Below are 71,795 nucleotides of genomic sequence, written 5' to 3'. Positions count from 1 at the left end.
ATTTGTTAAGGTAGGGGGATCCCAAATATTGCCCATTTGGGTGACAAAGGAACAGAGTTAAGTAAATGATCAGTGGCATATTGAGTTACTGATACCCAAAACGTTTTAATATGAGGACATGCCCATAAAACGTGAAATAAATCTGCTTCCCGAAAAAGCAGAATTTCTACTTATTTATTAAAGATCCAAATATAAAGAGCCCGAAGAAGAACACACATTTTTTTGTGCGTTTAATAGTAAAAAAAATGTTGGGGTTTTTAGGATTTTTCAAACGTCAAAACATATTTCAGCAGCAATGTTTTGAAGTGTGGACCGGACCTCAGCAGACAGAGTCACAGTCAGCACTCGATGCTACAAAAAGCAGTGAGGTGTCTGTGTAGCACTACTTTGTGTGGTCTTTTTTTTTTTTATTAGAATTTTTCAAAGTAACTTAATATTTTAAAATCTGCTATGGACAGCTCCCATCGACTTCTACATGACCTCGGCAGCTTTTATATTTTGGATTTTTACACATTTCCCATGTTGGAAAAGCATACTGGCCCACTGTTGCTATAATTAGTCACGGGACACCGAAACCAAAGTTCATCTCCTGCCGTAGAGCAATACCTACTTACTGAACCACCCCTAATTGTGAATTATAAATATTTCAGATCATAGATGGCAGTTTGCATTATTCCATCCTAATTAATATGGCCGTGCTGGTGGACCTTCCCACAGATCAGAGTGTCTCCTTTCATTCTGTCCTATGCAAACTAGTCTACACATGGACATTTAAGCTTCTCCCTTGTTCTGTAACTAAACAGCAGGGGTTCCAAAATAGCCAACACTCCTGTCACCTTGTATAATTGGCCAATATTTCCTTATCACCCTTACCACGTCTTTACTATGTTTTCATACTTTAAGGGGAAGTAAAGTCTAATAAAGAATAAGGCTAGAAAGTATTTCTTGTGTATACTAAATATAAACTTACTGCACCACAAGCCTAATCAAACAAATGATTTATGCTTTCAAAGTTCACCACAGGCTATCTTGTAACTTTGTTAAACATCTTTGCAAGACCAAGACTGTGCACATGCTCAGTGTGGTCTTGGCTGCTTAGGGAATGTCATAAAGTATTAAAACAGCACAAGCAATATCTGCCAGAAGCCGATACAGCAAGACTGATTAATAGTCAGAATATACAGACTGCACTGGGTCCTGTGTTGTCATGTAATCCAATGTGGATTTTATAGTTTTTGTATTGTTTAATACAAACTTTCTCCAACTCTGCAGAACCAGTGGCTGCAGCAAAATAATCCTCCAAATAGAATCCCAGTTTATCTGTTTAAATCTGGCTCCATGATCTTTGTCCCTACAGCTGGAATTGGAAACAGTAAAGGGGATGTAAAGGCAAAAATAAAATCCAATACAAATCTCTACTCAGTCGCCGACTGCTCTACAGGGAAACAAACAAAGCTGCTTGAGTTCTGCATGGCTGGGAAGTAAGGCGGGGGCTCTCCCTGCTGTTCATAAGTATGATTGTTTCCCTGCTCAGCAGTTAGTGACCATCTGACAATTCCTATCCACAGCAGTAAATGAAGGGGGAATTTCACTGCATACAGTCAGAGAATAGTACAGACGAAGTGTTGAACAAGCACATGCGCTCACCTGAAAGTTTCCCACCATGACCAGTCCTGCAGCATTGGTGCAGCCTGCTATCAAAGCTGTAGTGTTCAACCAGGATCTCTGACTGACTTCAATGACTTGTCCATATCTCAGCAAACAGATGACCACCACTAAGGGAGAAACAGAAGAGTAACAAAAGGAAGGGGCAAAACATGCAGGAGAGACAGAGAAAGAGAGACACACACACACACACACAGACAGAGAGCGAGACAGAGAGGCAGGGTGGGGCAGTGGCAGGTACGGCTAAAGGAACAGTAACACCAAAAAAATTAAAGTGTTTTAAAGTAGTGTTGCCCTGCACTGGTAAAAAGGATGTGTTTGCCTCAGAAACACTACTATAGTTCATATAAACAAGCTGCTGTGTAGCAATGGTGGAAATAAAAAAAAAGTCTATATGGAACAGGTTAAATAGTGGATAACAGATAACACCATTATGTTCTACAGAGCTTATCTGCTGTGTAACCGGAGCCTTTTCTCCTTTGAATGGCTGCCCCCATTGCTACACAGCAGCTTATTTATATAAACAATGGTACTGTTTCTGAAGCAAACACACCAGTTTTACCAGTGCAGGGCAACACTGCATTATATTTTTATTACTTTAAAACCCTTTAATTTTTTGATGTTACTGTTCCTTTAAGAAAAATGGTCAGCAATAAAAATAAGACGTACAGGATTATCAGATGGCTTTATCAGAAGGTTGAACACACAAGAACAGCCTGAATATAAGGGTCAATAAAGAGCAGAAGAAAAGGAAGGATGAAAAAGTTGGCAAATGGCACTCACCCATGAATGCTCCCACGTTCCCAATCAGACTGAAAAGGCAGCTCTCTGGAGGGTATGTACCACACTTACTAAGAAAACAGAACAGCGGGAGACATATCACTAATGTGCATCCAAACATAGTAGGGGTTATTACAATGCTCCATATCTTTCAAGAAAAAAAACAAACACTATATAATGGGTTAACACTAATGTTTTTGCCCCCCCCCTGAACTGCAGTACAAGAAGCAGAAGCCCCTTGCCCGAGGATGTGTGGAACAGTCCCTACAAAACCTGCGAGGGCTATGAGACTACTGAGGAAGAAGTAGATGCAACTGGGCCAGTTGCTAGTGGAGATGTATGGGACCTAGTCTGTGATCAATCTAATAACTGTATGTGACTTACCTAATAAGTGGAACATTCTCCAGGGTGCAGCAAGATTTTGGGGTCCCAGCTTTGGTGTTGTCATCGGTACACGTTAGATTGTAGGTCCTATAAGAACAAAACAAGAGCAAAAGCTTACATCAACTGTAGGTCAAGACTCTGTATACTGGGACTAAATCTGAACTGAGCAAAACATTTTCTCTTAATTAGCAGCAGTGCCTCCCATTGCATCTGGGCAAGCCTGTGCCCAAACGAAGCACATTGAATATTAACTTAAAGGGGAACTATCGCAAAAATGAAAATTTAATATAAGCTTCATCATACTGAAATAAGAAACTTTGTAAATACAATCAATTAAATATTGAGCGTTGTTTATAATCAAGTCTATGTTCACTATCCCTCTCTCAGCATCTGTTCTCCTAATTCACTTTTCATGCAGCAGTTGGGTGTCAGATATTCATTGATATCTTATAGGGGGGCTTGCTTTCCTAGCAGATGTTTTACAGCTTATTCAAATAACTGATTCCAGGACAAACAAAAAATAACAAAATAACTGGCTTTGGCACAAATCCTGGATGTAGTTTGACATGATGTCTGGTGATTTTAACAAATCCTGCATGTAGAGAGACATGATGTCTGGTGATTTTAATAGAGTGAGCTCTAATACATCTTCTAGGCAAAAGGAGCCTCCCTATAAGATATATTGGCTCTAACTGTCAATGACTATCTGACACCCAACTCCTGTATGAAGAGAGAATAAAGAGAAACAGATGCAGAGAGGAATAGTGAAGATGAACTTGATTATTTCAGAAATTATGCAGAATATTGAATTGATTGTTTCTTATTTCAGTATGATGAAGCTTATATTAAATTTTTGCGATAGTTCCATTTAAAAAAAAAAAAAAAAAAAAAACACTTTTCTGACTGTTTTACAAAAATGCAGCCACGGACTACCTTTTGGAAGAGCTTGTCCCAGGCAGGAAGACTTACCAGTTTTCCACTGGACACACGTGATGGTTCATTACAGCCATGGCGTAGCTAAGGGAAACAAGAACAGAGGGCAGAGCACAACATCATGAATATGACTATGAAGATTTTCATTCATCCAGGTCATGGTATATCTAATATAAGTAATTTAAAAAAAAAAAAAAAACAACTGGACTTGCTGAGTAATTATTGAAGACGTTTCACTACTCATCGGAGCAGCTTCTTCAGTTCAACTGACTGGTGTGGGGAGTTCTCGGCATATAAACTCTTCCACTAATCCAATCACAACATCATGAACTTCTCTAATGCCTGCCTATCACACATGGATTCTAATGAACACAGACTTACTGTATAAGGCCAACCAAACACTATTCTGAGAAACTTTCCATTATACATTTGTTACACATTTTTTAAGGCTGTATATGTAAAAGTGACAGCTATTTGCCTGGCTGTTTTACATGTCTAGAAAATAAGATTCAGACCCAGAGAAGAGAAAGGGACAGAACGATGCTGATTTCAGTTGCATTTATAAATACATTGAAAACCATTAAAAAAAACCACCAAAAAAAAATATATAATCAATGTATATTGCAACGCTTTCAGTCACCAAATGAATGATCACAGGGAGCCACAGGGTTTTGCTTGTCCAAAAATTGATTATATTTGTATTTGCACATGATCTGATAAGCAGCTGAAGGCATTATTCCGACCAATTGGAAAGCTGGCTCTGTTAGATCTGACACATAGGCAAGTGTCAGATGCCACTTATATATCTATAAAGTTCTGGCACACTCATAAGTGCATCACCCCAGTGCATTTCCCCACTGAACTTAGAAACACAGGAAAGTGAAAATTAATTCTTACACAATCCATATTCCTGGGATGGAAAACGCAGTCAAGCTGATGGGAAGAACAATCCAGCCAGTCATTAGTGAGGAGGGTCCAGGGGTTGAGGGGAGGGGATGAGCAGTTAGTGCAAGGGGCTCCACGGCAAACCATCAGCAGACACTGAGCATCTGGACAAGGGATAAGTGGCAGAACACCTAAGAGAGTGAAAGCAATATCTTACACATATAGCATCATAAAACATAGTGTTGTTACTCTTGTGTCATAAAATGAATGATGGTGAGACTAACACAAGGCCAGAGTTGGACAATATGGGAGCAATGGAAATGTAGGTCCCCCACATCGGAGAGGGGAATTGTTTAAAGGAGAAGGAAAGGTCTTAACTTGGGGGTGCCAAAAGTTAGGCACCCCAAGTGATTGTATTTACTTACCTGAAACCCCGGGCCAGTGATCCTATCAGCAGAAAACTGCACCGGCCCAGGATTCTTCCAGCGAGCACCACGGAGCAATCGTCTTCTTTCTTCAAATTTCCCGGGGCAGACTCATGCGCAATAGAATAAAATAGCCGACTTCTTCGTTAAAGTTCAGCTTTTCGTTCTACTCCACATGCACCACCCGCACAAAGAAAGAAGAGGGAAGAAGAACGCTCCGTGGTGCTTGCTGGAGGAATCCCAGGCTGGTGCAGTTTTCTGCTGATAGGAGCACTGGCCCGGGTAGTGGTGTAACAAGATATTACTGGGCCCCACAGCAAATTATTTTTCAGGCCCCCAAAATGACTTGTTTTACCAATATTTATTCATATTGTATATGAATTAGGGCCCGATGGGGCCCCTATACCTCCTGGGCCCCTCTGCAGCCACAGGGTCTGCTTCCTCTGTAGTTACGCCCCTGGGCCCGGGGTTTCAGGTAAGTACATGTGATCAAACTTTTGGCACCCCCAAGTTAAAAGACCTTTCCTTGTCCTATAAATCAAGAGAGTCTAATGGCCCTCCAGCTACTGCAGTAAGTGGAAGGCAGGCTGAACATTCCTTGTGTATATGCTAAATCATCTAAAAATGTAATATATTCCATTAGCAGCCCCCTTAGCAGACTAATGCAGTCAGTGGGATGGTGAAAGAGGTAGATTAACATCTACTGGACAGCAACAGGCTTTTCATTCCTAGCCTAAATATGCATTCATTTACTCCATTCACAGCCTAGGCCTCCTTGATATAACAACGTCCAGCATCTGTCCAACCACCTACTCTACTATACATGGACCTTTTATCATTATATAAATATCAGCATCAATCCCTTCAATAAAGCATCTTTAATAGATGGCTGGCAAAATGCTCTTGATTCCTAAGTAGATATTCCTGTGTTCTATCCTCTTTGTGGAAACACAGGGTAAGAGCCAAGGTGCTAGAAGGGTAAAATAATTTGCATTCTAGCCACCGAAACCCCTACTGTGCAAAAGGCACTTGGGTTTAAAACTGAGCCATTCTTTATTAAGTATTTATAAAGCACCAACATAATCCGTTAGGCTGCACAATATTCTATAGGCATGGGACCTGTTATCCAGAATACTCAGGACCTGGGGTTTTCCGGATAATGAATATTTCCTTAATTTGAATCTCTATACCTTAAATCTACTAGAAAATCATGTGAATATTAAATAAACCAAATGGGCTGTATGTGCTTCCAATAAGGATTAATTATATCTTAGTTTGGATCAAGTACAAGCTACTGTTTTATTATTACAGAGAAAAAGGAAAACATTCCCAAAAATTTGGATAAAACGTAGTCTATGGGAGGCGGCCTTTCCATAATTCGGAGCTTTCTGGATAATAGGTTTCCAGATAACGGGTCCCATACCTGTACTCTGTTACCTGCAATGCCAATTGGGCTGACCAATTATTGTCCATGGGCTGCTCTCCATTGGACAATAGGTAGGACCAATACCCAGAATAACCACTGATATTCATAAAAGACCATAATATGTAAATATGATGGAAAGGACATGTATCTATTCAGTTTTGCAACTGACAATGAAAAGAAATGTTTACCAAAATAAACATTTAACTGATACAGTTTGCGTAGGTTGCCTGACTTTTATAGACGCAGATCCGGTAAGGCTCCAAATGTATTGTTATTGCTACTTTCTATTACTCATCTTTCTATTCATGCCTCTACTATTCATATTCCAGCCACTTATTCAAATCAATGCATGGTTGCTAGGTTAATCTGAACCCTAGCAACCAGAGTGCTGAAATTGCAAACTGAAGATCTTCTGAATAAAAAAAGCTAAATAACTTTAAAGTGGACCTGTCACCCAGACACAAAAATGTGTATAATAAAAGTCCTTTTCAAATTAAACATGAAATCCAATTTCTATTTTTTATTAAAGCATTCATAGCTGCTGTAAGTTCATTTAAAATTCTCAGCTGTCAATCAAATATTGTCTGCCCCTCCTCTATGCCCGTGGCATAGAGGCGGGGCAGACAATTACTTTCACTTTCCATTCAGCACTTCCTTGATGTCACTGCTCCCCACACATTCCCCTGTTCTCTTTACCATTTAATTGTGTAGCCAGGGCATGGGGATGGAAATCGGGTCCCCCATTCTGGTGCACAAACAAGATTCTGAGATGATGCAAGGCTTGTCTTAATAACAGTGTCCACAAAATGGCTCCTGTCTGCTTGCTATAATAATGAATTCCCAGACTAAAGGAAACATTATTCAAATAATTTATATAGTGTAATTAAAGTTCATTTTGCTTGACTAATGTGATAAAATAGGATTTTGAATCTTTTTTTGGGTGACGGGTCCCCTTTAAAAACCACAAATAATAATAAATGAAAACCAATTTCAAATTGTCTCAGAATATCACTCGCTACATCATACTAAAAGTGAATTCAAAGGTGAACAGCCCCTTTAGGGTCAGGGCACACGCTCAGATTTGGGGAGATTAGTCGTCCGGCGACAAACCTCCTCTTCTTCGGGGCGACTAATCTTCAATGTTCCCAAACTGCCTCCCAACAGCTAGAATGTAAATCGTCGGCGGGATGGCAATCTGAGCAATTCGTTTACGTAATAACTCTAAATTTCCTCGTGAGGAGACTTCAGAAAATAAAGAGCTGCGAGTGGCCATCCCGCCAGTGATTTACATTCTAGCTGTCGGGAGGCAGTTCGGGGAGATTAGTCGCCCCAAAGAAGATGAGATTTGTCGCCGGGCGACTAATCTCCCCGAATCAGAGTGTGTGCCCTGACCCTTAATATTTAATAAGAGTAGTTTTGTATTGTCAGTATCACTTTAACGGAGCTATAGAAAATGGAGCTAGCAACAGAATTACCTCAAAAAGCCAGCATATCTTGAGATCCATCACCTGCCCTCCCCTACTTACACCTATAACCTTTTCAAAACCTGTCTGACTAAAAACTAACTGGTACCTCCTCATTTAGCTTCAGGCGAATGGCACACAGGGCTGGGGATCCACTTTTGTCCACCTGCAGACACACAAAGAAGCGGATAAGAGCAGTCTGGCTTTTCCCCACCTCAGTACAACGCACAGGCGGAGAGAACCAGATCCCAAGTGCCGTTGACCTTAGGAAAGGCTAAAGTGTTATTTACACTGTTCTAGGATAGTATCTCCCCCCTCTATGGATAAACAAATGGCAAGGCCAAATATTCAGTGTTGAGCAATTCCTGCTGCCTGCACCATGTAACTCTGGAACTACACTGAGCTCTGTATCTGCAGAAATTCACATTCTGATTTAGTCTTATTATGGCAGATGAGGCTTCAGTGCTTGAAGCAGACTGTCCATGAGATATATATATATAATACACAAAAGCCATGAATATCCTGTAAATTATATCCTTATAAACGGTGAGTAGTGATGTCATCAGTTATAAACGGTGAGTAGTGATGTCATTTCTGTCACATGACTCACTAAAATTTGTGTATTATAATAAATAAAGTACCCCCAGTTGTAAAATATAAGGATATTAGAAGTTACCTCGGAGTTCCATGACCTGTATAAAAACACTCGGCCTTCGGCCTCGTGTTATTATATGGTCATGAAACTCCTCGGTAACTAATAATATCCTTATATTTTACAAGAGGGGGTACTTTATTCACTATATATATTACTGCTGCTCTGTCAGGCAACCTATAGGGGAGTATTACATGCTGTTGGGGGGAAGCAATGTTTACTACAAGGTTAAATGCAGAAGGGGTAACAAGAGGATAGATTAGAAGATAATGGCTTCTCAATGACAACAGTGCCATTAATATGAGGAGGAAGGAGCTGAATTAAACAAATGACTAGGGCCACAAACACCCACATTCCCCATACACCAGCCCAAAGCCCCCCACATTCCCCATAGACCAGCCCAGAACCCCCCACATTCCCCATAGACCAGCCCACCCCCAGCACTGTAAAGCTTTATTAGAAGATTAGCCGAGAGCCATTGCTAAGCAGCTTACCAGCACTCACAGCGCTGACATCGGAGGCCAAAACTCACCCAGCTGTAGATCACAGACTGCCTTCTGCTGTGCTCTCCTCTAGGAATGGCTGACTCCGCTCCATCTTGAGCAACCCTGCTGTTCCCTGTTGTGCCCCTGTCGCTGCGCCTCCCTCCAGCACTTCCTTCTGCAAAGCTGGAGCTACAGGAGCTGGAGCGGTGGATCAGCTCCTAAATCGATTCCTGATGGCTGCCCTTGATGATGTCATCAGGACTGCCCGCTGATTGGCCACTCTTTCTTCGTTTATGAAACCGGAAGTGCTAAAGAGCCCGCCTCTTCTAGCTGGTAGAGGAGAGTAGAGAGCAGTGTACCACTGGGTCTGAGGATCCACACAGGGAATGCAGGCTTCTACCCTTTTATTAGCCTTTCCTAATAACATTTCTTTGTATAAGTCAGCTAGCAAGGATTTAATTTCTGACATGTTACAGTTATTTGTGCATCCAGCTGCCACTGAACACCTGTCACATTCTATTCTCACATAATGTGGCAGAAGAGAACTGGAACCTTAAAGGGGTAGTAGCTTTTAGTATGTTATATAATGCCCAATTCTAAGCAACTTTTCAATTGGTCTTCATTGTTTATTTTTTATAGGTTTATAATTATTTGCCTTTTTCTTCTGACTCTTTGCAGCTTTCAAATGAGCGTCGCTGACCCCTCCTAAAAAAAAATAATTTATTGTTGTTGCTAATTTGTATTACTCGTCTTTCTATTCAGGCCTTCTCCTATTCATATTCCAGTGCCTTATTCAGATTGTTGCATGGTTGCTAGGGTAATGAGGACCCTAGCAACCAGATTGCTTAACATGCAAATTGAAGAGCTGCTGAATAAAAAGCGAAATAACTCAAAAAACAAAAATAATTTAAAAAAAAATGAAAACCAATTTCAAATTGTCTTCAAATATCACTCGCATCATACTAAAAGTTATCTCAAAGGTGAACTACCCCATTTAACTAGAGATAGCTGGCTCCTGCAACATTGTTTCAAAAACCAGAACCGGCCATGCAGAAAAGGCCAAACAAATGTTTCTTTCATTTGGTTGTTTTAAAATGGTCAGATTTAGTCAAGCAATTTAGCCAGTTTCGGTGTTCCTGCCAAGTCTTCCAGTCTGCTATAAGCCTTAGAATAAGCACTGGGACATTAATGTGGACTAATATAAAGGCCAACAATGTCCTTAATATCAAAAAGTGATCTTAAAGGCGTTATTCACCTTTGAGATAACTTTTAGTATGATGTAAAGTGTGGTATTCTGAGACAATTTGCAATTTGTTTTCATTTTTTATTATTTGTGTTTTTTTAGTTATTTAGCTTTTTAAGTTAGGTTAGGTTTATTTAATGATTTTCTAGTAAACATATAAGGTCCTGAGTATTCTGGATAACAAGTCCCATACCTGTATATATATACATATATATATATATATATTTGCTACTAATAATAATTGATTAGGTCAACAATACACAAAGGGTATACATGGTCCTTCCTAAGGAGGGTTTCACTAACTTCGAGTGAAGGATTCGAAGGTAAAAAACTTCGAATTGCGAAGTTTTTTTTGGGCTACTTCTACCATCGAATGGGCTACCTTCGACTACGACTTCGAAAGGATTAGAAGTAAAAATCGTTCAACTATTCGACCATTCGATATTCGAAGTACTGTCTCTTTAAAAAAAACTTTGACCCCCCTAGTTCGCCATCTAAAAGCTACCGAAGTCAATGTTAGCCTGTGGGGAAGTCGCCATAGGCTTGGCTAACTTTTTTTGATCGAAGGATATTCCTTCGATCGTTGGATTTAAATCCTTCGAATCGTTTGATCGAAGGAATTCGATCGAACTATCTGCGCTAAATCCTTCGACTTCGATATTCGAAGTCGAAGGATTTTAATTCCTAGTCGAATATCAAGGGTTAATTAACCCTCGATATTCGACCCTTAGTGAATCGGCCCTCTAAGACAAACCATCCCTTTAATTATTTTTGTAAATCTGTTTTGTGGAAGTTAAAACTGCTTTCATTTTGGCTGAAATACAATTGGCTAAGATGAAAGATATGTTTTTCTTTTAGAGATATTCTTGTGTGACAATTTCTGTGCAGGAACCTTCTACAAGAAAGCAAAAGGGAAGTCACTGTAATGAAGTGTAGCACAAAGAAGCTTTAACTCTCTTTAAGACCTGGAAGATGGCTGCTGTGAACTGCGATCCCTGAATCTGCACCAAAGAGTAAGTAAAAAGTTAGGGGCATTTCCCCAGTGGGGAGCAGCTAGGATGGGGGGAGGAGGTAGGGGGGTCTACGTAGGGTAGGGTTTTTTTTAGTTAAGGGTTGAATTTCCTTTAAACAGAAACAATGCCACACTTTCCTGTTAAACATTAATATTTTGTTTTGTTGTGCCACACATTTGCAACATGCAACTCATACATGATTCTCAACTTATTCATTTGATATCAGTGTAGGGGATCAGACAAATCCTTCTCCTGTTTTTCTGTCTGTGATATCATCCAGCCCAGTTACAGGTTGGAGAGCCATCCAATTGGCTGGGTGCCCCAGTGAGTGCATCCTTGAGAGCGGGGGAGTGCCTGACTATGGAGTCAAATGTACAGGGTTTCCCACAGAGCTTATAAAGGAAATCCCTGCTGCAGCAGCCAGAGAGAGTTTCCAGAAAGAAGGAAATGAAAGACTGCATTTTGCACTGCTGGAAAAAGTATTTGAGCATTGGGGAAAGCTAGTGTCTGTCTCCTGCCTGTGGATACTTTGGCCACTGTGTGTTCTCAGGGTGAGGACAGGTCTTGCTCGAGTACCTGCCACATGGAAGTGGATACTAATTTCAAAAGGAAAGATACCTTGGGGGAGGTAGCGCTACCTGGGACATAAGAGCTCCTGGGGAAGGGACATTAAACTGATCGGAGTGATTCTGAATCCACTGGGTGTGGGACAATGGCAGGGGTTGATAGTCCACACAGGTTCCCCAGAGTAAAAGCTATATTGTGGGATTTGCATTTACAGTTACTAAATACAGTTTTACATAAAGTTTATATTTGTTTCATTGCAAACTGTGTGTGTTTTATATTTCCTTGTGGAAATCCCCTGAGGTATGCTCCTCTGTGTTCCTTAGGTGGAGGCACTGCGCTGTAAATCCCAGTTCCCAGCACTTTTCATATGCAAAAGGGACTCGGGGCCCTGGATTGCCAAAAGTTTATTGCTATTTAAAGAGACAGTAACCAAATTAGGGTTATATCTTTATTTAAGTAAAAGTATAAAAAACAAAAAAGAAAGGGGACAAGAGGACGATTTAGACAAGCTGTTTGTTGGCAGTGTCTTGAGATCTACTGATCACCAGCTAAAAGTCTACTGGGTGCACATGTCTGGTTAAAAATGGCCATATATATTTACTTACATAAATCCCATTGGAAAAGTCAATTAGTTATGTAAAAACAAGTTGCTTTTGGGCCTTATAGATCCCCAGCTCTCCTATCTGTGCAGGCACCCCTAAACTCCTGCCCCACCCATGTCTACTGGCCAATAGCAATCCAGGACTGGGGCCCACTGGGTTTTTCCAAGTCTGAATCCTGTGTCTGTGCCATTTGCTTCTTGTAGGCTGAATCATGCTTTTGGTTTTTTTTACTCTTGTTTCAGCTATAGTTTAGCAAAATAGCTCCCTCTACTGTTCTATGAAAATCTCTTTAAAAATAGTAGTTTTCTTATTCACAGACGTGAATAGAGGTTTAATGTTGTTGTTTTTTTAAGCACTAAAGCAGTTTTACAATAATGCAATAATTCTTAGAATGTGCAATTGTGACCTATGAATTCCATTGCACTACTAGATAATGCTTGAACCACCAATCACCTCCTGCTACTTTCCCCTAAACCTTGTACCTCTACATAAAGAAAATCCAGAGTTCCAGTTCTATTCTTTTATTGATTAAACAACAATTTAAGAAAGTCACATTGGAGGAGGGATTTCATTGGAGGGTGCATTATTTTACTCTGCTGGTTTATTCTGTACAAAATACTTTCCAAAATAATAAAATCACTTCTGAATAGATATTATAGCTGGTTTATCATATGCCTGTTAAGACTGATTTAGTCATGTTACTTAATCCCCAAGCTTTCAGGCTGCGCCATAGTTTGCCCCCCCTTCATGTCCCTTATTTACTTGTACAGATATGGGATTTATTATCCGGAAAAACGCTATCCAGAAAGCTCTGAATTACGGAAAGTCCATCTCCCATAGATACCATTTTATCCATTTAATTATTTAAAAATGATTTCCCTTTTTCACTGTAATAATAAAACAGTAGCTTGTACTTGATCCCAACTAAGATATAATTAATCATTATTGGAGGCAAAAGCAGCCTATTGGGTTTATTTAATGTTTACATGATTTTCTGGTAGACATAAGGTATGACAATCCAAATTACGGAAAGATCAGTTACATGGAAAACCCCAGGTCACATACCTGTACATCAGACAATATGAAAAGCACATTGTCTCCTCCCTTTTGTAATCAACAACATTCCTCTCTGTATTTTAAAGGCAGTTGGGCCATAACCATCTATTCCACAGTAGCATTTGCTGTCCCAACCCCAGAAATCTGTAGGGTGGAATGTGGTTTATTGCTGATTTACTTTACTAAGAACACACGTTGTCGGAACCCATGCCAATCCCAGCAATGTTCACTTTCAGATCTCATACTGAGAACTGCAGATAATAAAAGGTTCCAGGATAAAATGAGAGTAGAACATTTAGTGTCCAAGTCCTCACTCCATACTTTGTCTTCCACTAGAAACGCACACTTCCTCTACACGCAGCTTTCTTCCGTGGGATGAAACCAGAAAGCTTTCAGCGCTCCGCACAACACGGATATATACGCAGCAGTCTGGCCTGGACATAAACACTCTTCATCTCTTAGAGATTTCCTCTTGGATCCGTTGTTTCATTGCCTCTCTCATGCCAACCTCTAGCTGGTTCCGACTAGAGATCATGGTGGCCAGCTGCTCTGCATCATCATCCTAACCAACAAAACGAAGCATAGCTAACATGGTTAGTCTTTTGGCACACTAGCGATTTTATAAAAGTGCAGGAAATTTTATGAGCCATTTCTGAAACAATGTAGAAGAAGTTAATTGGATTCCTGGCTGTGTGAGAGTTGGCAAAGAGAGCTAAACGCTGCTTTTAATTTTTAAGATGGGCAAAAGTAATGTAAGTAGTTCCGTCAATTTAAGATATGGATGCACCAAATCCAGGATTCGGGGTTTTTAATATGTACATAAGAATTTGGATTTTGTTCGGCCAGACACAAGGATTTGGTTAATCCCAATTTACATATGCAAATTAGGGGTGGTAATGGAAATTACATGACTTTATCACAAAACAAGGAAGTAAATAATGTTTTTCACATTTTTCCCCCCTTACGGACCCTCATTTACATATGCAAATTAGGATTCGCTTCGGTATTCAGACAAATCTTTCACAAAGGATTCGGCTGAATCGCACATAGTGGATTTGGTGCATCCCTAGTTTAAACCTTACTGCCCAAGCACCAGGACATGAAGACTGGAGGGTTGTGATGGCTTATGCAGTTATTTCACTGAGGGGATTAGTTATATCTTTGCTAATTAGAATCACTGTCTCTATAGGGAAGTGACTAGCAAAGAGTAGCGAGTGATTTGACCCCCCCTACCGTGACTTACCCTTACATTTATTAGACCATTTAAAAAAAACATGACCTGGAAAAGAAAATCAATTAGAGATACTAATGAGATGCTATTACTAAGAAGAAAGAAAGATAAACAGCCATAAAATGTATTTGGTTGGTGTCAACAGTAATAAGGATGAGGATAACAATAAATAATAGCGCAAGGAGAGCCAGACAAATCACCAGATGGGGAAGATAAAGAAAGATCATACAACCCCTGCCTGACCAGGGGAACCTGCTTGCTCTTCTCATAGCTTGTGCCTTGGAGAGGCAAGTGCTGGGGGCAGCTTAGGGGTACTTTCAGTGGCGGAACTACCGGGGGAGCAGGGGCTGCGAGCGGGCCAGGGCCCGCACCCCCTCAGGCCCCCCCCGGCAGTCCGTGCGCCACTGAGAAATGCGGGCTAATGCGGCGGTACGGAGGGGGGCGGGGCCCGGCTGCGCGTCACGCACCAGGGCCCACCCCCCTCAACAAACGCTACTGGGTACTTTTGATCTGTGCGAGTTTAATGTTAACACTTCTGAATAGAACAATACAAATTGAAAGTATAAAGGGTTAATATAATATCCTGGGTCATGATAGGGGTCAACATTAACATTAAAGGGGAACTAAAGTCAAAAATAGAATAGAATGCTAGAAATGCTGTATTTTGTATACTAAATCGAAGTGCCGTGAGTGCAATTGCGCTGGCGATTTTTCAATAGCCGGCGAGAGGGTAGGAGAAGGCAGTTCAGGGAGATTGTTGCCCTGAAGAAGAGGCAATGAGTCGCCAGGCGACTAAATCTCCCCGAATATGCCTGTGTGCCACTACCCTTAGGGATCGTCATAAATTATCAAAATATCTGCCAGAAGCCGATACAGCAAGACTGATTAATAAACAGTATATACAGACTGCACAGTGTCCTGTGTTGTCATGTAATCTAATGTGGATTTTATAGTTTTTGTATTGTTTATAACAAACTTTCTCCAACTCTGCAGTGGCTGCAGCAAAAAAATCCTTCAACGAGAATCCCAGTTGATCGGTTTAAATCTGACTCCATGTCCTTTGTGCAGCTGGAGTTGGAAAAATTAAAGGGGATGTAAAGGCAAAAATAAAATCCAATACGAATCTCTACACAGTCGCCGACTGCTCTACAGGGAAACAGAAACAAACAAAGCTGCTTGAGTTCTGCATGGCTGGGAAGGTGGGGAAGGGCTCCCCCTGCTGTTTGAAAGTATGATCGTTTCCCTACAGAGCAGTTAGGGACCGTCTGAAGTTTCCTATCCACAGCAGTCACAGCAAGTAAAACAAAGGGGAAATTTCACTGCATACAGTCAGGTTTCTTTTAAAAATGGTAGACATTTTTTATTAAAAGTATATTGGAGATAGGTTTCTTTTTTCATTAAAGAAAGTAAAAATGGGATTTTACTTTTTTGCCTTTAAATCCACTTTAAAGAGTAAAACATTTCCTCAGCACAGACCAATCATACATATCCTATTACACCGGAATCCCAGAAATACGTCAGCGCCATTGGCCATTTTGACGGACTTGCTTTTGTTCTATAATAACAAGACAGCACTTAACATGGATTTGTCCCTCATGCCAAAAACATACAGGCAGGTTAATTGGCTCATGATAAAACTGATCCTAGTTTGTGTGAATAGGACAGGAATGTGATAAGTACCCCACGGCATCCCACATGTTTGGGCTAACAGATTCTGTAGCTGTAACCCATTATAGGATACTGTAATGCGCCTTACAAGTTGTATAACCAAAAGGAGGGCCCAGGGTTTCTAAATGACCCATGGAAAGTGTATGGTCATTCTCACTGCCTTAACCCACCATTTGCCTCTATCCCAGTGTTGGTTTATGGTGCTTTATCCCAGATTAATTGGTTAAGTGGAACACAGATGGTTATCTATGTGCTTATCAGAGCTGTATCACATGCCTTGATTAGATTCTAACATTTGTTAATCTTTTTCTCTCTTGTTGTTGTATCCCATTAGTGCCTGTAAACAATTGTCTCGTGGCTTTTATTGGCACCTTGTTTCATGTAGTGCCCATCCAATATCCATCTGTAAGTGATGTGGGATAATTCCATCCCTACTACTTTCATTCCATCCATCCTCGTCAATTAACTTCAAAGCAACTGGCACATCACAACTGCTAATTACTTTGGATTTCCCCTGGAAACACAGGACGAAACAAGTTAAAAGGCTACACAGATGCAGCTCCAGCTTGACTTGAAGAAAATCTTAGCTATTATACTAACATTAACATGTAAGAATCCTATTTGTGGTTCTACGTATATTTCACCAATTAATATTAAAGTACAGTTATGAGATCCGTTATCTGAAAACCAGTTATCCAGAAAGCTCCAAATTACGGAAAGGCCTTTTTCCATAGGCTCTATTTTATCCAAATTCTTTTAAATTTTTAAATTCCTTTTTCTCTGTAATAATAAAACAGTATTTGTACTTGAGCCAAACTATGGAAGCAAAACCAGCCTATTCGGTTTATTTAATGTTTACATGATTTTAATAGACTTGAGGTATGAAGATCCAAATTATGGAAAGATCCGTTATCCGGAAAACCCCAGGTCCCAAGCATTTTGGATAACAGGTCCCATACGTGTAGTAGTTTTGGTAAATCTTATCTTTAACCTTTCAATGTGTGACAATGCATGTTTGAAACTACCAAACCTGTAAAGACTAGAGCACAGTACCAACTAAAGTCAGTATCATTCTAAAAATAACATCTTCATGGCAACAATTTTGTTTATGATGGTCTACCTAAACCTGTTTCTATAAGCAACACCCCGAACCAAATCAAATTGTTCTCTAGACTTATGCGTATAAGCAGTGGTGTACACGTTCATAATTAAGTTTATATAGTGAATAAAGTACCCCCTCTTGTAAAATATAAGGATATTATAAGTTACCGAGGACTTTCATGACCATATAAAAACATGAGACCTTTATATATATATATATAGGTCATGGAACTCCGAGGTAACTTCTAATATCCTCATATTTTGCAACAGGGGGTACTTTATTTATTATAATACACAAATTTCAGTGAGTCATGTGACTGAAATGACATCAGAACTCACCGTTTATAACTGATGACATCAGAACTCACCGTTTATAAGGATATAATTTACAAGATATTCATGGCTTTTGTGTATTATTTATTTCTTAAGTACCAACATATTTTATAGTGCGGTACAACAGGGTGTATATATTATCATTATGTATTTATATTTATAAAGAGCCAACATATTCCAGATCACTGTATAATAAATGGGTGTATACATTAACCATACAGATTTACATTCAAAGCAACCAATAACTGGTACAAGAAGTGAAGAGGGCTTAAAATCTAAAAGGAGAAGGGGTTGAGACTAGTCATGTGTGGGCCAGTCCAAAACCCCATGGGTTGGACCAACTTCTGCACAATCATTGTGGGCTGCGAGTGAATTTTGGCTGGACTCTACCATGTGCCCACACCACCCACAACCTTACAATGCCCCACTTCTGCCTCCATTCGGAACTTTATATAGGCTTCTGCCTGAGTGCCCCGTCTCTTCGTGATGTCAGGATGGGGAGAGTTAAGCATGGGTCTATAAATTCCAAGTAGGACCGGGTTAGGGTCAGGTAGGGATTGTAAAAGGATAGGTTAGGGTTGGTTGCGGGCAGGTCCGGACTGAGAATTAAAATAGGCCCTGACATTTCAGATACACCGAGGCCCAATCAGCCCACACAGAGGCCCAAACAGCCCCCACCAGCCCACTAGATACTGACTTTCTATGGCACCTTATAGCAGCACCTCTGGCATTTGCCAGAACCCACAGATTGCCAGTCCAGGCCTGGTTGCGGGTAGACTCTTTGTCGACCTGCACATCACTAGTTGAGACACAAGGCATGGGAATAGACAAGATCAGAAGTAAACAAGGTGAGGGATGAAGCATAGGGCATTGCATTTAGTAAATGAGGGTACCACTTTTCTAAAGAAACGTACTTTAGAAATACCTTTTGAAGCCAGAGAGATTGGGAGAAAGTCAGACTGACACAAGGAAACGAACAGTCGCTCACCCTTGGTCAGATTGGCCTGGTGCATGATATTAGAGCATCCGGCAACCTCCCAGTCAGTAAACTGAAGAAGATATTAGCACACAAGGCATTCAAGTTGCAGGGAGCACCCTGCTTGTTTTAATGTGGGGAATACAATGTTTCGGGGACACGCCCTTTGTCAAGCATAGAAAGTCAGACTGAACATGGGAGCAAATTCCAGAGATGGGGGTGCAGCACTTGCAAAGTCTTGAATGCATGTATGTGGGGAGGTAATGAGAGAGGTGTTGAGGAGCAGGTCAGTAGATGATCTACTACTGGTTAAGTATCTAGAGATAAAGGTTCAGAGATGTAGAGTGGGGCAGAGTAACTAACTGCTTTGAATGTCAGTGTCATTAGTTTGAGCAGAGACTGGCAGAGTGGCATAGCAGAGGAGGAGGAGCGGTTGTTGAAACATATGAGTCTAGCAACAGTATTCATTATGGACTAGAGGGGTGACAGTCTTTGGAGGGAACTACATACAAACATTAACAGATACGGCATAGCAACAATACACTCACCTCATACACAATAATAGAAGTGACATCTCCTCCATCAGCTTCAAAATCAAGGCAGAAAAGCTGGTTCCCATTGTCATTAGGATCATCTTTTAAAGGACCAGTAACATTAAAAAAAAAATTTTCAAAATTCGTTAGTATAGAACGAAAAAATAAACATCAAGGCAAATTAAACTTTTAAATTGCAAAGCCTTTATTAAGATATAACTTACCAAAACTCCACTTCCTGTCCTCTTCTAAAACGGCGACCATCCATGCAGCGGTGTTCAACTTCTCCTCCCTGGCTATTCAAGTGACAGTATGTGAAGGAGGCAGAGGTCCGCTCTGCAGCGCTTCCCCTATTCCCAGCAGTCGGACTTTGACTCCAGCCTTTCCTCGTCCGGCGAAAAAGAAGAAGAGGAGGAGGGCAGCCTCTGCCTCTCCAGCGGCAAGTGTTGTCTGCAGGCGCACCGATCTGCTGAAGAATATCCCCAGAACTATAGTGCACAAGCGCATGGACAAACCCCTTGTTCCCGTGATGTTCCCACCTGAGTGTGCCTGGGGCAGGCAGTCCCTGCTGCTGCAGGAGAAGGCGGCGATTTTAGATTCCAGTAGCGCCGAACCACTTGCTATCCATCGATGCGCTACGATTGCGGGCTACGAGCCGGTAGCACTCCCGGCTCAAAGGAGGAGCGGAATGCCACGGTTTGCAGGAGCTGTGTACTTGGCCGCGTGGAAAGCCTTGTGTTTGCGCAGCTCCTCCACGTTGCACTGATCCATGCGCTTGGTTATATTCTTCAGCAGATCGGTGCGCCTGCAGACAACACTTGCCGCTCGAGAGGCAGAGGCTGCCCTCCTCCTCTTCTTCTTCCTCGCCAGACAAGGAAAGGCTGGATTCAAAGTCTGACTGCTGGGAATAGGGGAAGCGCTGCAGAGAGAATAGCCAGGGAGGAGAAGTTGAACACCGCTGCAAGGATGGTCGCCCTTTCGCCGTTTTAGAAGAGGACAGGAAGTGGAGTTTTGGTAAGTTATATCTTAATAAAGGCTTTGCAATTTAAAAGTTTTATTTGCCTTGGTGTTGATTTTTCGTTCTATACTAACGAATTTTGAACAAATTTTTTTTAACGTTACTGGTCCTTTAAGGTTCCAGTTGTATGTGCTTTTTCTGTGGCTGAGTTCCATAAAGCATACAAAGCAAAAAGCTACAAATTCAGTCTTTCATAAAAAATAAAGTGACAATATTACTTTGTATTCATGTTAGTACAGGCATGGGATCAATTATCCGGAACCGGTTATCCAGAATGCTCCGAATTATGGAATGGCCGTCTCCCATAGACACCATTTTATCCAAATAATCAAAATTTTTAAAATGATTTCCTTTTTCCCTGTAATAATAAAAATACCTTGTTGGAGTTGTCCCAAAACGTTCTACCTATTGTATTTACTATCCCAGGGACACCACAAAGCAAAGAAAGGCAGGAAAACCAGGACTGTGGTCTCGATTTTTATGCTGGCCCTATCTGTAGTAAGAACTGTCTAGACCTCACAAAACCAAAAATCCTGGCCCTTTAAGAATCCCAGTGTGGGATACAATAGGAAGAGGAGAGAAGAGATTAGGGTTTGAGTGCTGAATTCCAACAAACAACCTCCCCCCTTGACCAATTCTGATTGTTAAATAAGGAGAACTATTAAGGTAATATTAAAAGATTTGTTTAAAAATTATAAATAGCAGAGTTCGCCAAACGCGCGTTTCGCAAGTAGAGCTTTCTCAAGGCAAAATGACCCGAGATGGCTGCCTACAAACCAATATTACAACTAAAAAAAAAAAAAATACACTTGCTGGTTCAGGAATTATAATTTATATTGTAGAGTATATTATTTGCAGTGTAAATAAAAGCTACACCATAAAAATCATGACAGAATCCCTTTAAGAAGCTATAAAATATTAAAGAGGGTGAGATTTACTTTACAGCGTTTGCCTACACAGGGTGATGTGCATGGGCGTCCACAGAGGGGGGCAAGAGGGGGCAGTGCCCCCCCCCTGGGACTGTCCACACAAATCTCTCTGCATGCAGCGCTTAATTTTACCCACAACCAGGCCCAAATTCTTCCCAACTGCCTCCCCCAGTCTCCGGGCCGGGCTGACTCTGATTGACGTCACGGACGCCTCCGCGACGTCGCCAACGCAACGTGATGTCGCCGACGCAACATGACGTAACCGACGCAACGCGATGTCTCGTCGCCACTCGCCAGGGTGCTTTGGGAGGACGAGTGCGCGCGAGCTGAGGCTGCTGAGCTGACTGAGCGCTGAAAAAGAAATAGGTGAGGACCTGCCCTTTTCTCTCCAGCCCACTGTGCCCAGGAGTTTCTCTCCAGCTCTGCTGCTCTGCCTTCACTGACAGATATTCAGATTTTCAAGCTGATGTATTATAGATGAAAAGGGAAAGCCAATCCTTGTCTAAATACACTTGAGCTTCGTTGTTATTGGAGGGAGTCACAGAAAGTACTTTTAGGCATCTAGAGATGATCCTAGGGTGTTTTGTTGTGTCAGACTGTATTTCTAGCATGGGCAGTGGCAATGGTACCCTCAGGCACAGTGGCGTAACTAGATGTTACTGGGCCCCACAGCAAATTATTTTTCAGGCCCCCAAAATGTCTAGAGATTGACATATTTTACCAACATTTATTGAAATTGTATACGAATTAGGGCCTCATGGGGCCCCTATACCTCCTGGGGCCCCCAGCAGCCGCAGGGTCTGCTTCCTCTATAGTTACGCCCCTGCTCAGGCAGTCCTTCCTCAACCACCCGCTTGACCGCCCTACACTTTGCTTGTTGGAGGTGAGCAACAAAGTTAAAGCTGCAGAAAGGGTTGGGGAGGGGGACTATCATACCCACAGTCCATGCCAGTCTGTCCCTAGGGTTGCTGTCTTTTCTAGAAAATATTACTGTATATGTTGTTTGTCTTCCCTATTACTAAAATTGGCATCAAATATAATTTTTACTGGTACTACACCACTGCCCGTTGGTGCCTTGATAACTATAGAGGAAGCACATATCCTCCTGCAACAGCTTACTCAGCTCTATTTTTACAGCAGCACGGATAGCTAAAGGGGGCCTGCACAGTGGGGCAGAATCACTAAAGGGTGAAGTGGTTGTGGCTAGCGACAATTCGCCAGAAATCTCATCCACAGGGACATTGCCAATTCACTAACAGTCGTAGAGGACAAATGCTAGCAAACAAGACTAGTGGTCATTTCCTATATATATATATATATATATATATATATAGATATAGATATATATAGATAGATATATCTAACTAAATTACTTGCCCCCCCTGGAAAATTTTCTGCAGACGCCCATGGTGATGTGTCAAGATTGAATCGCTGCTATATCTATGGCTATGACTAAGTCTATGTAGATGTCTAGGTTTGCCCCAGTGTAATTTGCTGCACAGGACATAAACTAAAGACTTGTGCACGTACTGTGTCTCACCTCTCTGGCGGGGATGGTACATCTCCAGGTCAGGCTTCTTTGGGCGAGTAGACCCTGGCGTGTACCTTTTCTTTTGTTTCTCTTTGGCTTGTCTCACTTCACGGTCATAGTCATCCCTTGGCATAAGAGAAAGAGAGTCCGTGGATGACACCAACCATACATGCTCTTAGTTCTCAGTGATTTGCCAACAAGAGCAGCCAAATCTAATATTGTCATGAGGCACTCCATTAGCAACCGGACATCAATACCTGTGCAAGTGATGTATTTGTTTTCATGGTACAAACTGGTCATGTAGAACAACTGCCTGTGGCTTGTGCTAGAGAAACTCTACCAGTGTAGGACTGGGGGTCCTGGGCCCACTGGGACTGTTACCTTGGGGGCCCCCACACAGTGTCGGACTGGGACACCAGGGGCCCACCCAAAGACCTTAGACCTGGGGCCCACTCTCGGTACTATTATTCTTCCTCTCCTCACTCAACTTAAATTCTCCTATTCTCTATAGGCCAAATGTTTAGAAGCAGGAGGGCCCACTGACACCTTGGCCCACCGGGAGTTTTCCTGTTATCCCGGTGGGCCAGGCCGACACTGAACTCTACCTTCAATGCCATTTTCCCCCTGTCAGATTTTTTTTTTTTTTTTTTTTAAACACAATTTATTGGAAGGGGTTGTTCATCTTCCAAACACTTTTTTTAGTTGAGTTGTTTTCAGACTGTTCACCATAAACAGTTAAAAGAATCGTGACCCCTGTCAAATGAAAAAAGTTGTACTTCAATATTAGAAAAACAGTCACACATAGTAGAGTCCTGCATGGGTCCATTTTTTGGGACCCGTACCCGACCTGTACCCGTAACCTGCAATCCGCAACCCCCATTCTTACCCTCTTGGAACCGCTACCCGACCCTACCCGCAAGTACCTTATCCGCAACCCGGACCCACGACCCATCAAGAATCAGAAGTGCTGTCATTGTAAACCGGAAGGGACATCATCGGAAGTAGACATGACCTGAAAAAAGGAGTAAATATCGATATTGAGAAGACCTGCGGCCCGACCCGCGGCCCGACCCGCAAACCCGTCGACCTGCATCTTTACCCGCACCCGGAACTTCCACCCGCAAACCCGCAGGGTGGCGCAGTTTTTTGCAGGTACCCGACCTGCTGCAGGACTCCGACACATAGAAAATAGGAAGTAATTGGAAAAAGTCTTTATTTCGGGTGAAAAATCTGAAACCAACTGAACTGAAAAAAGAGTTTGAAGGCAAACAACCACTTTAAAGGACTTATTTCAAGAGAGGGACTGCGGGTTGAGCTATGAAAATCGGGAATGCCCCCCCGAAAAAAACGGTACAGTTGGGAGGTATGTCAGGAAAAACTCAACCTGCACCCAACCCTAACCAACAACACCAGAATCCAACCCACCACTAGGGTTGCCACCTTTTTGAGAAAAGTTTACCGGCCAGGGTAGGTCCACGAGGTGGAGGATAAGGATATAAATGGGCGGGGTCATGATGACGATGGGGCGGACCAGAGTCATAAAGCGTGGAATTGGTAAGTATTGTAGCCTCTAAAGGGAAGGGCAGGGGCTGCATCGGAGGCAGGGCGGGAGCAGTTTGACTGGTGATCACAAGTTTGTCGGCTGGTATTTTACTCGCTAGGCCAGGAAAATACCGGCCAGGTGGCAACCCTACCCACAAAACTAGAACCTGCACCCGACCCAATTCACAAAATGTTTCCATTGTAGGGCCCACACCCACAGATCAGTAGTGCGAGTCACAAAAAAGCCAGATCTCAGAAAACACAGCCACTTCAGTATTGTAGTAGCCCAGTGTGACCAGCACATGCCACGGAAGCCAAAAACTCAGCCCAAACTCGCAGGTATAGGGACACACCACTACTTGACACATGAACTCCTGCAAATCCCTATGGAGTATAAAAAGGCTTGAAAAGTGGGCAAAAGCAGTTATGGGGCTTTTCTACATAAAGACTGGAATTTCAGAAGCAAATCAGTCATTTATTCAACAAAACTGTCTGTTTGAAGGTTTAAAAGGTCCTGCAAGAAGGGAGGCCTTGGGTTACCAAATAGTCTACATTCATTGGTGGCTCACACAGGATCAGGATAATCCTAATGTTATACTTCAGGCTAATTGGGTAGGTTCGCTAGAGGCATTAGGAAACTGCCCCTTTAGGAAATTGAAAGACTACCCAACTCTGCCCCCTTGTATGCTGGTACCTTACCAAGCTTGGCAAAATGCTATGAAATTGACCGGTATTAATTCCCCACTCAAGTCCACATATCTCCCATTATGGAATAACTCTTATTTGCAACATTTCCACAGGGCCGAAGCTGTCGAATACTGGGCCCCCAAGAAGCTTAAGTATTTAGGAGACCTAATAGCTGAAGATCTATTTGTGGACAAAATTAAATTAGAAAAAAATTTAGCCATCCCTACGATTCCCATGTTTCGATATCTCCAACTGAGACATATGTTTCACTCACAATTCAGTGGTATGTTATCAGAACAGGCAATACTTACCTATTTACATCAACCTCAGCCTTCTAAGGTGACCTCATATGTGCTTACAATACCTTCCCCATTTGTGAGAGCATATGACACAGAATAGATCTGCCAACCCTTACTAGCGACCAATGGGAGGAAGTGACAGGGCACTTATATAGCTTTATGATTTCAGACAGGGATAAGTTAATTCAGCATAAAATTCTCCTACGTACTTAACTTACTCCTAACAAATTAGCTCGAATGGGCAGGTTGGCAGAGCCAAGATGCCCAAGATGTCATATGATGGATGGTTCCTTCTGGCACATGGTATGGGCCTGTCCGAAAATAGTAGTTTATTGGAAGGAAGTGTGTATGTATATCTCAGAAGCCCTAGATGTGCCCAACGTATATAATCCCAAAGGCTGCCTGTTAGGGATAGTTGAGGATCTACTTCCTGCTGCTCCTGCTAGATTAACTGTGAGGACATTGGTATTCTATGCAAAGAAAATGTTGGTGATGCACTGGATCTCCCCAGACCCTACTGTTATGAAAGAGTGGATAAACTATGTTAATAGCATGCTTCCGTTAATTAAACTCACTTATGAAGCTCGGGGATGCCCGGGTAAATTTCAGAAGATGTGGGAATTGTGCTGTGATATTCACTTAGGTGCTACTTTGCAGTATCGGACTGGCCCGGCGGGACACCGGGAAAATACCTGGTGGGCTCCGACCCTTAATGGGCCCCCGCCGGGCCAGACACCTCTCCAGATCTCTGTAAAAAAGTTTTCTTCCATCAGCGCAGCACCTTCTGCGTATGTGCCAGGTGCCTTCACGCTGGTGCGCCTCCATCACAGCAGGGGGTCGGAAGGGGCCCTGGACAGTAGTCCCCGTGGGCCACCCAGTCCGACCCTGCTACTTTGCATTGATGTACTGTAATTTACTGTATATTGTATATTTGATCTTATGCTATTGAAGAAATGATGTTATTGTACCTTCTTTTTCTTTGACTTTTTCCCCTTCCCCCCCCCCCCCTTTTTGCTTTCTGTATCCCTGAATTTTTGAAACTCAATAAAAAGGAAACCTGTTAAAAAATAAGGTCCTGCAACCCAGGATGGGGATGGGACTTGACTGCTAATCGCAATAACCTACACATAAGCAGTCCAATGGGTAACGCTGGATGATAATTAGCTTCACAGGGGCAAATTCACTAAGAATCGAAGTTGCGCCAGGCGCAACTTCGCCAGGCGAATTTTCGCCAGCGCTACGCAAATTCACTAAAATGCGAAGTTGCGCACAGGGGTAGCGTAAGTTTGCGAAGTTGCGCTAGCGAAGGCTAATTTGCATACGGCGCGAAATTCAAGTTTCAATGGAGGAACACGTATCTGCACTACAAATGCCTAGAAAACCTTCAAATCTGCAAATAAAATTTTTATTTTGCCCTACACATGTGCCCACTGTCTAGGTAAGTTGCCATGAGTCAGGAAATGTAGGGGGGAGGAAGGGGAGCCCCAAAAAATTTTCGATCTTTTTCAGCCTATCAGCCATCATGTAGAAAACACGCCAGCGTTTTTTGGGACTTAGAAAAAATTTTGACTTTTTTTGAAACAATCCCTATCTACTCTATTGCGCTTCACCAGGTCTGAGGTGGCGAAGGAAGTCTAGCGTAAAAGGTAGCGTTCGCTACACTGCGCAAGTTAGTGAATTTGCGTAGTTTCGTCGCTAGCGAAGATTTGCCTGGCGTAAGGTTGCGAAGTAACACTAGCGAAACTACGCCAGCGTTCGTTAGTGAATTTGCGCAGTAGCGAAAATGCCGAACGCTAGCAAAAAAAACGCTAGCGTTCGGCGCTTCGCGCCTTAGTGAATATTCCCCACAGAGTTTTAGTTGATGTTTAGGCTTCTTAGAGGAAGAGGTTCCGGCAGCTGTCAGCCCTATTACCTCGCGATCTGATTCCGCCGGATATGGTGAACGAAGCCATGGCTCATATCCAGCCTCCCGCCAGGTCCGGCTCTACCCTGCTCCTCCACTACCTCCTCCATACTCCCGGCTTTATTCTATTTTCACTCTGGCACCCTTGCGATCCCAACACCGCCCCCTAGCAATCGCTGATAGGCACTATCTCCGTCGCTTACCGATTGGCTGATTGTGTTTCGTCTAAGGCGAAATGTAACCAATCAATGTAGCCCCGAGTTCGGCGTTCCACGCCTCGTTTCTGTTGTCTAGTAAATAGAACGTTTCTATGCACGCGGCGAGGGGGTGTGTCATCACTCCAAAGAGAGGCGAGAAGCGCAGGAGAGTCAATGAAGGCAGAATGAGCGCTGAGAAACGGGTGAAACGGGAGCTGGAAGAGGACGAGGATGATGAAGGGGGTAAGCAAAGCTCTGTGGCTTGGTGCGTGTTTGTGTACCAGGTCAATTGAGTAAAAAGTAAATGAATGAAAGTTGTGTGTAGGGGGAAATGTATTGGGGGAGTAGAAAATACATTTCTCTCTGTCATCATTAAATTGGAACCTCATTTCCCTCCCTAAAATAGGGACCATATGGTGGCTTAATTTCAGCCATATCCCCATAACTATTGAGATCTCTAAACCTGCTCTGTCAGTGAACCAACCCTGTCTGTGCAAGGTGTCCCAGCATGATTCCTCTAAAGCTGGATACAGGTTGCCTGCTTTGGCCATGCAGCTTAGTCATTGCTCTATGACACTAGTGGGAATATTTATCAAAGAGTGAAGTTAGAGATCACCACAGTGCTCTAGAGTGAAATGCCGCCTCTCTCCATTCATTTCTATCTTTCCCTGTCACCCTTTGATAAATACGCCTTTATAAATCCTATAAAAATGAACGGAGAGGCGGGATTTCACTCTAGAGAACTGTGGACTTCACTCTTTAAAGTAGAAATCAACCTGTTCTGAAAAAAAACCCGACCCCCCTCCCTCCAGGCTATCTAACCCCCCGGGGAGATGCTCCATACTTTCCCCTCGCCGCAGATTCTTCCAGCGAAGTTCCACGAGTCCATCTTCTGCGTCCTCAGTAAGCTGACTGCGAGATCTGCAATTTCCGTGTAATTCCACGCATGCGCAGATGCGCAAACCGGCAAGCTGCTCCAACTGCGCATGAGCAGAAATACCGATCTCACAGTCAGCTTACAGAGGACGCAGAAGATGGACGCATGGAACTTCGCTGGAAGAATCTGCGGCGAGGGGAAAGTATGGAGTATGGGGCATCTCCCCGGGGTGTTAGTTAGCCTGGGGGGAGGAGGGAGGGGGGCCTACCTGGGGTGGGGAGTACGTTTTTTTTTTCCGAACAGGTTGATTTCTCCTTTAATAAATATAACCCATGTTAAATGATTGGCCTGATCAATCTATGTGGGTCCAAAAATACATGGTATTTAACTTACTAGTGTACTGGAAAACTAAGAAGTAAAGCCCAATTTAAAGAGATCTGTTTAGAGCCATTGGTTAGAACCAAAAAAGCTGTTGAGAGCTCGATAAAGGGCTGGTTATGCCCGAAACGTTGCTTCATTTGCACAAATAAATTTCTTTCACTATACCGGAGTGCTGCTGGAGTTTGTATTGGAACCAAAAAAGCTGTCATCCTCTGACACTATCTGTGCAGGGTCACCCTTCCATAATGTTTCCCTGGCATCTGAATGTGATCTGCAGGCCAACAGTTTGATGAGTGGTGTGTATCCTAGTACATATGAGTGGTATGTATCCTAGTACAGATGAGTGGTGTGTATCCTAGTACAGATGAGTGGTGTGTATCCTAGTACAGATGAGTGGTGTGTATCCTAGTACAGATGAGTGGTGTGTATCCTAGTACAGATGAGTGGTGTGTATCCTAGTACAGATGAGTGGTGTGTATCCTAGTACAGATGAGTGGTGTACATCCTAGTACAGATGAGTGGTGTACATCCTAGTACAGATGAGTGGTGTGTATCCTAATACAGATGAGTTGATGCGTCTTTAACTTCAGAACTGATCGTATAACATATTTAACAAATACACATGTATTGCTGGCAGTTGCAGGAAAGTATGGACGGTATGAGACTGAAGACAGACGAAGCCGCCATTGCCCATATCTGGATACCATTAACAGGTCTGTGTGAATGTTTTGCTGTGGATTTCATGCATCGTGTACTGCTCAAAACAAAGCCCTTGTACATTGGCTCTGTTCTTGTCACCAGGAGTGTCTTGGACTTTGATTTTGAGAAGCTGTGTTCCATCTCCCTTTCACATATCAACGCGTATGCTTGCCTCGTTTGTGGGAAATACTTCCAGGGTAAGTAATTGGCCATGCCCTAACTGGCACTCATTGTGGTGGTCTTAAATAAGAGCTACAAAATAAATATTTATATGTTTTTTCTTTTACTTATTTTTATTTTTTTGTTTCCAAGGTCGAGGCTTGAAGTCCCATGCCTACATCCATAGTGTTCAGTTCAGTCACCACGTTTTCCTTAATCTCCACACACTGAAGTTCTACTGCCTGCCGGACAACTATAATATAATTGACTCCTCCCTGGAGGACATCACGGTACTTGCCCTTCCTTTCATGCCCCATTATCTATCTGATCTTGGGCAGTGCTTAACATAAAGACAAAATATCAGGATAGCACAGGACATATTTTGCCTAGGGCAACATCTTAGAGTATATAGTGAATAAAATACCCTCTATTGTAAAATATAAGGATATTCACGAGGAATTATACAGGTCATGGAACGCCAAGGTTACTTCTAATAATCTCATATTTTCCAACAAGGAATTTTTATTTATTATAATACAGAAGTTTTAGTGAGTCATGTGACAGAAATGACATCACTACTCACCTTTTATAACTATTGACATCACTAGTCACCGTTTATAAGGATATCATTTACAAGATATTCATGGCTTTTGTGTATTAGATACATTTATTTTATAGTGTGTCTAGTTTTCTATTGGATGTTACAGGCCAGAGTTTACATAAAACAGGATTTACATTCCCACTTGTTATAGAACTGATGTACATGCCCAGTAGTACTAGCAGTAAAAATATCCAGCTTCATTGCTTTCTGGTGCATTTGCTTTCACGGACCCCCATTGTTGTCCACTACAGTCATCCCAAGTACTTTTTTGTATTTGTGTATAACTTTACTTCTAAGTAGTTTAACTTAAGGGCCATGCGATAGGGAACATAGTAGGAAGGAAGTCTCTGCCCCAGACAGTTTACAATATAAGTGGGTGGATAATACACAGGCACATATAGGAGAGCAAAGTGGACAACAATTTGACCATAGGCCTTTAAAGGACCAGTAACATCAAAAAAAAATGTTCAAAAATTCGTTAGAGCACAACAAAAAATGAACACAGAGACAAATGAAACTTTTAAATAGCAAAGACTTTATTAAGAAATAACTTACAGAAAATCCACTTCCTGTCCTCTTCAGAAACGGCGAAAAGGCGACCATCCACACTGCAGCAATCGATTTCTTCTCCCTGGATATTCACTGACATCCTCCTCTCGTTGTGTCCAACAGCAGCTGGTTTGTTCCTGTGCTGGCGGCGATGAACTGACAGCAGCGAGTCCTCTCGCTTCCCTTCCACTGGCCTGGCCGTCTACAGTCTCCCAACGGCACACTTGTTCCTGCACTTTCACTGTGCATCGGCTTCCCTGCTCCGCTCTCCTCACCTCCCTCTCCGTCTCCCCTCCTCCCCAAGCTGCTGCCTTATCAATGGGCTGCTATAGACATCACGCGTTACTGTGAATATAAAATGTCTGGACTAGCCGGCAGTGCAGCATGCATGTGTATATTTTCAGCAGCAGTAGAGCCGATCCTGCCCAGACCCTAGGGAAGCAACTTCATGTACAATCAGCGCGCCAAGCCGCGTACTTCCATTCCGACCTGGATCGAGTCTGGTTACTAGCTGCCCTTCTCTTCCTCCTCCCTCACTCACACCAGCGAGCGCCACGATCGGCTTTTGGGAAGGAAAGCTCAGGAGGCAGCGGCCGCGCTGTGGGAAATGCTGCCCCGGATTCCAATTCCAGCGCCGGGGAAGTGAAGGCAGAGCACGAGCAGAGATCCCAGACGCACAATCTGTCCCCTTCCCAGAGAGGAAGGGAAGCCGATGCACAGTGAAAGTGCAGGAACAAGTGTGCCGTTGGGAGACTGTAGACGGCCAGGCCAGTGGAAGGGAAGCGAGAGGACTCGCTGCTGTCAGTTCATCGCCGCCAGCACAGGAACAAACCAGCTGCTGTTGGACACAACGAGAGGAGGATGTCAGTGAATATCCAGGGAGAAGAAATCGATTGCTGCAGTGTGGATGGTCGCCTTTTCGCCGTTTCTGAAGAGGACAGGAAGTGGATTTTCTGTAAGTTATTTCTTAATAAAGTCTTTGCTATTTAAAAGTTTCATTTGTCTCTGTGTTCATTTTTTGTTGTGCTCTAACGAATTTTTGAACATTTTTTTTTGATGTTACTGGTCCTTTAAATGGGTTGTTCACCTTCAAACACTTTATTTTTTGGTTCAGTTGGTTTCATATTACTAACCAGAAATAAAGTCTTTTTTAAATTTATTTCCATTTTCTATTTATGACCTTTTTTCTAATATTGAAGTGTAAAGTTTAATTTTTCACATTCTAAAGCAGCTCGGGGGAGGGGGGTCGCAGACTCTTTAACTGTTTTAAATTAATACATTTAGCGGATACATTTGTTATCTTTGTCCCTGCATTTCATTAAAAGCAACTGTTAAAATTGATACAACAGTTGCTAATATTCCACAGATGCTGCAACTAATTGTATCAAGTTAATGTAGCAAATTGTAACCGTTCAGAATGCTCCTGGATCACTGAGCTACTAGACTGAAACACTAGGGACAGGAACATAAAAGTTTAAACTTAAATTTTGGGAAAACAGTAAAAAATGGATAAAAGATGGAAAGCAGCTGAGAAAAGTCTTAGATTATGGTGAACAATCTGAAAACAACTGAACTTAAAAAAGAAGTGTTTGAAAAGTGAACAACCCCTTTAAGTTCCAAAGTTTGGCTTTCAAGTTCCAATTACAGGTAATGTTCTAGGGGTACATTTACTTAGCTCGAGTGAAGGATTAGAATAAAAAATACTTTGAATTTCGAAGTATTTTTTTGGCTACTTCGACCATCGAATTGGCTACTTCGACCTTCGACTGCGACTTCGAATCGAACGATTTGAACTAAAAATCATTCGACTATTCGACCATTCGATAGTCGAAGTACTGTCTCTTTAAAAAAAAACTTCGACCACCTACTTCGCCACCTAAAACCTACCGAGCACCAATGTTAGCCTATGGGGAAGGTCCCCATAGGCTTTCCTAGCTTTTTTTGATCGAAGGAAAATCGTTCGATCGATGGATTAAAATCCTTCGAATCGCTTTGATTCGATTTGAAGGATTTAATCGGTCGATCGAAGGAAATGCGGTAAATCCTTTGACTCCGATATTCGAAGTCGAAGGATTTTACTTAGACGGTCGAATATCGAGGTTTAATTAACCCTGATATTCGACCAATAGTAAATGTGCCCCCTAGTGTTCCAAAAAGTAGGATTTGAGTTTTTTTGGGGAGGGTTAAGGGAGTTTTCCCACACAGGGAAACTGAGGAATAGAATTCCAGAATGTGCATCTACAGATAAAAACATACACTGGATTTCTTCTTGGAATCGAGAACCTAGGTGGACTCATAAGTAGAGGCCTGTGTAAGAATAATTTATTCTCACCTCTTTCTGCCTGTGCAACTGTGTAATCACACAGGTTTTATTTGTGTTCTTTTCCCATTTGTCTTATCCACCTCTTTGTCTCCTACAGTATGTGCTAAAGCCAACCTTCACAAAGCAGCAAATCAGTCACTTAGACAAACAGGCCAAGCTGTCTCGAGCATATGATGGTACCACTTACCTCCCGGGCATTGTGGGACTTAACAATATCAAAGCCAATGATTATGCCAATGCTGTTTTGCAGGTAGGAATGGAAACAACAGGCATGGTCTGTGTAGAAATAATCACCCTTCCTTTTCACCCCTAACATTCATCCCTCTAATAATAATAATAATTATGCCCAAACCATAGCACACATTTCATGACCAGTGTACATTGATTTCTTTATGGTTATTTCCAGGCTCTCTCCAATGTTCCTCCTCTGAGGAATTACTTTCTGGAAGAAGAGAATTATTGTGATATCAAGCGCCCTCCTGGGGACATCATGTTCCTGCTTGTGCAGAGATTCGGGGAATTAATGCGCAAACTGTGGAACCCCAGGAATTTTAAGGCTCACGTCTCCCCACATGAGATGCTTCAGGCAGTTGTTCTCTGCAGCAAGAAAAATTTCCAGATCACCAAGCAAGGTAACGTTCTCCATCCCTGTCCCGGTTTCTCTGTTTCATATCTGGAACATTTCAGGTCTCACCCTAGTCTGTAGTTTCCATACTGTGTATCTTATTGTGTTTTCCTTGTTTGCTTTTCCATTTCATATAATGATGAAGAATGACCAGTTCTTGTGTGTTGGTTTTTCTCTTTACCATTCTGTAACCCATATGTGTTAAATTCCCATTTTCCCATGGTAAAACGCTGTGTAAATTGCTGGCACTATATAAATAAATGATGAGGATGATATGAGCATGGGAGAATTTTCATTGCTGTTATTGGCCTAATCACCCTCTAAAACATTCTGTCCTACAACAGGTGATGGGGTGGACTTTCTGTCTTGGTTCCTGAATGCACTTACTTCTGCTCTTGGAGGCAACAAGAAGAAGAAGAAGAGTGAGTTTCTCTTAGGGGCAGATTTATAAGGTTTAATTCGAAATTCAATTTTTTTTTATGGTCAAAACTCTCAAATTTTGAATTATCCAAACGTGATTCGAGTTTTAATTTGAATTTCGAGATTTATCATACACTGGCCCTTTAAGAACTTGAATTCGAATATTCGCTGCCGAGTTCATGTATAAGTCAATGGGAGAGGTCCAGGGACCAATTTGGACATATTAGTAGCCTTCTTGACATGCAAGTTTTTTTTCAGAGAAAAAAACTCGAATCACCTTTAGTCGAATTTGATTCGAGTTTTCGGGTCTGTAAAATTTGTGTTTTAGAGTTTTAGATATTCTATTTTTTTTGTTTTATAAATAACCCCCCAGTTCAATTTCAAGTAAATTTAAATTTAATAAAAACACATGAATTCGAAATTTGACCTTTGATAAATGTTCCCCTCTGTGTTATGTTTGTGCTTAAACTCATCATTGTATATGGAACTTCAAAATGGAACAGCAACCACTTAGTAACCAATGTCCTTTTCTTATTTTTATTCTTTAGCCATCGTAACAGATGTGTTCCAAGGATCCATGCGGGTATTTACCAAGAAGTTGCCCCATCCTGATTTGGTGAGAATCTTTTATTGGTTCCTTATGACATCTTTGTGCTTAAAAAGGGATCTAAACACCACATCACATTTGTCTCGATATTTAAGGAAGGCAGTTACTTCAGAGAGCACAGAGTAATTCGTAATGTGAGGGCGTATTCTTTGTTGGAATATATCATTTAGTAGAAATACTACTCCATGTAGTAGTGCCACTTTCTTAGTTAGTCCTGAAGGATGAAAGATCATCTCACCACTCCCAGGCAAGCACTTTGCATTCTGCATATGTTGTGCTTGCCTGACAGTGGGGAGATCAATAGCTATTGATTCTTCATCCTTGAGGACAAAGGCATGTGACACATCAACTACAGGTAAGATTGGTTGGTAGGCAGGTGGTAGTATTTGGGACGGAATATGCTTAGACACAGCTGGTCGAATTCGTGCTCTCAAACCTTGATAGAGAGCCAATAAAAGAGCCAATAAAGTCTTGAAATGTTGCTACCGTTGTCAATGATGTCAATAAAATCATTTAATCTCCAAGGGAGTGCTTCCCAATCAGTGTATTTTGCTTTCAGCCTTTCTTATGGGAATTTGTGTTTTTGTCTGCAGCCTGCAGAGGAGAAAGAGCAACTGATGCAGAATGAAGAATACCAAGAAAAAATGTTGGAATCTCCCTTTATGTATCTGACTCTGGACCTCCCCACTGCCCCCCTGTATAAAGACGAGAAGGAGCAGCTGATCATCCCACAGGTTCCTCTCTTCAGCATCCTGGCCAAGTTCAATGGAATCACAGAGAAGGTGAATTAGTCTTAGAGGAGAACAACTTCAACATCTATTACACAAAATAGCCTGCAGATGTTTATCATATTGCTCATGTGTTCACGCTATGGCTTTAATACCTACATAATCAACACACTATATTAGGTTCAACTTTGAGTGTAGTGAGACCACTGGTATAATATTAGAAGGCCATTTAATTCATATATAAATCACAGTCCAAAATATCGCCCTTCAGTTTTTGCTATTGTCATTCTCACCTCCGTCTCCCGACTTCACCTCTTTCCCTTTTTGTCTGCCAGACACTCCCACACCTGTTCTTAATACTTTATATCCACCTGCTTACAGGAATATAATTCACTGAATGACTTTGGTTATTGTAAGGGGAGTGTTTACAGTATATTGAAGCGCTACGTTGATTATGTTTGGGAAGTGTAATTCTTTCTGAATATAGGGGAGAGTTTATGCAGATTTAGGCTATTGTGTTACTGCTACAACCGTCAACCACTTGTTGTACTTGTACTTCACATATTTTTATGTGACAGACCATACATCTTACGCAGGACATGGTTCTTAATATTATTTCTCTGTGTGGTCCTGTTTTAACTCTGGAAATGTATCTTTTCATTCAGGAGTACAAGACATACAAGGAGAATTTCCTGAAGCGATTCCAGCTGACTAAACTTCCTCCGTTTTTGATATTCTGCATTAAACGCTTTACCAAAAACAATTTCTTTGTTGAGAAGAACCCAACCATTGTGAATTTCCCCATAACGTGAGTAGAATTACTAAACTGTCCGTACCATACCATGTTATACCCTTTTCTTACATGTGCCTATTGCCATAGCTTGTGCAGGTGCTTTTAGAATGTTTTCCCCACACTAGGGCTGTCATTTCTCTGGGAGAGAGGTGCATTGTTTGTGACATTCAGAGAATGTAGCAGAAGTGTACTTCTTTTTGAGCAGTGGGCATAGATTCCGCAATTAGAAGGCAGGACTCCAAAGACAGTGGTACATGTTGCTACTTTATACTGGGGATCCCACTCTATTTTATTACTGTGATCCTACGAAGCAGCTCTTGCGCTAGTCTGCAATAGATTTCTTCCGTCAGAGGCTCACCTTCACACAAAAGAATTACCTGAAGGGAGTATATCCTCCTCTATTACAACAATCATTTATTTATATTTATTCATGACTTTTTTTTCTTTAAGACAAGCAAAAGGCACTGCAGAATATTTCTTGGGCCTGCATGTGATTAAAGGGGACTAGTATGTTTTCTCACTTTGTAAGGGGGAGTGGTCTATATAATAGTACACAGGCCTATTTCATAATTCAACTCTGAGGTATTCTCCTCTCTAGGAATGTGGATCTGAGAGAATACTTGGCAGAAGAATTCCATTCTACGCACAAAAACACAACCTATGATCTCATTGCCAACGTAGTGCATGATGGGAAGCCCAACGAGGGCTCATACCGTATCCACGTCCTGCATCACGTAAGTTCAGTTACAGTAGAAATAAGACGGTACCAAATGGGGTGGGGGAGGGCAGAATATTTACTGGGTAATAAAAAGTGCAACGTTAAACCCAGTAAAGCCATGGGTCGTACCACTTATTACTGCCTGAAGTTTTCCATTGCCACCTCCGAGGCATTGGCTGTGAGATTTAGCGCTTATTACTGGTTTACATTAGAAATAAGGCAGTAATAAGTGTAAGGGAGAATATATACAGTATAAAAGGTGCAAAATTTCCCCCGTCTAGTCTCCCTTAGCAACCAATCAGAAGTTTATTTGCCAAAAAAGCAGGCCAACAAATGCAACTTGCTGATTGGTTGCTTAGAGAAGTAGCAAAACTTGCACTTTTAAATAACCACATTGATGCTTTATTCAGGTGGATAACATGTGCATTTGTTTTCAGGGCACAGGAAAGTGGTATGAATTACAAGATCTTCAGGTGACGGACATCTTGCCCCAGATGATTACTCTGTCTGAGGCCTATATACAGGTATGTACTGCAGGAAAATATTATGTGGCTTATGTCATGTGGAACTTGCAGAAGAGGGAGGAGAAATTAACCCTTTTTAAAATTTACTAACTACGTTGGTACCACATGGCAGTTGACATATTCCCAGTGCACTATTAAGTTTTTATAGTTTATACCAACAACTATACATGGGCGGCTGCATACGAGAAATCTCCATTGCATGAAGTGGAAGTGCCAATCTGTGTGATGTTGCAGTGATTACGGCATGGAGAAATTCATTTTCCTGTAATGTGGGACATTCGCTTTAGAAATTACAATTTAGCTGTTCTCTAATTCTCTAGATCTGGAAGAGACGAGATGATGATGATGAAAAGAAGCAGCAGGGGGCTTAACCAACATAGAACTGCCATGTACCTTTTACAACTAAAAATTCCCATGTGGGGGCAGGGCTCGTCTAACGGCAACGTCTCTGTTTAAAGGTTCCGAGCCTTTGCAGCCTGAGACTGGACTTTCCCCACACTCCCACTAATGGAAAGCGGATGCCATTTTAGCAAGATTCTGTGAAGTGATGGCCTTTGCCCTGACTCGGCTCCTTTATCACTTAAGAATTGAAAGAGGCAGTGTGTGGGCAGTGTGTGCAGAGGGAAACCTGTAAGGAAGACTATGGTGACTGTTATTGCGGTTAGGGATGCACCAAATCCACTATATTGGGTTCGGCCGAACCCCTGAATCCTTCGCAAAAGATTCGGCCAGATACCAGACCGAATCCTAATTTGCATTTGCAAATTAGCGGTGGGAAGGGGAAACCATTTTTTATTTGTGACAAAAAGTCACATGATTTCCCTCCCCACTCCTAATTTGCATATGCAAATTAGATTCAAATTTGGTTCAGCTGTATTCAGCTGAAACCCTAATTGCGGTCATTCCAGCCTTTTTTTTTTTTTTTTTTTTTTTTTTTTTTGGAAGAGATTTCAATATATTTCTTTTTTTCTGTCCATTTTAATAAACTTTTATTCTTGGAAATGACTTGTTCTTAAAATTCCTTTGCTATTCTGGTTAAATAGGATTTACATTACATCTTGAGGGCCACAACATCCTGTTCTATCTACTTTTGCAAAGAAGAGATCTCACACTGTTTTGTATTTCCAGGTTTTGAATTCTGTATATTGTGCTTGACTAAAATTTCCCCGTTCACTGATTTGATTGTTGCTTTTGTTGACCAAAGGGAATGACAATCAGTCATTCTCTGACACCACAAGATACTCTGGAGCGACACAGGGCAAACAAGTCAAGTAGAATATTTGTATTTCCATGAGAGTTCTCTTCTAGCCACTTACATAAGAAGTGTATTTCATAAAGAATCAATTAAGAGCAACTTTAATTGGTTTTACATTCTATGGCTGTAGTGTTTAAAGGGATTGCTGTCATGATTTTTATGATGTAGTTTTTATTTCTAAATTACACTGTTTACACTGCAAATAATTCACTCTACAATATAAAATTTCATTCCTGAACCAGCAAGTGTATTTTTTTAGTTATAATATTGGTGTGTAGGTGCATCTCAGGTCATTGTGCCTGGTCATGTGCTTTCAGAAAGAGCCAGCACTTTAGGATGGAACTGCTTTCTGGCAGGCTGTTGTTTCTCCTACTCAATGTAACTGAATGTGTCGCAGTGAGACCTGGATTTTGCTATTGAGTGCTGTACTTAGACCTACCAGGGAGCTGTTATCTTGTGTTAGGGAGCTTGAGAAATTGATTTCAGCGCAGAATTCTGCTGGAGCAGCACTTTTAACTTGCGTGTTTTGAAAAATGTTTTTTACCCCTTGAAATTGTAGGTTTCACACCCCTGACTTGAGCAACAAAGCCTATAGCATTTAACTAGTATTTAGAAAAGGCCAATGTATTCTGCAACCAGTATCTATATGTACTGTGAATATTGGTGGGTTCATATTCCTGTGCACTATGGGGGCTAGTACATGATGCTTTGGCAGTTGAGAAAGTGCAAAGGAACTGCTTTCAGCCCTTGTGATTGAACAACAAAAGGTGATGATCTTGTGTAGGGCCCCCCTTATGTGGTGTCATTTTCTTTGGCCATGGGCTGATAGGTCACATAACTTAAATGGCATGTAAAGTCTAAAAAAGAATAAGGCTAGAAATGCTGTATTTTGTATACTAAATATAAACATGAACTTACTGCACCACAAGCCTAGTCAAACAAATAATTTATGCTTTCAAAGTTGGCTACAGGGGGTCACCATCTTGTAACTATGTTAAACATCTTTGCAAGACTAAGACTGTGCACATGCTTAGTGTGGTCTCGGCTGCTTAGGGATCATCATAAACAAAGCTGCTTGAGTTCTGCATGGCTGGGAAGTAAGGCGGGGGCTCCCCCTGCTGTTCATAAGTATGATTGTTTCCCTGCTCAGCAGTTAGGGACCGTCTGACAATTCCTATCCACAGCAGTAAATGAAGGGAGAATTTCACTGCATACAGTCAGGTTTCTTATAAAAACAGTACACATTTTTTAATTAAAGTATATTGGAGATGGGTTTCTTTTTCATTAAAGAAAGTAAAAATGGGATTTTATTTTTTTGCCTTTACTTGCCCTTTAAGCTGTGCTGTCCCCTGTAACTGATGGAGGGATTGAGAGAAGTTTGTGCTCGTGACTAACTATAGACTAAAGAAGACTTCTAATGAGAACATATATTTATTGATGTAAAACAAAGCTCAGTAGCTAGAAGACAGGGGCTGTGGGTTAGGGAACAGAAATTCAGAAGAAAACTTCAGAGCCAAACATGGGTCAGGCAGTGACTGACGGCCTGGAAAAATAAAGATACTGATTAATATTTACATCATGGATGACTGCTGCTTGTTCTGTTTCAATGACAAGGAAAGCTGTAAAAAAAATGCACCTGCCCAGGGAAAAATGTACTTAACTCTCCCCATGTGTCCCTAGCTCAATGTTAAAGGGGTTGTTCACCTTTTAATTAACTTTTAGTATGATGTAGTAGTAGTAGTAGTAGTAGTAGTGATATTCTTAGACAATATGCAATTGGTCCTCATTTTTTTTTATTTGGTTTTTTGAGTTATTCAGCTTTTTATTCAGCAGCTCTCCCGTTTGCAGTTTTAGCAAACGGGTTGCTGGGGTTCAAATTACCCTAGTAACCATGCACCAATTTGAATGAGAGGCTGGAATATGAATAGGAGAGGCCTGCATAGAAACATAAGTAAGAAAAAGTAGCAAATACAATACATTTGTAACTTTACAGAGCATTTGTTTTTTAGAGGGGGTCAGATACCCATGTCTAAAAGCTGGAAGAAAAAAACAATTAATTCAAAAACTATAAAAAAAGAAAAAAATGAAGGCCAATTGAAAAGTTGCTTAAAATGAGCCATTCTGTAATATACTAAAAGTTAACCAGTCAACCACCCCTTTAAAGCATAAGGTAACAGGCCAGGGTAGGACTTAATCAATAGGGGTGCTTCAATAATCATCTCTACCTGTGCCACTAATGATTCTGCCTCCCCCCCCCCCCAAAAAAAAAAACATGTCTTTACTCACTCCACACTCTTTAGCTGTTTCCTGGTTCTGACACCAATACGAAGGTCCCACGGCACATCCAGAATTCTGTGGGGCTGCAGGAGCAGGGCAAGCCCCCAATGCCTGTGCGAGGAAGAAAGTAGATGAATTCATTTTATTTCACTTGTCTATATTGCTAATTGCGGATGGGACATAGAAAGTTCTCATTGTGGGACACAAATAAATAAGAATGGGCAGGAGGGATGATAACATTGTAGTGGCCCTTCCCTATTTACTGATCTATTGTATAGAGAAATAACTTCCAGTCTGTACAGGTATGGGACCTGTTATCCAGAACCCTCAGGACCTGGGGGTTTCTGGATAAAAGATCTTTCCTTAATTTGGATCTCCATACCTTAAGGGCAGAGACACGCTCAGATTCAGGGAGATTTTGTCGCCCGGGATAAATCGCCTCTTCTTCTGGGCAACTAATCTCCCTGAACTGCCTCCCGCCGGCTAGAATCTAAATCGCCGGAGGGATGGCACTCGCAGTGCTTCGTTTTCCAAAGTCGCCCAAAGTTTCCTTTGTGAGGCGACTTCGGAAAATGAAGGGCACCTATTGCCATCCCACCAGCGATTTACATTCTACCCGGCGGGAGGCAGTTCGGAGAGATTAGTCGCCCTGAAGAAGAGGAGATTTGTCACTAGGCGATTTATCTCCCCTAATCTGAGCGTGTGTGTCTGCCCTAAAGCTGGCCATAGATGTTGAGATTTTTAAAAGATACTCATCGTGAGACCATGATTTTCTCGGAACGATCGTAACGAATTGTCCATCAACTAAAAAGACCAATTTGCCAGGAAAACAAAGGGGAGCTGCCTGCTTGTCACTGCAAACATAGATAGATTGCACTGGGACCGACAAAGATTTTTTGACCTGGCTGATCAATTTCCTGACAGATGTCGGGCGAAAAATCGTAAGATGTACGATCGTTAGAATCCCACTAACCGCACGATAATTTCGAAGGATTGGTCGGACTTCCCTAAAATCGGTCGTTCGGCAAGAAGAATCGTCGCGTCTATGGGGAGCTTAAGTCTACTAGAAAATCGTAACCGGCTGGTTTTGTTTGCAATAAGGATTAATTATATCTTAGTTTGGATCAAGTACGAGCTACTGTTTTATTATTATAGAGAAAAAGGAAATCCATTTAAAAAAAATTGGATTATTTGGATAAAATGGAGTCTATGGGAGACATACTTTTTGTAAATCTGAGTTTTCGGGATCTCATACCTGTACAAGAAATTCAGTGTATCCAACAGCAACAGTAAAAGGAGTAAAGGATAAATAACAGAAACCTATAGCTCTCTAAAACCTAGAACTCTGTGGCCTTCTCTTTGATGTAATGGCGACAAGAAGCACACAGGTAATGCAAGCAGGTTATACCTTGCTAAGTGTTTATTGCAGCATGCAATCAAGCTTGATAAAGGGGGTAACCCCGAAACGTTGCATGTTGCAATAAAAACGTAGCAAGGTATAACCTGCTTGCAATACCTGTGTGCCGGTGAACTTCTTGTTGCCATTGGATCGTGAGGTTGCCGTTTCCTCCATTTTGCTGTGCACCAGGGATCTCTACCTTTCGGGAGGGCCAGGGTGTGCGAGTGCTTCTTGGATTGTTCTTCTCTTTGATGTACCCATATACTGAGTATAAGCGGTCCCGAGTATAAGCTGAGGTACCTAATTTTACCTCCAAAAACTGGGAAAGCTTATTGACTCGAGTATAAGCCTAGGGTGAGAAATGCAGCAGCTTCTGGTAAGTTTCAATCAAAAAATTGAGGGTTTCTGCTCCCATTGGAGGTGCCGGCATCTCGTTTTTGGATGCCAGCGACCATTCTTGGACGCCGGTGAATATTCTTGGAGATTATTCTTGGACGCCGGTGACTATTCTTGGACGCGTTTTTCCGCTTGACCCGAGTGTAAGCCGAGGTAGAGTTTTCATCATATATTGGGGGCTGAAAAACTCGGCTTATACTCGAGTATATACGGTACATTGTTCTATAGGAGGATTAACTAACCTGCTGATATATACAGGTTTGAGTCCCAGGAATCACACTGGGATAGTTACACAAAGGAACAAATAGCAAAGAGTTTTCATTCCTGTATATCCCTGGCACCACTGTAGGGCTGTTTGGACTGTAGATTTGACTATATTGTGAGTTCAGAGCAGAACTGTCCTTGTTTGTTAGTACCTGGCAAGTCTTCCTCTGGTCCCACTGCTTGTGCAGGAGGAGAGACAATTCTGTGTGATGGTTCTTAAGGAAAGTCTGGATCTAAGGAAGCAGAACAGAGGACATTTTTAAAGTCAGTTAACCCTGCACATGAAGGAAACTGGGGATCAGAATTAGATTTAATTGGTAGAATATATAACATATATTTTCCTCTCATTCCTGTGCCAGTCTCACCTCTTTCCATGCCATGCCAGGTTCTGTATGGGCTTTCATAACTGCAGCCTCTACCTCTGCTTGGGTCATGTTTTGGCTTATGGTGGGTTTGATTAGAGAGGTAACAGCCAGGCATGTGTCACAGGTAAAATCAACATCCAGAACTGGGATCACAGGTAGATCTGAAAAAGAAAAGCAGGAGCTAGGAGTTACCTGCCTTCCCACCACCATCACCCAGAGTTTAACTCTCATTCATATTCCATTGACATTAACTTGCACTATCGGTAGAATTTCGGCAAAAGTTTAAATATAATTGCCATGATTGTGTTGCATTTTACAACATAAGCTGTTATTTAAGTATGGCAAAATACCTTTCTGTTTATGGGAGAGCAGGGTCCCTTCGTGGATATCTAGAGGTTTGATGGGGGGGGGGGGTCTACAGGCAGGACTTCTATTACTGTTTGAAAAACACACTTTAATTCTCCTTTAAAAGAACCAATGATTGTGCAGGGATATTTTGTTTTACCTTTAAAGCTTGTATCCAACCAGTGCCCAAATAAGAGGGGTGTCCAACTAGAGTTGCAACCTGTCCAGTATTTTACCAGCCTGGCCGGTAAAAATGATGGCTGATCCCAATGTTACTAATAGGGAAAAATGATAAATATATAGGAAGGTCGGGATTTTTTTCCAGAAAAGGTGGCAACCCTATGCCCAACTGGAGGCCCAAGGACTAGATGTGGCCCTCCAAGTGATTTTTATTTCTCCCAGCATGCTCAAGCTCTCCCCAAAATACTGAGTAAGGGGTAGAAGGGGGCTCCAAAAAATTCCTTCTGTACCATAACAAATTGTGACCCTCTCAGCAAAGCCCTCACTGAAAATGTCTGGAGGATAGGTGTTGTTGCAGAACTATAACTAATACTACTGTGCTGTGACTATTATCTACCTTGAGCCCTACCACACTGAAATCCCTAGTCTGGCGGATGTCGTCTAGGGAATACTAACTGCACTACTTTTCCTTAGTGATGAACTGAACTGCCCTTGCTTACTAGTCCTAACTACTGTATAGCCCTGTGGTGTACTATGATAGGATTATAGCCTGTCAATCACCTGATATCCCTTACTCCTCAAGAAAAGGTAACCTTATGGTGCAACCTATTCCCTTCTGATACTCAGAACTACACCCACATCAGACAGATCTTCCACCTACTATGTTGGATTCCATAAAGAGCACACACTCTCTTCTTCTTTATAGACTTGAGCAGGGGTCCCCAACCCTTTTTTTTACCTGTGAGCCACATTCAAATGTAATAAAAAAGTTGGGTAAGCATCCAAAAAGTTCCCAGGGGTGCAAAAATATGGGCTGTAATTGGTTATTGGTAGCCCCTATGTGGACTCTGGCAGTACTAATGGTTTTTTATGCAACCAAAACTTGCCTTCAAACCAGGAATTCAAAAATAAGCACCTGCTTTGAGGTGACTGGGAGCAACATCCAAGGAGTTGGAGAGCGACATGTTGCTCGTAAACCACTGGTTGGAGATCACTGGACTAGAGAACAAGGAACTGTTAAACTACCCTTGGGCCAGTGGGGAATACTTCCCACCCACAGGAGGACATACAGTAGGTCACTCACTGAGAACTTAACCCTATGGGTCTATTAGTATACATAGAAAGTAGTGCTACACAATCATTCTCACCGCTCTTTGCAGCGTCGGATGCCGACTGTGACTCTGTCTGCCCAGGTCAAATCCAATCTCCAAAATATATTCCAGCAGCACTCCGGTTCAGTGAAAAAATAATTTATTTGTGCGACGAGTGAAGCAATGTTTCGGGCATAACCAGCCCTTTATCAAGCTTGATAAATGTCTGGTTATGCCCGAAACGTTGTTTCACTCGTCGCACAAATAAATTATTTTTTCACTGAACCGGAGTACTGCTGGAATATATTTTGGATATTAACCCTATGGGTCTCCTACAATTATTTTACGATAAATTTTATTTTACAATGTCACCATATGATTAGCCCACTGGAAGGACACAGAGACTCCAGTTTGGTTGTATTATAAACCAGCCATGCCCCTGTTCTGCCTACAGACATGCCACAATCTTGTCCAGGCTACATCCATAACCATGCCCCTGCTCTTAGAATTTAGGGTTCACTTCAATGCTTTTCAATGGCATTCAATGTAAGTAAAATAAGTGTGAAAATTCTGTGGGAGTGGGTGACGGGGCTGTTACTACAGGTAAAGTGAGAGGGACAAATCAGGGTCTCTCTCTAAACATTGGGGTGAGGTGACATGTCCGGGGGGCAGCACTGATATAAACTTAAGCAGTGCTTAAAAAAAACAAACACAGAAGTGTTACCAGTACAGTTTAATCAAATACATTAAAACACTTTCAATGTTTGGTTGTAACTGGTCCCTAAAGAGTGAGTATTAGTAATGTAACCATTTAGCTCCCCGTACCTGCCTCGCAGTTCTCATCTGTGGCACACATTAACAGCAGTTTGCACAGCAGCTGTGGCCCCAGCTTCTCCAGCACAATATCCAGTAAAATAACCGTGTATTTCTCCACTAAACACTGGCAGACTCCTGCTACTTTTGCTGGAAGGGCCAGGCACAGCTGAGAGGCTGCTTTGGCAATGGCCGCCTGTAGGTATCAAAAGAAACTTCAGCTAAATGCTTCCAAAGGAAAAACATTTATACTTGGACAACTATTAGAATGAATAAAAATGAAGAGCAAGAGGAAATAATATAGTCTGTGTTATACTAATATTTATGCATGAGATTTACCTTCACCTGTAGTGTCGCACAAATAGATTGGTGTCCCATTATACCTTTATATTGTGCTATGATGTTATATGAGTTGTTCCCTTTATGGAGACTGCAATGTATAGCCCAACTAGACTGATCCAATGACATGCCTTCTGTGTAGCTAAAACCCAAACCTTTCATGTAAAGGGATTACTATAGTAGAACTAAGGGTGGAACTATAGAAGCTTGTGGCCAGTCAGCTTAGGAGACAATGGGAGCTCAGGTTGCTTCCCTTGAACATCCATAGCAACTGGTACGTCTCATGTGCCTCTTAAGCTCTTAAAGGAAAACTATACCTCCTGAACAATGTAGGGCTCTATTAAAAGATATTTCTTAAAACAGCTCATATGTAAAACCCTGCTTCATGTAAATGAACCATTTTCATAATAAAATCCTTTTTTTTAGCATTATGTGCTATTGGGTAATCCTAAATAGAAAATTGTCATTTATAAATCTGTTCTCAAGTATTCATTTTGGAGTATAGTTTTCCTTTAAGCAGATTGTTTTTGTCCCAAGAAGACCTGCTACAGACCATATCATGGGGTATGGCAGGGCTAGCTATTAGAGGCAGAGAGCAAGTACTGAATTAGTTTGGGGTGGATTCACTTTTAGTTGCTTACCTTTGGGATGACTGCCTCTAATCGGCCGAGAAATGTCTTGCACATCCAACACATGGGCTTTGGGATTGGCAGATCCCCACTCTCTCTCTGTAATGATGGACAATAATAAAATACATGCAGGAAACATATATGTATTTGTTCTCTGATTATGTTGCTGTGTCTTCATAGTTATATCAACATTCTGTAACATAATACATTAGTTTGCAAGTGCTGGAATATAAAATAACAGGTCCCTACAATGGTCTGGGATAAAAATAATGCATTGTGGGTACTGAAAGTTAAAATGGGAAAAAGTAATAGCATCACTTTTTGGGTACGTTTGCTACTTGTGCTTGTTATTATATCACAGATAATAACTTACAATAACTCACTTAGATCGTAATCTCTTTGGCGCAGGGACTTTCTTTCTACTGTGTCTCTTAAAACATGGCGCTTAAAGGAACAGTAACACCAATAAATGAAAGCTTTCGAAAGGAATGAAAATATAATGCACTGTTGCCCTGCATTCGTACGACTGGTGTATTTGCTTCAGAAAAAGGAGAAAAGGCACAGGATACACAGCAGATAACAGAAAGCTCTGTAGTATACAATGGGATTCTTATCTTATCTGTTATCTACTGTGTATCCTGTGCTTGAATGGCTGCCCCCATGGCTACACAGCAGCTTGTTTATATAAACTATAGTAGTACTTATCTGTTATCTACTGTGTATCCTGTGCTTGAATGGCTGCCCCCATGGCTACACAGCAGCTTGTTTATATAAACTATAGTAGTATTTATCTGTTATCTACTGTGTATCCTGTGCTTGAATGGCTGCCCCCATGGCTACACAGCAGCTTGTTTATATAAACTATAGTAGTACTTATCTGTTATCTACTGTGTATCCTGTGCTTGAATGGCTGCCCCCATGGCTACACAGCAGCTTGTTTATATAAACTATAGTAGTACTTATCTGTTATCTACTGTGTTTCCTGTACTTGAATGGCTGCCCCATGGCTACACAGCAGCTTGTTTATATAAACTATAGTACTACTTATCTGTTATCTACTGTGTTTCCTGTACTTGAATGGCTGCCCCATGGCTACACAGCAGCTTGTTTATATAAACTATAGTAGTACTTATCTGTTATCTACTGTGTTTTCTGTACTTGAATGGCTGCCCCATGGCTACACAGCAGCTTGTTTATATAAACTATAGTAGTACTTATCTGTTATCTACTGTGTATCCTGTACTTGAATGGCTGCCCCCATGGCTTCACAGCAGCTTGTTTATATAAACTATAGTAGTACTTATCTGTTATCTACTGTGTATCCTGTGCTTGAATGGCTGACCCCATGGCTACACATCAGCTTGTTTATATAAACTATAGTAGTACTTATCTGTTATCTACTGTGTATCCTGTACTTGAATGGCTGCCCCCATGGCTACACAGCAGCTTGTTTATATAAACTATAGTAGTACTTATCTGTTATCTACTGTGTATCCTGTGCTTGAATGGCTGCCCCCATGGCTACACAGCAGCTTGTTTATATAAACTATAGTAGAGTTTCTGAAGCAAACACACCAGTTTTACCAGTGCAGCGCAACACGACATTATATTGTCATTTCTTTACAACACTTTCATTTTTTGGTGTTACTGTTACTTTAATATCTCTCTATATACTTGTCTTCCCTGTGTGCCTTTTTCTATTCTGTAAAATTACAGAATGCTCAAGACCTGGGATTTTCCAGATAAGGGATCTTTTTGTAATTGGGATCACCATACTTTAAGTCTACAGTTTAAACATTAAATAAACCCATTAAATAAACTCCAATAAGGATTAATTATATCTTAGTTGGGAATACGTACAAGGCACTGGTTCATTATTACAAAGAAACAGGAAATCATTTTTAACAACTTGAATTATCTGATTAAACGTAGTCTCTGGGTAAATGGCCTTCCCATAATTCTGAACTTTTTGGATGACAGGTTTCTGTATAACAAATCCCATCCCTGCGCTGTGTATCCTAGTAGTGCCAATTAAATAAAGATATGGATACATACAATTCTGCGTGACCAATGGTGATTGTGACCACTCCTTAGTGCAGGTGTCCCCAACCTTTTTTTACCCATAAGCCAAATTCAAATGTAAAAAGAGTATGGGAGCAACACAAGCACCTTGGGGTGTCAAATAAGGGTTCAAATTGGCTATTGGTAGCCTTATGTGGACTGGCCGCCTACAAGAGGCTCTGTTTGGCAGAACACAAGGTTTTTATACAACTAAAACTTGCCCCCAAGCCAGGAATTCAAAAATAAGCACCTGCTTTGAGGCCACTGAGAGCAACATCCAATGGGATCACTGCCTTATTGAATAAAAAAGTAGGGAGTGAGTGTGTAGAAAGAAATAAAATCATTTACCTGCCCTTGAGTTGCTTTTACATGTGCGTTGTGCCAATGCTCCTGAATTAAAGGGAATATTTTCTCCAGGATCATTTCTGGTAGAAATTCATTATTCCAGAATTCTGCTTGGTCAGAGTGGCAAAGTTTCAGGGTGGAACACAGAGCGTCAGGGTTCTGTAAGGCAAGAAAAGTCATTACATGCACTCATTAAGGTCCTTGTGGGCAGAGATGTGTAGTGGTTTGTTAATACTGCTCCCCATGTACAAGTAGCTAAATAGCTACACACCTACAAAACATAAGGGGTCAGATGTAGCTGGCAGCATTGCATGGTCAGGCTTTGCCACTTCAGGTCCATAGTGCACCTAGCTATGCTTAAAGCTTATATGATGAGTACATTATAGAGTGACCAGATATACTGTATCAAGCCCCTTTGCTAAGGCAGTTAGTGGTTATTTTCTATGACATTCAGGTAGTGAAGACCATAGACATGGCACAGATTAAGCTCAGAACTGGAGATCGTCAGCCTTGGCTTCTTCCGGATCCTCTTCTTGCCTTTCGATAATTTACGGAGCTTTCCGGCTCCAACTTGCGCCATATATGGACGTGTCGGCGCTCACTTAACGAAGAAGCCGAGGCTGACAAAACATGGTGTCCCCGTGCTCCGCTGTGCTGTTCTGCATGTGCGGGTCCAGTGTCAGATGTCAGGGGCCCACTAGAAAAACCTTAGGCTGAGGGACCATTTTCCAAAATACTATACCTCCTTTCCTCATTCAACCTCTTTATTCTAGTAGTCTCTTTTGTCTACATACTATACTCTATTCTTCCTTTATGAAGCCTCTTTATTCCCATAAGAAATACGAAATGACCATGAAATAGGCCAAATGGTTAGAAGTAAGAGGCCCACTGACGCCTGGGCCTACCGGGAGTTTTCCTGGTATCCCTGTGGGCCAGTCCGATACTGTGCGGGTCAATATTTCTAGAGAGGACACAATTCTGGTGTAACACTGTGTAGGGGGGAGGGGGCCAGTGGGAACTTTTGGCTGGGAGGGGTTGAGTTCTTCTTAAATGTTCAATGCAGATTAGCTGTCTTTTATTCTTTAACAAATTCACACTTTAGGCATACTTGCTTCACATAAGATTGGTAGTCCCAATTCAGCACCCTCACAAATTTCCAGCACTTACAGGCATGGATGTACTCAAGTCCCAGAATCTTCTTTTGGACTCACAGAGTCTCTTTGAAGGGTTCTCTCTTTCTCCCTCCACTCCTTTGGAGCTCTCTCCAGCACTTCAACACAGTGGGGAATCACAGTATCTTTCCCAGCTACACAGCGTCGGACTGGGCCAGCGGGACACCGGGTGAAAATTCGGTGGGTCCTGGCCCTCATGGGCCTCTGCCAACCCAGGTCCGCTGCTGGAAACCTGTGCCTACATGAGGCAATCGCGGCACTCTCCCTCCCTCCGCTGCAACAACACACATATCTTCTCTGGAGTTTAATATTCACCATATTGGTGAAATGTACACAATATTGTGCCCTTTTTAAACGCATCCCTTACATTTCCTAGAATGTAGGAGACTGCTGGGTTTGTTCAGAACGAATCACAGTAGCAGACTACTCTGTGATATAGACTTGTCAGGTTTATCTTAAACATTCCCTCCCCCCCTTCCAATTTGGTAATAAGAATTCCTGGAAGTCATGTTTAGGATTGCCACCTTTTCTTTTTTCCCAATAACATTGGGATCGACCATCATTTTTACCGGCCAGGTGGCAACCCTAGTCATGTTGTCTGTGGGTATGTGATATCTGGCTGTTTGCTCCTACAAACACAAGCCCATCTGATTTTATATACTCTTTATTGTCATTAACTGGGCTAAATCCATGTAACAGGTGACTGTAAATAACAGAGAGCAGAAGTAGAATTCCTATACCAGTAGTATAGAGGTTTTTCAGGTAAAAGGCACACAGGACATTTTGCCCAATGCTTTTTTTGGGGGTGGCTCAACCCAAGTGCCCTACCCTCACCCCTAGTTGGTAGCAAAAGAACAACCCCTGCCTCTGCTCATGCTGTCTGTATAAGGTCCCCCTAAAGTGTTTGACATGACTGAAGGTGCTGCTTCCACTTACCACTTGTTTTTCCAAGACGTTGACCATCATAGTCTCATACTGATCCACCAGCAAGTTACACTGAGCAATGAGAGGAACCACAGGGAGATGGGCACACTGCTTGTGCAAAAATTTCTTTATGGTGTCCTGCAGAAACAGTGTGGGTCAGAGGATGGGATGCTACAGCCTTAAATACAAACACACAATCATTCTGTTCATTACAATGACACCCCTCTCCCAGCTGTTAGAGCCCCTTTTACCTGGATGGGTGATGCCTTCACCATGTCCAGCAAGATGTTCACAATCTGTTTACACTGCACACACAGCACATCCTATGGGAGGTGGGAGAGAGAGAGGTTGGAATAAACAAAGCCAGCAGAACCACTATGAGAACAGCGAGGCTTAGTTACACTATTTGTATAACTGCTACTTACCCATAGCAATTTTTCCAGGATATCATGTGTATATGTCCATTTGTATATATAGGCGCAGTTTCATGAAATTCAGACATAAATTGGATGCTATAATAGATGAGTTGTCCATATTTATATTTCACTATTAGTTCGGTCCTTTTTTGACCTTTTTAAAGGTATAGAATTAAGCACCTAACAATGTAACTGAAAAGAAACATAGCTGTGTTTCAGCTGCTCAGCCATAGTTTCAAATATTTTTAGAGGAGCAAATAAATATTCACCCCAACTGTCACCCTAACAGACCTTCTGGCTGGACTTGCAGGGGTATCTCACATGGGGTGATATTGTTTCCCCCCCCCCCCAGCTCTGCTTGCTCAATAGTTTTGTGCAAGGCCAATAACCTGCCTTGAGTGCTAGAATAGTAGAAGAAAATCATGAAAATGATTGCTAGTGCACTTACTGTTTCTAACCAGGCAGTTTGCTTGCAGTGATCCACTGCTCCACATTGAACGGCTGTCATTAAGTCCTGACACCAGAACTCTGGGCCCTGGGCACATTCGTCCTGTACTGGGACTTTCCCAGACAGAGCTGGAGAGAAAACAGAAAATGAGAATTTGCCAGCTTTTTTTTAATTGATATTCAGTAACAGATGCTTTCAGACTAATGGAGTGTACCCAGAAGACATTTAGATACCCAGAGTGTACCTCAGCCAAGAACAGTTCCATCAGCTGTTTTCATATTTAAAGCATATGCCCATATGTCTATATGACACCTATTATACCTACTTCTAACTTATTAATGAAATGTGGGTCAGGAAAAACTCAACCCGCACCCAACTACTGTATAACCCACAAAACCTTCATCTGCACCCAACCCTAACTCTGTACACTTCCTAGATGGGGAATCTTTGGGAGCAGTGGAAGAGTGTACTTCCCAGTCTGACCCAGTCTGCAAAGGTTGGTCAAATTTCAACCCAACCCCTGCCAACCAGTGGTCAACTCATGGTTAACTTTGAGTTTTGGGAAATCTACACATCACTACCCACTACATCTGATTGTAGATATTGTGGACCCTTGGTGTCAGGTTCTCTGGTGGAACCAAGGAGACACTATCTCTCTAAAGGGTTAAGTAAACCTTTCTGCTTGCCCCAGTGATATTAAGTACCCTTTTTATCAGCATATGGTGACTCTGGTCAAAAACTGGAAAGAAAATAGAAAGAAAATACTACTTAAATGAAGATGTTGATGAGATTAATGCCATTTGGAAGATATCAGATTCTGTGCAAGGTTACACAACTCATATTGCTGAGCCATGAATCTCAAACATTGGAATCTTGGGAAGTGTAGTTCAATAACAGGTGGAGGTGCCATGGTGCTTAAATGAAACTGCACATCTTTAACTATCTGTGTATGCTAGGAGATATTAGTCACAAACAGCTGGAGGAACACTGGTTGGACAATATACAAATCTATACTGAAGCTTACCTGAAGCTGCAAACAGGGTAAGTAGCCAGATCAGGCGTGTTCCTTCCATCTCTGTAGTGTAGTGAGTAGGGTCTCTGAGGTGTTGGCTATATATATAATTTGGGGGTGGGGGTTAATGATGTAGAAAGGCTTTCCCAGAAGTGTCCCAATACTTGCACTGGGCTGAGTCAATGGAGAGTGTAATGCTTATACACCTTGAGTGCACCCACTACAATGTGTCTGCTGCTGCATGGTCTCAATCTCCCACAGAGTTTTATTAGGCAGCTCCCTCATTCACCCTTAGAGTTCCTTTATACCTTGCTAATGTCATTCTGCTGCCTCCCCCACCGGTCCCATATCCGAATGCTTCTGAAAGTATGATCTTAAGAGCCCACTTTAGTATTAATATTAGGCAAGAGGCCACTCAGATTTATGGAGTGTTCTGCAAATACTTCTCATTTGCACATAATGTGCATTGCACAAGCAGCCAAGCTAACCCCTCAATAGCAGCAACATGTCAGCTCTTGATGTAGTCTGTGTCTGTGTAGAGCTGCTGAACATTGAGCTAACAATCTGATTCAACCAGACAATGCACTCCATTGTACCAAGCCCTTGGGCAACATACATCTATTTTTTCACGGTTCTGTTTCAGAATGTCAGTCTTCAGTTCATGTAAAAGGGGGTATGGGCCTCTGTTGACTAGTTATTCCTATGTTCTCCCCACAGCCTGCTGTCAAGACTATAATTCCCAGTGTCCTATTGTCATGGCTATGGTTTCCAGTATCTCTACTTAAAGTCATGATTCTCAACTTCCTCTCCTCAAATCCACAATTCTAGGCTTCAAGGTTTCCATTATTTAAGGCCTTGATTTACAAAATGCTACCCTAAGGATCATAAATCCATGTGTCCTGTACTCAAGGTCATGATTCCCAGCATCCAATCCTGCAAGCCATGATTCCCAGCATTCTATCCTCCAAGCCATGATTCCCAGCATTCTATCCTCCAAGCCATGATTCTCAGAATTCTATATTTGGCACCATGGTCCCAGTATTTTGTTATCAAGGCCATGGTTTCCATTATCCCCAACTCAAGGCAAGGATTCCCAGCATCCTTTCATCAAAGCTTGGATTTTAGGTGTCCTGTATTCAAGACCACAATTTCTGTTTTCAATGTCATGGTTCCCTAAAACCTGTGCTCATAGTGTCCCAACACTAATAGGTTTATTCTATGTGTGCTCAAGGCTGTGTTTCCCAATAACCGCTCCTCCCTTGCTATTTCCTCTCCCTTGCTGACTCCAGCCTCAACCATGCAGCTGGGACACAACTATAATTTCTATTGAATAGTAACAATAACCTGGGTTGGGGCTAGGGATGCACCGAATCCACTTTTTTGGATTCGGCCGAACCCCCGAATCCTTTGCAAAAGATTTGGCCAAATACTGAACCAAATATGAACCCTAATTTGCATATGCAAATTAGGGGTGGGAAGGGGGAAAACATTTTTTACTTCCTTGTTTTCTGTCAAAAAGTCACAAATTTCCCTCCCACCCCTAATTTGCATATGCATAGGCAAATTAGGGTTCGGATTCGGTCGAATCTGAATCCTGCTGAAAAAGGCCGAATCCTGGCCAAAACCCGAACCAAATTCTGGATTCGGTGCATCCCTAGTTATAGTCTAGAAAAATTAATATGGTTCTCTGTTTCTGAAGTACTGAAAAATGAAATTTTACAACACTGCAAATAATTAAATAATCTTGGTGTAATTTTGGCTCGCCATCAGATTCCAAAGATGACTTGGAAACTATTAAAACTCTATAGGGGAACATTTATGCTAGCTAAATATCTGAGCTAGAACTTCATTTTAATAGGCAAGTAATGAGCCTGTAGTTTGAATATTTACAATCTTTCACAAAACTTTTAGACAAAAAGCTATTTGAATTTACATATGTTGGGGACCGAAAGGGTTATTTCCCCCTCTATTTGTAAAGATGTTCTGTTTTTTTCACCTATGCCCTGTTAGAGCGAAGTTTCCCCCATTGTCACAGGGATCTTGTGACCAGTTCCTGTCCATAGGTTAGCACATAGCTCTTCCTCTCTTTCAGGTTGAGTACAGGAGTTAAGACTAAGCTCCAAGGTAACCAACACGTACTGAAACTGGGGTACAGGGGCCCTGTGAATAAGGTTTACCAAGTTACAGATTAGCTGCCACAATAGTGTAAGATAGTCACGGCGAATGAGCAAGAGCAGACTGTGCTCCACCAAAGAGAGGTAGTGGGGTTACTATTCCTCCAGGGAACAAATGTACATATAGAGTAGGGACCACAGTTGGGAAAGGAATGTCAGGGGCTATTTTGTGTTCAAACTAACACCAATCTGGCTGGTTATGTGAATACTTAATAATGTGTGATGTTGTATTGCTTTATCTATTGCCTTAGTGGTTATTGTTCAAAGAAAGTAGATAAACCCAATAAACCTTCAGTTTACGTTTAAGAACTTCCCTATGCAGACCCCTGGCAAAAAAATCTTCTGGGGGGACTGGAGTGCACAGCAACCCCACCCACCCGGCTCGCATCCTGTGCACCCTGGGAAATTGTGATGCCAGCTCCCATATAAGTTTGAGAGAGAGGCTGGGAAGGTGGGGATTTCTGCAACTACATAGGAAGGTAATCCCACAGTTCAGGACCCACTGCTCCCTGAGCTCCCCCATAACCTGTTGAGTCTGCTTCCTCTATAGTTATGTCACTAAAGAAAACTATGTGATGCTCCCTGGTTCAGCAGAAGTCAAACTACCGTAAAGGATAATAAACAATTCCTTCCAACAACCTTACATGTCAGATGTTCCCAAAACCTTAAATAGCTGGTCTGGCTTATGTAACACCAACCAAGCTCTGGGTCTAAGGAAATCACTTTTGCTAATGTGCAAGTGTACAATAAGTGCAAAGGAATGCTGGAAGATGCTGCAAGAAGCTGGGAAAATAAATCCGAGGCAGTTAGTATCAACCTTGCATTTTGGGTTGGGTATTTTGTGTATTTTACTGGATAAAAATACTTTTGGCACAACTTAAAGGTCCTGTGTGAAGTGTCCTCTCCTCTGCAAACAGAAAGGGAAGGTGCGCCCTGCCATTGCAACACTCAGGTTTCCCAAAACTCATGTGTTTTCTATACCTTTGTGCTCCAGAATGTGCTTGCAGGGAACTAATACAGTGCACAGTACACTGGGGTCTAAGAAATAACTATCATCTCTGTAAAGCACCACAGAAATATAAGCACTACTTAAAAAGTGTGGGATTTTGGGGCAACCCTTTAAACCTCCAGTCCTTGCAGGTCTCTGGTGGTAGTTGGGACAAACAATTAAAATACTGACCCTCTTAAGATCACCAGCTGGAAAATAATTGGGGAAGGATGAGTGATTTCCTAAGCCTCCACAATCCTGGCTTTTCCTGCTGAACATTTCCATATTTGAACCAGCTAGAAGAACAAAACGAGTCACACTTGGAGAGCTTGAAAGGTCAAAGATGAGCATCAGCCTTATTCTGTGTGAATGGGAAACGGAACTATAATGTATTATATGCAATGCCTGCATAGCCCACACATCAGAACTGTCTTTCCTAAACCCCCAGCAAATTCATTATCTGTACAGCACCAACTGCTGTGTAGAAGGTGCAACTCCTGCAAGCGTGTACCTGGGGTTATTCCAATTCTTCTGATTCCATTAAAGGGAATTAAAACACAAAAAATGCAAATTCAGGTAAACTATTCCTTACCTGATCACTATTACAGTTCATACTCACATTCTATTTTTAGTGGTTTCTGAGATATTAGCACTTTTATACTGCTAATACCAGGCCTTTGGCTCAACGGTGGTATATGAAAGTCAGAAAGTCAGCAACTGTAGGATTAATTGATTACAGGAATTGCATAGCCAATAAGGATTGCTGACAACCTGAACTTCAAAGAGGGCAGTTGAGTTGAAGCCTGGGAACAGTTAAAAACTACCTAACCCCCATATGTAACATAAAAGGCACTATGTTTACTCTGGTATAATATAAAATATTTGCTTTTTAATAGAGTGCTCTGAGCAAGATTAAATCAATAATTTTTTTGGGTTTATATACCCTTTACTTAAAGGGATACTGTCATGGGAAAAACATTTTTTTTCAAAATGAATCAGTTAATAGTGCTGCTCCAGCAGAATTCTGCACTGAAATCCAGTTCTCAAAAGAGCAAACAGATTTTTTTAAATATTCAATTTTGAAATCTGACATGGGGCTAGACATAATGTCAATTTCCCAGCTGCCCCAAGTCATGTGACTTGTGCTCTGATAAACTTCAACCACTCTTTACTGCTGTACTGCAAATTGGAGTTATATCACCCCCTCCCTTTCCCCCCAGCAGTCAAACAAAAGAACAATGGGAAGGTAACCAGATAGCAGCTCCCTAACACAAGATAACAGCTGCCTGGTAGATCTAAGAACAACACTCAATAGTAAAAACCCATGTCCCACTGAGACACATTCAGTTACATTGAGAAGGAAAACAGCAGCCTGCCAGAAAGCATTTCTCCCCTAAACTGAGGCACAAGTCACATGACCAGGGGCAGCTGGGAAAGTGACAATATGTCTAGCCCCATGTCAGATTTCAAAATTGAATATAAAAAAATCTGTTTGCTGTTTTGAGAAATGGATTTCAGTGCAGAATTCTGCTGGAGTAGCACTATTAACTGATGCGTTTTGAAAAAAAACATGTTTTCCGATGTCAGGATCCCTTTAACCTAAGAGATACACATGCTGATATATGATCTTCAACCCTTTCTCGTTCCCCAAGATCAACCCTGTGGCCGGCTCAGCTATTTCTCCATCATTCTTTCCCCATACAGTGACCTCTTTCTACCATTGCCACCAGCCATTTATTTCAGATTAGGTCTGCGTGCCTTGCAGTGCTCCTCAAGCTGAGTCATGGCTCCACAACTAAAATAACTGCTAGGGTTCCATTGTCTATACAACACGAGTTTTAATGACAGGCCGAAAGAAAGAGGACTATGGCAAAGGGTCACTTTGCCTGGCGCTGCCCACAGACAGCAAACAGCACCAAAACAGCCCTCTCTGCCTGACATTGCTCTGAATATTACAGAATGACAGATACCCTGTCTAGCGCATGAGAAGCACTCACTGAACCTTGGCATATTGACACCAATATCTGTCTGTCACCACTCTATTGGGCAGATTTATCAAAGGTCGAGGTGAATTTTTGAATAAAAAAATTTGAATTTCGAGCTATTTTTTGTGTACTTCGACTAGGGAATAGTCCAAATTCGATTTGAATTTGAAAAAAATTAATAAAATCAAATATCAAATTTATCATGTACCGTCTCTTTAAAAATTCGACTTCAACCATTCGCCATCTAAAACCTGCCGAATTGCTGTTTTAGCCTATGGGGGACCTCATAGAAGATAGTTGGAGTCAATTGGCGGACTTTGGGGAATTGGTTTAATTGGGGGAAAAACTTTGAATCTAATTCGATCAAACGCGATATTCCTTTGATTCGTACAATTCGAATTGGGACAAATACGGACTTATTCAATCGAAAACATACCTATTCGACCAAAAAAAACCTTAAACTTAATTTCGGTTGGTCTTTTTGAATTGAATTTTGAAGTTTTTTCAATTGATAATTATGCCCCTATGTGTGCATTTAATAGGGCAATTGTTAATGAGATGTATTCAGGGAGAGAGACAGAGAGAGAGAGAGAGAGAGAGAGAGAGAGAGAGAGAGAGAGAGAGAGAGAGAGAGAGAGAGAGAGAAAATTTCACATGTCTACTGTACAGTAAAAGTGAATTTTAAAGGATAGGTAAACCTTAAAATAAGTCAATGTGTAAAATTGATGAGGGTGCTACACTAAGCACTTTTGCAATGTACATTTGTTCATTGTGTTTTTTTTATTTCCAAGATATTAAAGGTTACATGTAGTGTTAATATGAATAACTTTGTTACAGCAGCGCCACCTGCTGGTCACTGACTAGTCTGACCACCAAGTAGTCAAGGTTGACACGAGAAAGAAAGAGGCTGCTCTGATTTCTTCTGCTTAGGAACGATTTGAGAAAGGTTTCAAATTTTTTTTCCTAACCAGAAGAACATCAAAGCTGCCGCTTTCTCCTGACAACTTCCTTGACTACTTGGTGGTCAGAGTGGTTGGAAAATGACCAGCCGGTGGCGCTGCTGTAACAAAATTCATTCATATTAACAGTCCATGAATCTTTTAATATCTTGGAATTAAAAAATAAATAAATAATGAATGAATGTACATTGCAAAAGTGCTTAGAATAGCAGTTTTACATTCACTTATTTTTAAGATTTACTTATCCTTTAAGGTTTACTGCTCCTTTACTGTCATTTGTGCATTACAGGTGTTTATACAGCAGCCTAATAATCAGTCTGGCAACTCCACATACATATAGTGCCCTATGTGGTGTCACACAACACATACAATACAACAGTGAAACATGCCATTGCACATGACAATTGTCTGCACTATGGACTTCATGTTCTCTGCCTGCATGCAGTACTTATAGTTGTCACAAGGTGGCAATAGACAGATGTAGAATAATAAATAGATACTAAATCCTGAGTGAAAATCAGCTAAGAATAACAAATGCCTTACCCTTGCCATGAACTGCAGACTTGTGGCCCCATGTGCAGCCCAAAAAAGAAACAGAAAAGCAGAAAATGTAGTCAATCCCAAGTGCTTTGGGGGTTGTTACAAGTATGCAGAGCAAGGGGTAATAGCTACAAGTTACACATGGGAGGCTTTGACCAGACTTTCAGTTACAGGAAACATTGTGATTAATGGATAATTAGCAATTCATTTAGATGCATGCTGTAGACTGTGCTAGTTTTTTTTCCAGTAAAATTATCTATCGGATATATTTTACATAGGCGCCCAAGAAGTCATGCCTAGGGCAGTAGCTTCAGGAGGAGGCAGCCCTCACGTGTTAACATTTATCTTTGTTAAATCTCCCAGTCCACCACAGTTAGGGTTGCCACCCGGCCGGTATTTTACTGGCCTAGCCGGTAAATGATGGTTGATCCCAATGTTATTAATAGGGAAAAAAGATAAATATATAGGAAGGCCGGTATTTTTTTCTGGAAAAGGTGACAACCGTAACCTGTGTCTAAATCCAGTAGCAGAGCTAAGGGGAGGTTCCTCTCTCCTACCCAATAAGTACATATGGACGACCTGTACTGTCCATGCTGGGAATGGGTATATAGGGGCAAAAGGCTTTAGGAGACAAATTTCTGGTTTTCAAATTGGAAATGTGGCTCTTCAAGTACAGAGAGAGCAGTTGGGCTGCTCAACACTTGCATTGTGGACCCCCCCAGCTCCCATTGTAGACCCCCAGCTCCAAATAGGTAAGATCAGGGGGGGAGGGGAAGGGGGCGGCAGCAACAAGCTGCCCCTGTGGGTATAATAAGGGGTAGCAAAGGGAGAAAACCTAGGAAACTAGGCTAGTTATTAAAACAAGTCTGGGGTAAAGCTATGGGGTCGACTATTGCAGAACCCTTGTATCCAGAAAGCTCTACAATACAGCAAAGCCATTTCCCATAGACTCTAATTGAATGGACAGTTCATCCATTTGGGCTGCTTTACCTCGCTCTGGGGTAAGTCACAAAAGTGGAGTCAACTGAGACTGGAGTAAAAATGAATTGTAGTTCTTCACAACAGCCTTTTTCTCTGTAATAATAAAACCGTAGCTTCTGCTTAATGGTAACTATACTGCATTAATCCACAGAGGTGGCAAAACAATCCTATCAGGTTTATTAATTGGCCTGAATTCACGGTGCTCCATATTCTAGAATAGTTCTCATCCCAGGGTCTGAGTAATGTATTCAGCAATGTAGATTGCTACACATAGGGCAACCAGCCTACCTAGTTGCTTAATGTACAAATATCATTAGATTAGAGGCAATAAGTTTGTGTGACCCCCCACAAAAAAAAGCCCAAAAGAGAAAGCCTTGGTGCCTATTCACCGTGAACTATATGGAGGTCATTTACTAACAGTGAACAGGATGGGGCCACACTTACGTATTCATCTGATTTTTTTGGCCTTTGATTGAGTTGAAAACAATTGTCCTTTTATTTAGGAATCTTATACAGAGAGCCAGACATGTGCAGGACTCGGGAGATCCCCATGGATAAGAGACCTTACCTGAAAACCAAGGTAAATTAGAAGGACTACAGGGGTCACAGTCACAATTGTGCTGGTCTGTATGCTTCGGAATCCATGTTTTAAGTAGGTCGGTTAATTACCTACATCCCAAACTCTGGGAAAGAAGACTCAAAGAGTCCTTGTGTCCTAGCAATGACTGATGACCATCTGACCTCTGCTTCTCAGCTGACCAAGACATGAAAGGCTATGGGGTAATTAAAAAGATAAAGAGAAGGGGAGGAAATTGGGAGTTAATTAATGTGAACACTTAACCCAGCCAGCTGCAGGGACCTGGGAATGTTACAAATGTATAATTATACAGGTCAGCAAGAACCTGCAACTGTCTCATTCTAAAGGAAGGTGCAGTTTCATGGGTGTAGAGACTGTGGGTGCTGTAGGGGCACAAAGCATTAAACACGCAGAGTGGCTAATGGACAATGGATTTAAATACATGCTACAAAGCTACATCGAAATCAATGCAGCCTGCAGCATGCAATTAGTAATGCTTTAATTACACATACATTTATCATGTAGAGTTAAGGCAATAATCCATAGTGAATAGTGCATGTAGAGGGGTTTCCTCTAGTGACACACAAGCCACCATCAAAGTTAAGTAGAAATGGGCAACTTTCTTGCTGTTGCCATCTGAATCACAAACAGCCTTAAAGAAGAACTAAAGAAGTCGGCTAGAAATATTGTACATTATGTGTTGGGCTTCTGTACCAGCCCAAGGCAACCACAGCCCTTTAGCAGTAAAGATCGGTGTCTCCAAAGATGCCCCAGTAGCTCCCCATCTTCTTTTCTGCTGATTCACTGCACGTGCTCTGTGCTGCTGTCACTTACTGAGCTTAGGGACCCACTCACAATATACAGAACACATATAATAGAAATGTCACAATATAAGGCTGATTAGTAATTAATACAGATAATTTCTACATGGCAGCACAGAAACCAGTGCAATTAGCATCAGAATTTAATAATCAACCCTGTAGCATCAGCTTATATTACAGACGAATCTCATTTTCTGTGTGATAATTAGTGACGACCCCTAAGCTTAGCTTCTCAACAGCTGCTCAGAGCCCACTGAGCATGTGAGTGTCACAAACACTTTCCAAGATGGTGATGGCATTTTGAGCCATATTCATTTTTAGGGTTTAGTTCACCTTTAACCCAAAGAGTATTTTAGAGTTGCTCTATGCATGGTGACCGAGCACAGCCCAACATATTGCCTTATAACTTAGTTTTGTGGCCCTATGTACCCACAAGCATTTGATCATGCAGTTGCCTTAATCTGCTTCCCAGGGCTTCAGATTGTGCAGTGCCATATGTAGGAACTGATCCCATTCATTCCTTTGGGTCTTTACCCATGGAGATGGTGAAGACAAACTAGGGTTGCCACCTGTCCAGTTTTGACACAGAAAGCCTGATTTTTGGGAGAGCTGCCCGGGTCAAAACTGCCTGTGCCCAGTTTTCCAAATTAGGAAAACCAGGCAGGATTCTCCCAGATTGACTTGGCGATCACCACATCATAGCCGGGCCATGACCAGATCACGTGACGTCACCAGCCTAAACCTTGTCCTTGACCGTGGTCCAGCAAAAGGTTCTTCTTCACAGTGAAAGAACGTTGAGAAATACATAAGCTGTGGCTTGTGGGTAAAAACTCATCAAAGAAATATTTTATTTTTAGTTTTATTACATATACTGCACAGTGCAACAAACTAAAACATTTTCAGAATCAGTCAAAGCTATGAGTGAGCACTCAGCAAAGCTAGGTGTTTGTAATTAACTTTTGATTAACCTGGGAGTAAGAACTCAGCAGTGGGTGAAGCTAGAATTGAGCACTCGGTATTGTGTAGAGATAGGTGTAAGTACTCAACATTGCGTGGAGCTAGGAGTAAGAACTCAGCATTGTATGTAGCGAGGCGTAAAGTACTTAGCTTTGTGTGGAGCTAGGCGTAAATACTCAGCATTGCGTGGAGCTAGGCATAAAGTACTCAGCATTGCGTGGAGCTAGGAGTAAGTATTCAGCATTGTGTAGAGCTAGGTGCAAGAACTCAGCATTGCGTGTAGCTAGGTGTAAGTACTCAGCATTGCGTTGAGCTAGGAGTAAGTACTCAGCATTTCGTGTAGCTTGGTATAAGTACTCAGCATTGCGTGGAGCTAGGAGTAAGTACTCAGAATTGCATGGAGCTAGGAGTAAGTACTTAGCATTTTGTATAGCTTGGTGTAAGTACTCAGCATTGTGTGGAGCTAGGATTAAGTACTCAGCATTGCGTGGAGCTAGGAGTAAGTACTCAGAATTTTGTGTAGCTTGGTGTAAGTACTCAGCATTGCGTGTAGCTAAGAGTAAGTACTCAGCATTGCATGGCACTAGGAGTGAGCACTTAGCAGTGGGTTAACCTAGGTGTAAGAACTCTGCAGTGGGTGAAGCTAGGAGGATAAAGTATATACAGTAGGCAAATGTTTTAGTTTATCTCCATAGGCAGGTTAATTGGCTCCAAAAAAATTGACCTCAGCATATGTATGTGAATGTGGTAGGGACCTTAGATTGTAAGCTCCATTGGGGCAGGGACTGATGAGAATGATGTATAATTATTGTGCAGCTCTAAATAAAGGATAATAAAAATAGGTACAGACTAAACAAGTCCAGACCAGAATTTTCCTGAACCAGAACAAAATAAATATATAAAGCCCTGTATGATGGGTAAATTGTATTTTCCCACCTTTTCAGCAGCAAAGATGTTAATTGCAGAACTGAGCATGTGCTCAGAAGAATCCGGGCTAGTAAATAACCTTTGCACAAGCATCCAAGGGGCAGGAAAGAGTTAAACATTAAGTGTGGTGGCGCACGGAGGAGAAACGCCACGCCTAATGATTTCGATAATTGCCTTTCCATTTTTCTCTCCCCTCTCCATCTCTTTCTATTCATTTCCCCCACAGTGTTTTTGCCTGTTCTTTGGCTCTCCAACATTCCCTAACTGCTCCTTCCCATTAACCCTCCAACTAACACTGAGAGCTGTGTATCGCACTCACTTACTCACTCACTCAGGAGCTGTGTATCTCACTCACTTACTCACTCACTCAGGAGCTGTGTATCGCACTCACTCACTCAGGAGCTGTGTATCTCACTTACTCGCTCAGGAGCTGTGTATCTCACTCACTCACTCAGGAGCTGTGTATCTCACTCACTTACTCACTCACTCAGGAGCTTTGTATCTCACTCATTCACTCAGTAACTGCACATGTCACTCACTCATTCAGGAGCTGTGTATCTCACTCACTCCGGAGCTGCATATATTGCTCACTCAGGAACTGCATATCTCACTCACTCATTCAGGAGCTGTGTATCTCACTCACTCACTCACTAACTCATTCATTCACTCAGGAGCTTTGTATCTCACTCATTCACTAAGGAGCTGTTTATCTCACTCACTCACACACTCAGGAGCTGGGTATCTCACTCACTCAGGAGCTGTGTATCTCACTCACTCACTAACTCATTCATTCACTCAGGAGCTTTGTATCTCACTCATTCACTCAGGGGCTTTGTATCTCGCTTGCTCACTCACTCAAGAGCTGTGTATCTCACTCACTTACTCACTCACTCAGGAGCTGTGTATCTCACTCACTCAAGAGCTGCATATCTCACTTACTCACTTACTCACTCAGGAGCTGTTTATCTCACTCACTCAAGAGCTGCATATCTCACTCACTCACTTACTCACGCACTCAAGAGTTGTGTATCTCACTCACTCACTCACTCACTCACTCAAGAGCTGTGTATCTCACTCACTCACAAAGGAGCTGTGTATCTCACTCACTCAGGAACTACATATCTCACTCACTCACTCAAGAGCTGTGTATCTCACTCACTTACTCACTCAGGAGCTGTGTATCTCACTCACTCACTCAAGAGCTGCATATCTCACTCACTCACTTACTCACTCACTCAGGAGCTGTGTATCTCACTCACTCACTCAAGAGCTGCATATCTCACTCACTCACTCAAGAGCTGTGTATCTCACTCACTCACTCAAGAGCTGTGTATCTCACTCACTCAGGAACTACATATCTCACTCACTCACTCAAGAGCTGTGTATCTCACTCACTTACTCACTCAAGAGCTGTGTATCTCACTCACTCAGGAACTACATATCTCACTCACTCAAGAGCTGTATATCTCACTCACTCACTCACTCACTCAGGAGCTGTGTATCTCACTCACTCAGGAGCTGTGTATCTCACTCACTCACTCAGGAGCTGTGTATATCACTCACTCAGGAACTACATATCTCACTCACTCACTCACTCACTCACTCAAGAGCTGTGTATCTCACTCACTTACTCACTCAGGAGCTGTGTATCTCACTCACTCACTCACTCACTCAAGAGCTGTGTATCTCACTCACTCAGGAACTACATATCTCACTCATTCACTCAAGAGCTGTGTATCTCACTCACTCACTCAAGAGCTGTGTATTTTACTCACTCACTCAGGAGCTGTGTATCTCACTCACTCACTCAGGAGCTGTGTATCTCACTCACTCACTCAGGAGCTGTGTATCTCACTCACTTAGGAACTGCATATCTCACTCACTCACACTCAGGAGTTGTGTATCTCACTGATTAATTAAAAATGACCCCCCTCCCCCTTGTGATTCACAATGGTGATGCTGCGCCCCCTGTAGGACAGACAATGGGAATGTGTCCAGTAGTCAAAAGGAGATTGTTAAAGTGCTGATGAGACTTATTAATATTAATATTGATCCTCAAGGAAACAGCCCTTATAGAAATCCAGTGGAATCTGATACACAAGCAATTGGTTTTATCTAGACTAGTACTGCTTATATACCAGGAGTCTCAGCCCTTCTTTTCATCTCTATGTTACATTCTCTCTCTCTCTTTTATTAACAATCTCTTTGCCTCTCTCTCTTTCTTCCTCCTTTTTTTCTTCTTGGTAGATTTGCAATTTCCCTATAAAAGTGAGAATTCATTTCCAGGCTAATGCAGTGTCAGACGGCTGTTTACTGAGCATGGATGATATATCGGGGACAGTGCATACAGAGGACTAGTTAATGATGCATTGAATTAAATCCTGACTCCTCAGCTGAGCTTTGCACCTCCCTCTAGTTCCCAGGCTCCAATCTCCCTCCTCTCCCACAAGCTGCTTCTTTCCCTCTCCATTTCACCGCTTGGATCCCTGTATCCCAGGCTGTGTCCGGCGGGATCCCTCACTCACATATTGAAGAGGAGGACAGGAGAGCGTGAAAGGATGGGGATACAGAGGTTCAGAGCAGAACACAGAATATATGCACAGGGTGGATGGGAGCACGTTAATAGAAAGAGAAAAGAAAGAAAGAAAGAAAGAAAGAAAGAAAGAAAGAAAGAAAGAAAGAAAGAAAGAAAGAAAGAAAGAAAGAGATGAGATATCATAATGTGAAGACTATAAAGATAGGAAAGAGGGGAGATATCAAGAGACCGACACAGAAAAAAGGAGCTTAAGAGCAAAAGTTCAGTAGGAGGTCACAGAAAGAAGATATAAATTCAGGAGGAGCACACAGGAGATATAGGTTCAGGGGGTACATACAGGAGATATAGGTTCAGGAGGAGCATGCAGAAGACACCAGTGGGATCACCTGACTATAGCTGGTGCTCACCACTATTTTTTTTTAAAAAAATAGTGGTGAGCACAACTTTCCCTTGTTTGTTATAGTTATACATGAGCAGTGACCAGCTCCATGTTGTAGCTCCCACCCTTCCCAGCTATAGTCAGGTGATCCCACTGGTGTCTAATAAAAGGGCAGCCAAGTTTGGAGGTTTACTTTGAAAGCAGCAAGTAAGTTGCAGGTAAAACCTAGTCCCTTTGTAAAATGTATAATGAAGCAATAGAATTCTTAATGAATCAGATAAAATTGAGCATAGGACTGGCCAGATATGGGATGACTTTGACGTAGTTGGCCAGCTTAACTATATTGCAATATATGGACAAACAATCCCTGTTTTGTTTAAAGGGTAAGGCATTTTTCAGTAGCAGTATGCACAAAATGTCTCTGTCTTAAATATATTGATAATGGGTTGAGTGCAGAGGACTCTTGTATTTGTCTATATGTATTTTGTGGTCACAGCCTCATTGCACCCCCGCCTAATGGTTTTAAAAAAATTGTGGTGAGCACAACTTTCCCTTGTTTGTTATATATATATATATATATATATATATATATATATATATATATATATACTGTATATATATAAAACAAAAAAAAAACAGAAAGACGGGTGTACACCAAAAAAGAAAGGCAACTATGCTGAAAGGGTATAAAAGGTCTCAGTAATAAAGAATGACTCGTCATGTTATGAGTTGTTTATGCCAGAATTGAGGCGCTTAAGGAGATCGAAGATAACTATGTAGATATTTATAAAGTTATTCGCGACCCTTCATTATTCTAATGTTATAATCAGAGTCACATAACAATAGTTATGTTATTTTCATATCAAGGAATAATGTGTATTCAGTTAAAATGAATTATTATTATTATTGTTGTTGTTATTATTATTATTATCATCATCATCATCATTATTATTAATTATTATTAGTATTAGTATTAGTATTATTATTAGTATTATTATTAATAATAATAATAATAATAATAATAAGACATGTCTCCCAGGAAAAAGTTACAACTGTGACAACAGTCTGTTCTGGTTAAAAGGTTTATTATTGGTCTCTCGCAAAAGACTGCTGAAGTTTACCAATCTCCTTGGTCTCTTCCATTTCATTATAGACACAGATCATACCCTACATATTGGGTCTCTTGTATAGGGCATTTTCCCAATATCATTGGCTTCCTCTGTACAAATGCAGAACTTCTCCAATTCTCACTGCCTTCTCTTTATGGCTAGGGGCTGGCAAGCTTTCTATGCCTCTTTGGCCTCTTCCATATATATGCAGTGAATTCCATCTACATATGCAGCAAAAAAAAGATCTTTGCCCATGTAGTAGCCCAGATTGGGCTATTCTAAAAGTTTTGCCCCTGGACCAGTAATCAGATCCCAACAGGGGCTTAGGCAGACCAACTGAAAGAAGACCAAGACTCGTGGAATCTATGCCTGATTGGCTTTTCAAAGCTGGTCAGTAGGTATCTATTTGCTCTCCAGCAAGATATTGGTTGGACAGGCTGTGATTTCAGCCCAATACACAGGCCAATAACATGCCAACATGCCAGCAGCTAATGTAGGCCTGTGTATTGCCACCTGAAGAAGGTAGTGGGCATGGTGGCACATGAGCACTGAGGATGTCACTGATCATTTTCTGAATCTGACTGAGCAGCAACCACCCACTCTCTTATGTATCATAATCTTAGAGTGGGTGACCATTTAGGGAGAAGGGTCTCCCATTGGACCATAGCCTTATAGCAGAGTTTCCCAAGGTGGGCCAAAGCAGTAAAGATTGGGCCCCAGCCCAAAGGCCATGTAGGTTGAAAGTTAAGATGAACCTCATTTCCTGTGCTAGACAATTGTGGATCTATAGCAGAATGAGACAATGAGACAAGGAAAGTTAAACTAAAGAAGAAGTCTAGAAATGCTGTACATTATGTTTTGGGTTTCTGTACCAGCCCAAGGCAACCACAGCCCTTTAGCAGTAAAGATCTGTGTCTCCAAAGATGCCCCAGTAGCTCCTCATCTTCTTTTCTGCTGATTCACTGCACATGCTCTGTGCTGCTGTCACTTACTGAGCTTAGGGACCTACTCACAATATACAGTACACATAGAATAGAAATGTCACAGTATGAGGCTGATTAGTAATTAATATGGATAATTCTTAAATGCACATAAACCAGCGCAAGTAGTATCAGAATTTAATAATCAGCCTTGTAGCATCATTCTGCTTGATAATTTGCGACAACTCCTAAGATTAGCTGCTCAGAGCCCACCGAGAATGTGAGTGTCGCATTTTCTAAGATGGTGACCCCCTGTGACACGTTTGAAGCCCTGGATCATTGCTGCTATTGTGAAGTTGAAAATTTAGGCTGGTGCAATAAGTTCAGTATATAAAATATGGTATTACTAGCCCTATTCATTTTTAGGGTATAGTTCTCCTTTAAAAAGTGGGACTGTCTCCCTAAAAAGAATCAGTACTGAGAGGGTAGAACATGCTGTAGGGCTACTGTTGGCTATTTTCAATATATATATATATATATATATATATATATATATATATATACAGTATATATATATATATATTTATATATATATATATTTATATATATATATGTGTATATATATATACAGGCACAGTTATCCGGAAACCCATTATCCAGAATTGCAGGACAGCCATCTCCCATAGACTACATTTTAATCAAATATTTAATTTATTCCCCTATTTCTCTGTAATAATAAAACTGTACCTTGTTCTTAATCCTAACAGAGATATAATTAATCCTTATTGGATGCAAAACAAATCTATTGGGTTTATTTAATATTTAAAATAGTAGACTTACAGGTATAGAGATTAAAATTACTGAAAGATCCCTTATATGGAAAACCCCAGGTCCGAGCATTCTGGATAACTGTATATATTATTGGGATGTCCAACATTGTGGAGCCGTTGGGTTGTGGCTCTCGTTTTCTACTTGCACTACAGGCTGAATTCTGTGAACAAATGATTTTAAAACGCAAGTACTATCTATGTAACTGTGTAACGGTAGCCAACTGACTTGTGGATGTAGCAGACAAATATTGAGTGAGGCAACGCTGTATTGTTCTGTTCAGCCAGGTCAACTATCAGAACAATGGGACCTGAAAGGAAGTGGAAATGGGCTGTGACTCCTCTCATTTTCTCATCTACTCCATTCTCCTGCTTACAAGGTGCTTGGGCCGATGGAATTGGGTTGGTTCAACTGGCCGACCAAGAGTGGGCATATTTGTCCGGCTTCACAGCTGGAGGTTGGTGGGACATTATAGATTATTATAGATTTATATGTTTACAAATCGGTGTAACTTGGCTACCCTTGTGTAAGGGCACAAAACCACAAATATAAATGTCCTTTGTAGCTACAATAGATCGTATCCCCATTTTACAAGAGGTGTGTGGAATCCCCAGCTCCCCCTCCTTGATTAGTGATTAGTGCCACCCAGCTCTGCCCCCCTGTACTTGTATGGAGGTTGCCTGTGTCTGTGAATACTAGACGCTCTAGTTGTCTCCCCCCCCCCCTCCTCCCAGCTCTATGATTTATGAACAGTCCTGCCATTTCTGACAAACTATTTGTTGGAAAATTAGATTTTTCTGCTGTTGGATGCTTCCTTTGGGAGGTGGGGGAAACCTCTATGCCCCCCCCCCCACGGCACACACAGTGCCACGCACGAGAGGGGTCCCCAGCAGTAACCTAACACACATAATATAAATGAGGGAGATTAGGAAAGCGTTTTACAAAATTTCTTCCTTTGCCAATGTGTGCATGTCAGTGTCACTTGTGTCCCAGTGCCGAGTATTAGTGTGCATGTGTTATTTAGTATTTTGTGTTAGTGTGCATGTGTTATTTAGTGTTCTGTGTTAGTGTGCATGTGTTATTTAGTGTTTTGTGTTAGTGTGCATGTGTTATTTAGTGTTCTGTGTTAGTGTACATGTGTTATTTAGTGTTCTGTGTTAGTGTACATGTGTTATTTAGTGTTTTGTGTTAGTGTTTATGTGTTATTTAGTGTTTTGTGTTCGTGTACATGTGTTATTTAGTGTTTTGTGTTAGTGTGCATGTGTTATATGTGTGTTCTATGTCAGTGTGCATGTGTTATTTAGTGTTTTGTGTTAGTGTGCATGTGTTATTTAGTGTTCTGTGTTAGGGTTAGTCCACACGAGGAGATTCGGGGAGATTTAGTCGCCTGGCGACTAATCGCCTCTTCTTCTGGGCGACAATCTCCCGAACTGCCTCCACGTGTCTTCCCATCCGATATGATGAAAAGTCGCCTGCGCTAAAGCGCACGCGACAATTCGTTTTCCAAAGTTGCCAGAAGTTTCCTCATGAGGCGGACGGGAAGACACGGGAAGACATGTGAAGGCAGTTCGGGAAATTTGTTGCCCAGGCGACTAAATCTCCCCGAATCTCCTCGTATGGGCTAACCCTAAGGGTGCATGTGTTATTTAGTGTTTTGTGTTAGTGAGCATGTGTTATTTCGTGTTTTGTGTTAGTGTGCATGTGTTATTTAGTGTACTTTTTTATGGGGGCCCTTCTTCTTTTTGCACCAGTGGTGATTTTCTATTCCATTATGTTTCCCATGGGCCACTCTGCTTCTGAATAGTTCTGGCATTTTATCTCTAGGTGTCCTAACTGGGGCTTCATGCTATAG

The 71,795-nt window shown here is 41.7% G+C and overlaps 4 protein-coding genes across 6 annotated transcripts in view; 1 reads left to right on the top strand and 3 right to left on the bottom strand.

The window, feature by feature from the left end:
- tmem150a.S (transmembrane protein 150A S homeolog) overlaps positions 1–9,359 on the bottom strand; it is a 15,313-nt gene extending 5,954 nt beyond the window's left edge. Inside the window, exons 1-7 of one of the 3 annotated variants that reach the window (XM_018255137.2) lie at positions 9,146–9,359; positions 8,071–8,127; positions 4,660–4,838; positions 3,799–3,846; positions 2,830–2,916; positions 2,449–2,516; positions 1,648–1,775 (exon numbers count right to left, since the gene is read on the bottom strand). In XM_018255137.2, coding sequence (XP_018110626.1) covers positions 1,648–1,775; positions 2,449–2,516; positions 2,830–2,916; positions 3,799–3,846; positions 4,660–4,724 — 396 coding nt within the window. In that variant the 5' untranslated portion in view covers positions 4,725–4,838; positions 8,071–8,127; positions 9,146–9,359. Of the gene's footprint in view, positions 1–1,647; positions 1,776–2,448; positions 2,517–2,829; positions 2,917–3,798; positions 3,847–4,659; positions 4,839–8,070; positions 8,128–9,107 lie in introns of all 3 variants that reach the window. The other 2 variants (XM_018255138.2, XM_018255136.2) reach the window with 2 other exon arrangements.
- Positions 9,360–13,028: 3,669 nt separating this feature from the next.
- MGC154801 (uncharacterized protein) lies at positions 13,029–27,411 on the bottom strand (the record flags this gene model as incomplete). Its single annotated transcript, NM_001096926.1, is given in 6 exon segments — positions 13,029–14,141; positions 16,850–16,992; positions 19,437–19,529; positions 20,555–20,583; positions 22,909–23,024; positions 27,340–27,411. Coding segments are annotated over 6 exon segments (459 nt in total). The 3' UTR covers positions 13,029–14,110.
- Positions 27,412–27,507: 96 nt separating this feature from the next.
- Positions 27,508–39,024, top strand: usp39.S (ubiquitin specific peptidase 39 S homeolog). The gene is made up of 13 exons (XM_018255135.2): positions 27,508–27,770; positions 29,423–29,498; positions 29,587–29,681; positions 29,797–29,933; positions 33,214–33,366; positions 33,523–33,748; positions 34,086–34,163; positions 34,710–34,777; positions 35,362–35,550; positions 36,162–36,304; positions 36,888–37,023; positions 37,445–37,531; positions 37,852–39,024. The coding sequence occupies exons 1-13, from the start codon at positions 27,641–27,643 to the stop codon at positions 37,900–37,902; spliced, it is 1,569 nt and encodes a 522-aa protein (XP_018110624.1). The 5' UTR covers positions 27,508–27,640; the 3' UTR covers positions 37,903–39,024.
- Positions 39,025–40,201: 1,177 nt separating this feature from the next.
- Positions 40,202–53,369, bottom strand: sftpb.S (surfactant, pulmonary-associated protein B S homeolog). The gene is made up of 11 exons (XM_018255134.2): positions 53,275–53,369; positions 52,251–52,378; positions 51,638–51,709; positions 51,399–51,524; positions 49,294–49,449; positions 46,897–46,983; positions 45,929–46,112; positions 43,488–43,648; positions 43,275–43,355; positions 41,073–41,174; positions 40,202–40,329 (listed from the first exon to the last, which is right to left on the bottom strand). Exons 1-11 carry the CDS (start codon positions 53,321–53,323, stop codon positions 40,294–40,296), a joined length of 1,182 nt encoding a protein of 393 aa, XP_018110623.2. The 5' UTR covers positions 53,324–53,369; the 3' UTR covers positions 40,202–40,293.
- Between the last annotated feature and the right edge of the window lie 18,426 nt (positions 53,370–71,795).

The sequence above is a fragment of the Xenopus laevis genome, chromosome 3S (assembly GCF_017654675.1).
Source record: "Xenopus laevis strain J_2021 chromosome 3S, Xenopus_laevis_v10.1, whole genome shotgun sequence".
Classification (NCBI taxonomy): domain Eukaryota; kingdom Metazoa; phylum Chordata; class Amphibia; order Anura; family Pipidae; genus Xenopus; species Xenopus laevis.
The sequence above is the reverse complement of the archived record's forward strand: the minus strand, read 5'-3'. Positions and strand labels throughout refer to the sequence as shown.

Excerpts from the sequence above, each read along its gene's own strand:
- usp39.S (XM_018255135.2), top strand. The coding sequence starts at position 27,641 with ATGCACGCGGCGAGGGGGTGTGTCATCACTCCAAAGAGAGGCGAGAAG. Across the intron at positions 36,305-36,887 it reads ATTGTGAATTTCCCCATAAC|GAATGTGGATCTGAGAGAAT; the intron begins GTGAGTAGAATT and ends TCTCCTCTCTAG. Across the intron at positions 37,024-37,444 it reads GTATCCACGTCCTGCATCAC|GGCACAGGAAAGTGGTATGA; the intron begins GTAAGTTCAGTT and ends ATTTGTTTTCAG.
- sftpb.S (XM_018255134.2), bottom strand. The coding sequence starts at position 53,323 with ATGGAAGGAACACGCCTGATCTGGCTACTTACCCTGTTTGCAGCTTCA. Across the intron at positions 49,450-51,398 it reads ACGTCTTGGAAAAACAAGTG|AACCCTGACGCTCTGTGTTC; the intron begins GTAAGTGGAAGC and ends CTTGCCTTACAG. Across the intron at positions 40,330-41,072 it reads AAACAGCTAAAGAGTGTGGA|GCCGTCAGTCACTGCCTGAC; the intron begins GTGAGTAAAGAC and ends TTATTTTTCCAG.